The 72089-nt window shown below is 33.8% G+C and overlaps 1 annotated feature.

Moving 5' to 3' along the window:
• Window positions 25594-26793: an enhancer, noted in NCBI's record as "BRD4-independent group 4 enhancer chr5:103707754-103708953 (GRCh37/hg19 assembly coordinates)". NCBI's record gives its function as "activates an origin of replication core promoter dependent on BRD2, P300/CBP, MED14 and CDK7 cofactors, and independent of BRD4, by STARR-seq in HCT116 cells {active_cell/tissue: HCT116}" and the evidence as "EXISTENCE:reporter gene assay evidence [ECO:0000049][PMID:35650434]".

The following is a 72089-nucleotide window of genomic DNA, read 5'->3' as shown; positions in this document are numbered from 1 at the left end:
TCCTGAGTGGTATTTCCTAAGTATTCTTCTAAGATTTTATGGTTTTAGGTCTTACATTTAAATCTTTAATCCATCTCGAGTTAATTTTTTATAAGGTGTAAGAAAGGGGTCTAGTTCAGTATTCTGCATATGGCTAGCCAGTTTTCCCAACACCATTTATTAAATAGGAAATCCTTTCCCCATTGCTTGTTTTTGTTGGATTTGTCAACGTTCAGATGGTTATAGATGTGTGGTGTTATTTCTGAGGCCTCTGTTCTGTTCCATTTGTCTATATATCTGTTTTGGTACCAGTACCATACTGTTTTGGTTACTGTAGACTTGTAGTATAGTTTGAAGTCAGGTAGTGTGATGCCTCCAGCTTTGTTCTTTTTGCTTAGGATTGTCGTGGCTACATGGGCTCTTTTTTCGGTTCCATATGAAATTTAAACTAGTTTTTTTCTATTTCTATGAAGAAAGTCAATGGTAGCTTGATGTGGATAGCATTGAATCTATAAATTACTTTGGGCAGTATGGCCATTTTCATGATATTGATTCTTCCTATCCATGAGGATGGGATGTTCTTCCATTTGTTTGTGTCCTCTCTTATTTCCTTGAGCAGTGGTTTGTAGTTCTCCTTGAAGAGGTCCTTCACATCCCTTGTAAGTTGTATTCCTAGGTATTTTATTCCTTTGTAGCAATTGTGAATGGGAGTTCACTCATAATTTGGCTCTCTGTTTGTCTATTATTGGTGTATAGGAATGCTTGCGATTTTTGCACATTGATTTTGTATCCTGAGACTTAGATGATTTGTTTATCAGCTTAAGGAGTTTTGGGGCTGAAACAGTGGGGTTTTCTACATATACAATCATGTCATCTGAAAACAGAGATAATTTGATTCCTCTCTTCCTATTTAAATACTCTTTATTTCTTTCTCTTGCCTGATTGCCCTGGCCAGAACTTCCAATACCATATTGAATAGGAGTGGTGTGAGACGGCATCCTTTTCTTGTGCCAGTTTTCAGAGGGAATGCTTCCAGGTTTCCCCATTCAGTATGATATTGGCTGTGGGTTTTTCATAAACAGCTCTTATTATTTTGGTATGTATTCCATCAATACCTTCTCCTCGAGAAGAGCAACCCCAGGACACATAAATTTCCCTCAAAACACTGCTTTAGCTGTGTGCCAGAGATTCTGGTACAATGTGTCTTTGTTCTTACTGGTTTCAAATAACTTATTTATTTCTGCCTTAATTTCGTTATTTACCCAGTAGTCATTCAGGAGAAGGTTGTTCAGTTTCCATGTAGTTGTGCAGTTTTGAATGAGGTTCTTAATTCTGAGTTCTAATTTGATGGCACTGTGTTCTGAGAGACTGTTATGATTTCAGTGCTGAGAAGAATGTACTTCTGTTGATTTGGGGTGGAGAGTTCTTTGGATGTCTACTAGGTCTGCTTGGTCCAGAGCTGAGTTCAAGTCCTGAATATCCTTGTTAATTTTTCTGTCTCATTGATCTGTCTAATAGTGACAGTGAGATGTTAAAGTCTCTCACTATGATTGTGTGGGAGTCTAAATCTCATTGTAGGTCTCTAAGAACTTGCTTTATAAGTCTGGGTGCTCCTGTATTGGGTACATATATATTTAGAATAGTTAGCTCTTCTTGTTGCGTTGATCTCTTTACCATTATGTAATGCCCTTCTTTGTCTTTTTTGATCTTTGTTGGTTAAAGTCTGTTTTATCAGAGACTAGGATTGCAACCCCTGTTTTTTTGTTTGTTTGTTTGTTTGCTTTCCATTTGCTTGGTAAATATTCCCCCATCCCTTTATTTTGAGCCTACTGTATTTTTGCACATGAGATGGGTATCCTGAATACAGCACAGTGATGGGTCTTGATTCTTTACCCAATTTGCCAGTCTGTGTCTTTTAATTGGGGCATTTAGCTCATTTACATTTAAGGTTAATATTATTATGTGTGAATTTGATCCTGTCATCATGATGCTAGCTGGTTATTTTGCACATTAGTTGATGTAGTTTCTTCATAGTGTCATTGGTCTTTATATTTTGGTATGTTTTTGCAGTGGCTGGTACCAATTTTTCCTTTCCATATTTAGTGCTTCCTTCAGGAGCTCTTGTAAGGCAGGTCTGGTGGTGACAAAATCCCTCAGCATTTGCTTGTCTGTAAAGTATTTTATTTGTCCTTCACATATGAAGCTTAGTTTGGCTGGTTATAAAATTCTGGGTTGAAAATTCTTTTCTTTAAGAGTGTTTAATATTGGCCCCCACTCTCTTCTGGCTTGTAGGGTTTCTGCGGAGAGATCTGCTGTTAGACTTAGGGGCTTCTCTTTGTGGGTAACCTGACCTTTCTCTCTGGCTATCCTTAAAATTTTCTCCTTCATTTCAACCTTGGTGAATCCGATGATTATGTGTGTTGGGGTTGCTCTTCTCGAGGAGTATCTTAGTAGTGTTCTCTGTATTTCCTGAATTTGAATGTTGGCCTGTCTTGCCAGGCTGGGGAGTTCCGGATAATATCCTGAAGTGGGTTTTCCAACTTGGTTCCATTCTCCCCATCACTTTCAGGTACACCAATCAATCATAGGTTTGGTCTTTTCACATAGTCCCATATTTCTTGGAGGCTTTGTTGCTTCCTTTTCATTCTTTTTTCTCTAATCTTGTCTTCATGATTTATTTCATTAAGTTTATCTTCAATCTCTGATAGCCTTTCTTCTGCTCGATGGATTCGGTTATTGATACTTGTGTATGCTTCATGAAGTTCTCACGCTGTGTTTTTCAGCTCCATCAGGTCATTTATGTTCTTCTCTAAACTGATTATTCTAGTTAGCAGTTCCCAGAACATTTTATCAAGGTTCTTAGCTTCCTTCCATTGGGTTAAAACATGCTCCTTTAGCTCAGAGCACTTCATTATTACCCCCCTTCTGAAGTCTACTTCTATCAGTTCGTCAAACTCATTCTCTGTCCAGTTTTGTTCTCTTGCTGGTGAGGAGTCATGATCCTTTGGAGGAGAAGAAGCATTCTGGTTTTTGGAATTTTCAGTATTTTTGCGCTGGTTTTTCCTCATATTTATGGATTTATCTACCTTTGATCTTTGATGCTGATGACCTTTGGATGGGGTTTTTGCGTGGGCATCCTTTTTGTTGATTTTATTGCTTTCTGTTTGTCAGTTTTCCATCTAAAAGTCAGGGCCAGTTAGAATGGCGATCATTAAAAAGTCAGGAAACAAGAGATGCTGGAGAGGATGTGGAGAAATAGGAACACTTTTACACTTTTGATGGGAGCATAAATTAGTTCAACCATTGTGGGAGAAAGTGTGGTGATTCCTCAAGGATCTAGAACTAGAAAGATCTAAAAGTGACACACTAATATCACAATTAAAAGAACTAGAGAAGCAAGAGCAAACAAATTCAAAAGCTAGCAGAAGACAAGAAATAACTAAGATCAGAGCAGAACTTAAGGAGATAGAAACAGGGAAAACCCTTCAAAAAAATCAATGAATCCAGGAGCTGGTTTTTTGAAAAGATTAACAAAATAGATAGACCGCTAGCCAGAATGATGAAGAAAAGAGAGAAGAAACAAGTAGACATAATCAAAAATGATAAAAGGAAAATCACCACTGATCCCACAGAAATACAAACTACCATCAGAGAATACTATAAACACCTCTACGCAAATAAACTAGAAAACCTAGAAGAAACGGATAAATTCCTGGACACATACACCCTCCCAGGAAGAAGTCGAATCCCTGAATAGACCAAGAACAAGTTCTGAAATTGAGGCAGTAATTAATAGCCTACCAACAAAAAAAAGCCCAGGATTTTTATATTTTAGTACAAATTTTGGATTCTTATATTTCTGCAGATTGATTGAATAATTGATTGATTTTTAAAGACTTTACTTTTAGAGTAGTTTCTGTTCACAGCAAATTGAGAGAAAGGTACAGAAGTTTCCCATACACTTCTTATCACTACACATGAATTGCCTCCACAATTATGAACATCCCTCACCAGAGTTATACATTTGTTACAATCGATTAACCTACATTGACACATCATTATAACCCAAACTGCATAGTTTACACTAAAGTTTACTCTTGATATTGCATAATGTATGGGTTTGGACAAATGTATAATGACATGCATCCACCTGTATCATATTATATAGAATAGTTCTGTTGCCCTAAAGATCCTGTGCTCTGCATACTCAACTTTAGCCCCTGGCGACCACAGAGTTTCTACTGTCTTCATAGTTTTTCGTTTTTCAGAGTGCCATATCGTTGGAATCACATAGTACATAGCCTTTTCAAGTTAGCTTCTTTCACTTCGTGATATGCATTTAAGGCTCTTAAATGTCTAAGACTTGAGAGCTCATCTCTTTTTACCACTTAATAATATCCCATTGTCCAGATGTACCATGGTTTATTTATCCATTGACCTACTGAAGGACAACTTGGCTGCTTCTAAGTTTTTGCAATTACGGATAAAACTGCTAAAAACCTCCATGTACAGGTTTTTGTCTGAACACAGATTTTCAATATTTTGGGTAAATACCAAGAAGCACTACTGCTGGATCTTATAGTAAAAATATGTTAAGTTTTATAAGAAACTGCCAAACTGTCTTCCCAAGTGTTTGTACCATTTTGTATTCCTACTAGCAAAGAATAAGAGTTCCTGTTGCTCCATATCCCTGTCATCATTTGGTATAATTATGTGAAAAGATATTCCACATAAGTTGCCAGGAAAATGGAAATGAAAATAGCATTGAGATATCAGTACACACATATTATTATAGAATGGCCAAAATCCGGGACCCTGACCACACAGTTTTATTTTTCATAATTTGGGTTTTTAAGGTTTTTTTAGTTTTAAAAAAATTAGTGGCTTTTACAAAATTTCCTCATATTACCACTCTGTCAATTGCCATGTAGCGCTAATCATAAACCATTACAAAAATCTGCTCATTGGATCTCCTGCCCCATTCTTGTCCTTCTACAGCACCTTCACTCAGTTGCTAAAGCGATCTTTTATAAACAAAAATGAGATTATGCCCCTTTCTTGCTGAAAACCTTCCAGTGCTTCCCATTTCACTCAGAATAATAACCAGATTTGCTCCTTTTGCAAGGCCTATACAATCCATTCCTATCTCTTGTCACTCAATAGTCTCTACTGCAGAGCACCCCTCTCTAAATGTGCTACTGCTTTTGCCTCAGGCCTGTACTTTTCATCTAACTGTGAAGGCATGTGTTGAATTCATTGGGTCACCGAATGCTTATTAAAATACCCATATAATCTCATAGATTACGAGCCCTTCTGAGACATCAATAATTTTTTTATTTCCTGTTTACCAAAAAAGTTTTCTCTGTCCTGTATTTATAGTCCCTAATAAAGTATATGTTCAATTACAATAATATTAATCATTCTTTTATCTCACATAAACTCTCTGAAGACAAGGTATAAATGTGACTAAAAGTGTTTTGTTTGTTATTACACTCACACTACCTTGGGCAGTTTTTGAAAATAGAAGTTAATAAACATTTGTTGAATAGACTTAAAAAATAAATCTATCAGTATAAATACAATTGAAAATGAGAGCAGAATTCAGGATAGTCACAAAAATTTCAATATTATGGTCACTTTAATTTAGAGATAAATTAGAGTAGTATCATTAATAAATTTACACAGTTTAGAGTTGTTGTTTGCTGATAAAACAATGTAATTTAGAGCACGAGGTTTTAAGCTTTTTATATCATGGTCCAATATTGCCTCTGCCATGTATTATTTATGTGACCTTGGGTACATTAATTAAGTTAATTCATTGTCTTCTTTTTCACAAATGATAATTAATATGTTAATGTGACAACATCAATAAACCACTTGTTGGAATGCTGGCATATTGTAAGGAGTACAAAAAGTCATCTATATATCACCAACCTAAGTATTATATAGTCTACTTTTATGTCTGAATGATTGTAGTTGTATGCTTCAGTGATTTAGAAGTGCTTTTGAGGCCCTGCTTGGGCCATCTATTTACAGCTACGGAACATAATATCTTCTTTTAAGTAGGGTGCAATACTGAAAGTTAGGCCGTGGTAAGAGTAGAAGTAAATTCCTGGTAGTCATTCTGCCTACTGGGATTTGTATGCTGTCCTGCTCCCTGAAATATTATTCACCAGACGTTGCATTAACATAAGAAGAATTAAAATCCCTGTGTGCCATCCCCAACCCGCACTGCCACCCCCAACACACAAAACCAACAAAAAAAAAAACACATTATTTTTCTGTCTTGGATGAACTTAAGAATGAACCCCAAAACTAGCACCTTTAATTAACTTATATAAAATTTGACATTAATAAAGTTTTAAGAAAATGGTCTACTGTATGAAACTAATTCACTTTAGACCCAGAAATTTAATGAGCAGAACTCTTGGCTTCAAGGTCAAAAGAACACAGAAATACCAGTTCTAAAAGATTCACAAATAGGTTTTGATACTATAATACATGCTCATTATATTTGTGACAGCATTCTTTCCTTAATGATTGAAGAGAATATATCATGAAAGAAAAGCCTATCTTGACAAAATAAACTAGTCAAGATTAATTTAAAAGTTATCAGTTTATTTTATGTCACATAGAATCCAATTTTGATTAGATTCTAATCTAATCAAAGTGAAGAGTGAAGACAAGATGTTTCATGTTCAAACAGTACAATGCAAAATACTTCAAAATATTGCATTAATTAGAAATCATAAATGACCAGGATGGAAATTGGAAAGTCAACTACCATTATGACCCATGAAATGGAAAACAACAAAGACATTTTATTTTGCTCTTGGAGACCATAATAATTCTGGGAGCCTACAAAGAGATTTTTGTAAGGTGACTATTTAAAATCATATTTTATTTTTTGATTTTTTTTCTTTTCAATTTTTGTTTTAGTTTCATGGAGTAGACAAAAGTTCATATTGTTTGTCTAAGAAAATCTTGAGTAGATTTTTTCCCCCTGGAATTACCACTAGAGCCTTTAGGTAAAAGAAAACCAAGGACACCAATTATCTGCATTCTAAAGCAAGCCACCTGTATCTGGGGCCAGATAATTCTCATTCAAGTTGTATTAAGAGGTAGAAGAATTCACCCTATCACAATCACAATACATAATCAACTTTCTTCTACTTACAACATTTAGCCAAAATATTGAAAGCAGAAGATGAGGAGAAGGAGGAAAATAAGAGAAGAGAGAGGTTAGAGGAGTTATTATCCTCAGCTATCTGATGAGTACAATATTCTTATATAGTAATACTGCTTTCCTTCTAAATGGGATTTTAAAAGGTGCTTTATTTTCCTGGAGGACAAATGAGGAAAGCTTTATTAAAAAAAATCATTCCTAGAGATAAAGTGTTGTCTCAAGTAGAATATTCTGCCTTTGGGTCTAGATGGAGTGGGTATTGGTTGAGGAGGAGGAAAAAAAAACAGGACAAAACTACATAAAATTGTTCAATCGGAATGAGAGAAAAAGAATATGAAAGAAAAGCTCTTCCACTGATGCGCTTCCCAGTTTGGCATAGAAAGGATGCATGAGTTTCCCGTTGGTTAAGGCGGACGTCAAAAGATGGCTATGAACCATCTCACTGGTATCTCACTTAACAGGTTGCCTGCTCAATAATAGAATTCTATAAAAAGTGAAATGCAACAGAGCATCTTGGTGGAAGATGATTGGTAGTGGAAAATGTTTAGATAGCCAGATCTTCTAAATCAGTGTCCTGTGTAAAGAGGTGGCTAAGCAAGTTTCTCCTCACTCACTCTCCCCATGAGAAAGCCAGAATAGAGATGGATGGTGTGGTAGTACTTTTCAAGGTGCACCTTCTCCATCTCCCCTCCAACCTCAATGAACCATTTCTCCTGTTCTCATGCTCTTTATTGTTCCCTTCATCATTGAATCCAGCACAGTTCTCCTTAACCAGTAAAACATAGCAGAAGTAAAACTGAGTAACTTCTGAATACAGATCATAAGAACACACACGAATTCTTGGTCTCTTGGAATTGTTCTGTGGATGTCAGACTCTATGTAAGAAGATTGAATATCCTGGATCTGCCATGCTGTAAGAAAGACTAAGCTAGACATATTGGAGAATACGTACAGCAAGACATATATTCCTTGCCAACCCAGAGCTGCTCCATTAATCTCAGTGGAGGTGCCAGACAAGTGAATAAAGAAGCCATTTTGAATATCCCAGCTCCAGTAAATGCCACATGGAGAAGAAATAAGATTCCTAGCAAAGACCAGAACCACAAGATACTAGATATATGGCACTGGTTGTTTCACGATAGCATTTTCCAGTTTTATAAACCAGTCTAGCTAAGGCTAGGATACCATGGAATATTAATATGTATAAGCCATTCCCAGTGTTCTGCTCAAATTCATAGCCAAAAGAATTATAAGAATAACACAAATTATTGTTTTAATAAACTAAATTTTGAGCTGTATTTCTACTAAGCATTATGTAATAGGAACACTGACAAAATAGTGATAGCTTGTGAAAGAGAGACAATGAATAGAAAATGATTGCAATAATGCCTAGTTATTAAATTTTTATTATACTTTAAGTTCTGGGATACATGTGCAGAATGTGGAGGTTTGTTACATAGGTATACAGGTGCTATGGTGGTTTGCTGCAACCATCAACCCATCATCTACATTAGGTATTTCTCCAGTTGCTACCCCTCCCCTACCTCCCCAGCCCCCAACAGGCCCCGATGTGTGATATTCCCCTCCCTGTGTCCATGTGTTCTCATTGTTCAACTCCCACTTATGAGTGAGAACATGCAGTGCTTGGTTTTCTGTTCCTGTGTTAGTTTGCTGAGAATGATGGTTTCCAGCTTCATCCATATCCCTGCAAAGGACATGAATTCATCCTTTTTTTATGGCTGCATAGTATTTCATGGTGCATTGTGCCACATTTTCTTTATCCAGTCTAGGAGTACCCAGATTCATAAAGCAAGTCCTACAGTTATTAATTTTTATTTTACCTTTAAACTCTTAACACTTGTAGAACTAGGAAAGTGATAGGCAATATCCTTTATTACAAATAGTATATAATCCTTTATTTATGACTTTGAAATTAGCTTATATTTCATTGCAATAAGAATAACATATAGAAAAAATTAAATATTCAAAATAAAAAGAATCTTGAAAATAAGTAGTAAATATTGTTCACTACAGTTGATAGATTTTCAAAACACTTTGTAGGACATGGTGTTCTTTACAAATATTATCAACAAAACATCAAGGGACACTAGACTATATCTATAATGTATCACCAATCATAAAGGAAAAATATAAAACAAAGGTGATATGATTGATGCAGAGCCAATATGTCAGTACTGCAATTGCACATTGAAGAGACAGAATATACAGGATTAATAATTTATTCAATAAAATCAGGAATGGTTTTCTAATACTTAACTCTTGTATTTCACAACAATCTTCTCCTCAAGTACTGGATTTTCATTCATATTCTTGTAAAACTTTCAATGCTATTTTGTGCTAAAGTACTACTAATATGTATTTGTGTTTCAAATAGTCCCAATGAAGTTATGCAGGATAATTATTGTGACTAAGTATTTCATAAATGTCAGGCTTTCTTCCAACCTTGACTACTGCCCATAGTGCCCTCCAGTAATGGTGATAACTGATTTTTTAAAGTACCCATGAATTTCTAGAATGTTTACTAAAAGATGTCTGCTGCTCCAATCATTGAGAATGGTTGAGATAGAGCCCATATGTGGCAGGGTATATTATCCTCAGAGGCATACCCCACCAGACACGCCTTTCCATATCAAGTTCCTGGAATGGGAAAGAGGGAAGAGTAGAGTAAATTATGGCACTACGTTCAGTGCATGTTTCTGGAGCTAAGGTTGAAGTCTGCACCTAGGAAGAGAGGAGAAACTAAGATTTAAATCAACTTTGAGTTTAGCATTGTAAACATATAGATTATTACAGTTGAACAAGAAAAGATGAAATCTATCAAAAATGTTATTAATCAATAAAAAGTGGTGATTCCACAAAACACAATTAAACACAATGATTGGAACAATTGTTTCTTCTTTATTCATCACTATATTGAAACTGTTCAAAATAGTTACATTAGTATGAACTTAATCATTAAATTATGATTTGGTCAGATATTAGATGGGAATAGCGCTAAATCCATTAAAGTACTTTAAGTCATTCATTTTGCCTTACAAGAAACTTTTATATTGAATAATGTGCAGAGATGACTCCTATATTTATTGATTATATCAGGAGCTATAGGCACTTTGCATACACTATCTTTCAGCAATTTCAAAGAACCCCATCAAGTAGTCTTTATTATCGCCACAAAAACTGAGACACAGAGCACACTGGTAACATTCAGGATTATATAACTAATATGTGACTGATTGAGTTTGACATTACAATTATTGTTTCTTTATCTAAAATGTCAGTCAAGTTGTCTCTCATGTTCAACTCAAAAATTTAAAGATATTCTTGTGTCCCTGAGAAAATTTACCCACTTGACTAAAGAAGACACAACAAATTATTTTCTTTTCTGGTACTTCTACACCATGTAATTTACGAAGTAGAAAAAACACTTTCTGAAATTTTAGTTCAGGGACCAAAGTTTACATTTATGCTACCATTTCATATTTCCAATATGGAAATTTCATCTTAAAGAATCCTATCACAATAAAAATACTTCACATGAAAGTGGTTGTTATTGAGAAAAAATGAAGTTTAACCAATAGTACAGAGATGACTGTATTTCCATTATGATGAAGTGATAATTCAAACACAAAAATTCATCTTAACTGCTCTACCTGATCTGCATTACATGGCTCTTAAAAATACTCTACTCTTACCAGAAGTAAAAGGAGGGAAGAAATAGAGACATATAAGCAATTTTTTACATGCATAAATAATTACACAGCAAATATAATTTGGTCAGTTTATATATATTTTATATTACTGATATCATTATGTGTAATACAGTTTAATATTAATATATATTTAAGTGAGAAATTGTGGCCATCAATATAAACAGTAAAACGAGATTTGAATTTATTGCTTAACATGGTATCAGATAGCTTTATATAGAAATAGAAATATTTCCCTAAAAATTGACCCATAGGTTTATGTGGGAATCTCATGAACTTGCATTCCCAGACTTAGATTACATAAAATATATACATAAAATAATGTTTTATTTTCTTTCTTGTATAATAACAATGATGTCTCATTGGTGTTAATAAAGTATTTACTTTAGAAAAAAAGGAATTTCTACTCCACACATCAAATTTTGTTTCAATTTCAGTTATTCTGCATTAAGAGTAATATTGCTATCAATTTATGCTACACTTCTCAAAAATTTATTCCTGACCGGGCTCTGTATAGCATACTATTCAGAATAAAATTTTTAAAGTTTTAAAGCCAAGGATGTATTGAATAACTACAAATACTGACTACTCCAAAAAATTGTCATTTCAAAATTAAGTGTAAGTGATGACTCTCAGCTCACAGTCTAGTGAAGAGCAAGGTGTCCCAAGAATAATGTGCTTAAATAAATGCCTTTAGTGTTTATGTGACTCATTATCTTTTCCTCCTTTTTAATTAATTAATGAAAATTAATTAAAGTATCGCTGTTTATTTTATACCGTAGAAGTGGAATCCTTCAGACTTAAGATGATGTTGTCCAACAAATTCTGATTTTTCTTGATGACGGGTAGGTAACAGGGAACTCTTCCTTATATTTATTTAGATACTGCAACTATAGGAAAAATGTTTTAAATAAGACAAAAGGAAGCAAAACTACAATTAGAAAACAGTAGAAGATAGCATGTGGAGTTGAAGAGCTCACAAGGAACGTATTATCTGTGGGAACACAATTAGACATAACTTAAGAAATATGCATGCAATGTAGAATTATTTTTGCCAACTAGCTAGTTTGGGTTAATTATCCAATAGAAGATATCTGGATGTCTAGAAAAAAAAATCAGTCCAAATCATGAAGGAATTAAATAACTAAAAAGATAGCCAAGAATTACTGGACCAGAATCCATGGAAATATAGAGGTGTTCACTTGCCATTCGATTCATTATGAACTAATTAATGCTTAGTGGCCTAAAACAACAACCATTTTATTATGTCTCCCAATTACCCGAATCAGGAATTATAGCATCATAATTTTTCTGTTCCATGTGGCATAAAACAACAATATGGCTGGGTGATTAATTTGTTTCACCTGGCCTTGACAGCGGTCGCTTGATGTTATTTAGCTGGATGATAGGCTACTCTTGAGGATTCAAGAAAATCATCTTCTCTCACTTGTCAGGTGCCCTGGTTAGGATGTATGGATGGCTGGTAGCTATTGGGACTATTGACTGGAGTGTCTAATATAGTCTCTCTTGCATGATGGATTTGGATTGTAATAATTTTATAAAGCAGCTCAGTCTCCAAAAGTGACTGTACCAGCTGACAAGATGGACAGGATGACATTTAATTAACTAGCCTGAGAAGTCATGTAGCTCCACTTTCCTTTATATTTTGTCAAATAGTAATGACAAACCTGCCCAGATTCAAGGGAAACAGAAAAAGACATGTTTTAAAAGAGTAAACATCAAAATGTTTGAGATAATGTCTTAGAACTACTAAGCCTTAAACAGCAGCCAAGTTATGTGATCCTACAGTCTGGGCCCTTTCCTGTTAAAACCACCGGGTCATTGTGCAGAAGGCTGAGACGTGTCACATGTCAGACAGGTTCACAGACATTGCACATCATGACCCTTCTCTACTTCCAAGAAGTAAGAGTAAATCAAACAGACCAGCTATCCACAGTGATGAAATCTAGCTTCAAATGATCTCAATCCCTGATTTTGAATTAAAGAAATACTGCGTCACTAATACTGAAAATTAGAAAATGAAAGGTAAGAAGTCAATACATACATTTTGCAGTATATTAGACACAGCTAAAGAGAATATAGGTCAGAAGAAAATACACAAAATGAAAAAGAGGCACAAATGGTTGGCAGATAGAGAAGAAAAGATAAGAATCTCAAAGGATTTAGTAATAAGAGGTAATATTGTGGTCATTTGAATTCTAGATAGTGGTGAAGTAAGAAAGAATCAGAAGCAATATTCGAAGAGATAAGACTAACAATTTACTAAAGTAGATTACAGATGTCCACAAGGTAGGAAATTTATAACTGAGATATGGAAAGAAACATACAATTTGGCATATTCTGCATAATGACTGTAATAAAAGACAAAGAGAAAATTTTAAAAGCAGCCAGGGACAAATAACATAACAAGGTATCTTCAAATGACTGAAACCTAGACTGAAATTAATTCATTAAGAGAAAAAAAAAAAACACAAGCCAGAAACAATGAAATGTTAATCTTCAAAATTCGGAATAAAAAGAAAACCTCCTCATCTGGAATTCTATATCTAGTAAAAAATCCATAGGTAATGAAAATGTAAAGTAAATAAAGATAAGGGAAAAGAAAAAGAAAATCTGGAATAATTTATTATCATCAGGTTTGTACTAAAAGATATTCTAAAGGGAGTTGTTCAGGCGGAAGGATATTGATCACACAGGAAGCTAAAATAGAGAAAGAAAGGAAAAGTAATGAAGAGTAAATATGTGGTAAATATAGCATTTATTGTCAAAATATTTAGAAGAATAAGTAGGAAGAGGAGGGAAGAGGAGATGGAAAAGGAGAAAAGGACTCATAAGAAAAATGCATAATTTTAAAGCTAATAGGCAAATGAATAATAAAATATGTTGCAATCACTAAGATAGTAAAACATACAAAGAATGGGTGAGAACCACAAAAGAGAAAATTGAATAATGTATCCGAAAATGTAAACTTTAAACATTGATTAAACAAACATAATATAACACTTATATGATAGATAGGGTTGAGGAAGAGTGTATGTGTGTGTGTGTGCATGCGTGTGTGTGTGTGTAATGCTGAGAGGAAATCAGTACACATATTTTTACTCTTTACCTATCCAAATAAAATCTTTATTTTTTTCTGTGCCTTAGTAAAGTGGTTCTCAAACTATTTTGTCTCAGATGCTTTTTCTTCTTAAATATTACTGAGAACCCCAGAGACTTTTTAAGTGTGAATAATATTTATTAATATTTACCAAAGTTATAGCTGAGAAAATTTTAAAATATTTCTTATTTTAAAAATAATAATCTTTGTTATTGTGAATAGTGCTGTGATTAACATATGAGTGTGTGTGTCTTCTTGGTAGAACAATTTATTTTCTTTTGAATATATATCCGGTAACTGGATTGCATTGAATGGTGATTCTGTTTTAAGTTCTTTGAGAAATCTCCAAACTGCTTTCCACAGTGGCTGAACGAAATTACAACCCCACCAACAGTGTATAAACGTTTCCTCTTCTCTGCAACCTCAACAACATCTGTTGTTTTTCGACTAGTTAATAATAGCCCTTCTGACTCGTGTGAGATGATATCTTATTGTGGTTTCTATTTGAATTTATATTATGATTAGTGATGGTGCCCATCAAAGGTGGACTGGATAAAGACAATGTGGTATATATACACCATGGAGTACTACACATCCATAAAGAAGAACAAAGTCATCCAGGCACAGTGGCTCACACTTGTAATCCCAGAACTTTGGGAGGCTGAGCGGGGGTGGATCATCTGAGGTCAGGAGTTCAAGACCAGCCTAGCCAACATGGTGGAACCCTATATCTACTAAAAATACAAAAATTAGCTGGGCATGGTGGCTCATGCCTGTAATCCCAGCTACTTGGGAGGCTGAGGCAGGAGAATCACTTGAACCCAGGCAGCAGAGGTTGCAGTGAGCCAAGATCGTGCCACTACACTCTAGCCTGGGAGACAGAGTGACTCAAAAAAACAAAACCAAAACCAAAACAAAACAAAACCAATAAAGACGAACAAAGTCATGTTCTTTGCAGTAACATGGATGCAGCTAGAGGCCATTATCCTAAGCAAATTAACACAGGAACAGAAAACCAAATACCACGTGTTCTCACTTGTAAGTGTGAACTAAACATAAGGTACTCATAGACATAAAGATGGCAACAATAGACAATGGGAACTGCTAGACAGGGGAACGGGGGAGGGAATCAAAGGCTGTAAAGCTGCTTATTGGTTACTACGCTAGGTACCTGGGTAACAGGATGGTTCATACCCTAAATCTCAGCATCACACAATAGACCCATGTGACAAACCTACACATGTAACCCTTGAATCTAAAATAAAAGCTGAAAAATAAATAAATAAACAATAATAATATACTTTCTAAATGGCATCATGAAAGACAGATCAAAATTTGTCTTCACTTCTTAGATTTCAGGTTGTATGTACCACTCCATGAATCATATTGACTCCAACACTTAATACAGTTGAGTTACGAACTTCTATTTATTTTCTTCTGAATTTTCAGACTTCCTTTGGCCTGGAGGCAAACTTAGGAGCTGCCTTTCAGTGTCATCTCAGGAGCATCCTTGAAAGAATCAGGGAAGAAAGTGCAGAAATCAGAGGACAGAAGGCAGCCATGTCAACAGCAACTTGGAAAGCACGTGGTTCCACTTTGCAGGCATTGAAGTCCAAGGCTCTCAAACACCATAGACCAGCCAGATCTCACTGATGGGATTCCACCCCTAAGTCAATTGTCAACTGGAGGGCTGCATGTGGAGGAAGAGAATTTCATTTATCCTAAGAATGACACATACAAGTAAAGCTAATATATCAACCACACTCAGGAGCTCTCTGCAAACCTGTAACATAAATGGATGTCTACGATGCTCAGACCACTCAGGACAGACCCATTGCCTTATAGTCATGGCAGGACAATGTACCTGCACAAAGTGACCATCATGATAGCCTGACTATCTGGACTAGTGCAGAGACAGCACACTCAAGACTTGCAGAGATGGCACACACTGGAGAGCAGAGTGGCTGGGACACAGGAACTGACTTCATTTATTAATTCATCAGAAAAGCTGAACCTCCTATATAAAGAAACTTTTATGCACAGTGTTCAACCTGGAAGATACAGAGTCTCACAGATATACCAACCACCCAGCTGGCTGAGGCCAAAGTGTGGGAACTTAAATTTCCCTCTTTTCTCACAAGTGTGATGGTTTGGAAGGTATCATGCATCCAGTAATAGGTATACATCTTAACGATACAGCTATGACAGATGAATACTCCAGTGTCGTCCACATTTGTATTAAGACACAGCCAATTTTCATCACACCAGAAAGTTTGCCTGCTCCATCCCAATGTTGCACAAGGAGCAGCCAGGTTTCATTTTCATATTTTAGCATAGATTTGGTTGCCCATTCTAGAACCTCACTGAAGTTAAATGATACAGTACATAGAAAGTAATAACAGTAATGAAATTATTAACATAAAGAAGTTTAGTTTTTGAAAATATACATGTGAAAAATAATTGTGGTTTTCAAAACAAAGAAACACAAAAACACTAATACAAAGTGTGACCTTATTTTGCATGTTGGCAATTCTCTTTCCTGCCTGGCTTAATTGAAAAAAGCGGAATTCTCACATTTGCTTCTGCTGTCAGTCTGTTGTGTAATTCAAGTCAGTGTGAGTTGGTAAAGCAGAGCTCTGAAGAAGAAGCCTTAATATCTAGTTTTGCTAATTTATTGTGGTGTGAATATTTATTCATGTCCGTTCAAAGTTATTAATGTGAAGTCACTGAAAGTGGACTTTAGAAAAGATATATACCCAGTTAGATAATTTCTTCACGTCTATCTCTGTTTACTAATTATCTCTTCATTTGTGTCTTCTGCTCTGATTCTATACACTGAACTCTTATTTGAAAAATGGAATGCATACATTTTAAGATATTCTATTATAATCTTTTCTTCAGATCTGCTTATTGCTAACAGTATTGTTGTTATTGTTTTAGTTTCATTAAATGCATTTTTAAGCTATATTTCTTTACTAAAAACATGGGAAAGTTCATTTTCTATATTATTACTGAAAATTGTAAAATCTGAATTTTTGCGGGGGTGGGACAGGAGATATGTTTGCTCCCTCTAGTATTTACTTTTTCACTCACAGGGCCTCGATTTCTTGTGTTTTTGTAGAATTTGTCTGCTACTTTATCTTTCATTGGGGAAATATTTGTGTAGATTGAGATTATTTGAGATCTGGAATGAAGATGCTTCCTCTACAGATGTTTGCTTATTTTAGGTGACTGATATTGTTTGGCTCTGTGTCCCCACCCAAATCTCATCTTGTAGCTCCCATAATCCCCATGTGTTGTGGGACGCACCTGGTGGGAGATGATTGAGTCATGGGGGCGGGTCTTTCCTGTGCTGTTCTTGTGATAGTTAATGGGACTCATGAGAACTGATGGTTTTAAAAATAGGAGTCTCCCTTGCACAAAGCTCTCTTTTTGCCTGCCACCATCCACATAAGATGTGACTTGTTTCTGCTTGCCTTCTGCCATGATTGTGAGGCCTCCCCAGCCATGTGGAACCGTAAGTCCAATTAAACCTCTTTCTTTTGTAAATTGCCCAGTATCGGGTATGTCTTTATTAGCAGTGTGAAAATGGACTAATACACTGACCAAGGACACTAGTAATTTAGGAATACCTTAAGTTAAATGGGTATCATTTTTATTACTGCCAGTGTGAATTTAGATGCAAATCCTCATGAGGGTTGCTTACTCTTATTTGGTTCTTAGGGAACTAGGGAATGATTACATTGCTAATTCACTATTAAACCTGAGGTAGCTGTTTTGGGTCTCAACTTCATACATGAAGAAATTGCTATTAAACTGAATACTTTGTGTTGACCCTAGGCTTAGTTTCATTTCCAGAATCAGGGAATCAGATATTTATGTTAAAAGATTATGTTAATTCTCCCAATAGAAAGCTAATTTTAGTACACCTTCCATTTACTGGGTCAATGCCTTCAACTGACTTTGGCTTGATAATTCTTTTTTTTTTTTTTTTTTTTTTGGTTAGTCAATTTATGCTTTAGAGACCTGAAAATATTAATTACTAATTTTAGTATTCAGGAAAAAAGTACACAAGGTGGTGTTGGAGCTTCTTGTAGCGCTAGAAAGTAGTAAGGAATTGCTAAAACACATAAAAGGTATATATCATCCACCTGATGGTTTTGATGCTGGGCAAGTGAGCCCCCAAACAGGGGCTTAGCCTGGAAGGGTTTTTAGATTCACCTAGGAAAGAATTCAAGGGTGAGCTGGTATGTTAGACAGCAATTTTTATTGAGGTGGCAGTGTGCAGCCACAGGTATTGCTCCTTGCACAGCAGGGCTACCCAATGGGCAGTGTGCCCAGAGTAGGAGCTCAGAGGCAGTTCTGTGGTTATATTTATACCCACTTTTAATTATATGCAAATTAAGAGGCAGATTATGCAGAAATTTTTAGAAAGATGGTGGTAAGGTTGTTGTTATGGAAAGGTGTGGTAACTCATGAGTGTTGCCATGGAAATGGTAAACTGTCATGGCACACTAGTGGGCATGTCTTATGGAAAAGTACTTCCACCCTATCCCTGTTTTAGCTAGTTCTCAATTTGGTCTAGTGTCCAAGCCCCACCTCCACAGTCAAGTCCTGCCTCCTGCTCAGTTTTATTGATGTGAAAATTAATCACATGAGTGAGATAGTGTTTGTCAGGATTCTTCACTGTAAAGTTACTCTTCTGTCCTTGATCATATACTAGTCTTTCAAAAGAAGGCCTTATATGCAGCTCACATTTAAAGAATAGTAGTGATGTCTTGAAGAGTAGATTATCCATGTAAATGTTTTGGGAATTTTTCTATGTAGGTTTGTCTCTCTGCTCCACTTTTTATTCTTTCAATCATTTATTAAAATAAGTGTGGAATCATGGGTATTTATTTTTATTTATATATTATTATAACAATTAGTATTGTATTGTTACAATCCAATACTAATTCATTTTCGTTCTCAGATTGTTCCAGCTTTTGCCATTGGGAGCTCTTTTAGTCAGCTCTGTTTCCCTCTGATACAGAGCCCTATCATTGTGTTTTTGTGTTTTTAGCAATTCCTTACTACTTTTTGGCATTACAAGGAGCTCCAGAGCCATCTTGTATACATTTTTCCTGAATACTAGAATTAGTATTTTTCCAAGAACTCCTAGTTCCTTCTATTGGGGAATGATTTTAGAAGTCAAGATTTGAATGCTAGAAATATTCATTGCTAGTACAGTGTCATTGCCTTTAGGCCCCCTCAGCCTACAGAGCAAGCAAATATATGTATATTACTCATATATATATATATATATATATATATATGTATACACACACACACAGACATATATCTCAGTCTATATATATATCTGCATTCATCTATATATGTATTAAGCTAAACATGAATTAATATTGATGCTTCAAATGCTATTCCATTACCAGATACATCATTAAAGCCTTCTTCTCTTTGACTATACCCTCCCACTCCAAATTGAAAACACTGCCTGCCAGAATATGCCAACCATTTACTTAATTATTGAAATCCAATATAAATATATTGTGGGCATGCAAATTTTTAAACCATAACCAATATCCATATTCTGAAGACTTGAAAATGTTTTTATCCTGCATTATTTGTCATTTAGAGATATATTATTATTAATTTATATTATATAAGTATTTTAGCTGACCCCTTTAAGCATTCTTAATAAAATACTCTAAAAATACTCTAAAACATATGGACTGAGGGAACAATGTTAACAAGGAGAGTACAGTGCTTATGTATAGTTTTCGTAGCCTTTAGTCCCTAGCTTTCTTCTTTGTAAGAAACTGCTGAACTGTCTTCCCAAGTGCCATGCCCACTTTTTAGGTTTAATTTTATTTTATTATTTGCATTCCCATTAGCAATAAATGAAATTTCATATTTCTCTGAATCCTTGGCAGCATTTGGTATTGTCAGTAATTTGGATTTTTGACATTCTAATAGGTGGCCTGTGGTATCTCATTGTAGTTTTAACTTGGTGAAAAAATGATGTTGAACACCTTTCCACATGCTTCTATATCATCTGTGTATGTTCTTTGGTGAGATTTCTGTTGAGATCCTTTTATTGCTTATTAATTAGGCTGCTTGTTTTCTTACTATGTAAGTTATAATCATTATTCCTGTACTTTGTCTATAAGTCTTTAATGTGTTTTGTAAATATTTTATCCCAGTCTATGGTTGTTTTTATTTTCTTAACAGTGTATTTGGGAGCAGAAGATTTTAATTTTAATAAAGCCCAGATTCTTATATTTTTCATGCATCATGCTTTTGATATTATGTCTAATAACTCATTAGCAAACCCAAGCTAACTTACATTTTTTTCCATATTAGCTTATAGAAATTTCATGGTATTGTATTTTACGTGTAGGTCTATGATCTAGTTTGGATTGATTTTTGTGCAAACTGAAAGGTTGATGTTTTCTTCTTTTTTATTTTTCTTCTTCTTTTTTGCATGTATATGTCCAATTTTTCCAGCAGTATTTGCGGAAAAGTCTGTGCTTTATCCATTGAATTGTCTTTATAAGGTGACTATATTTGTGTGGGTCTATTTTTGTGCTGTTCATTTTGGTCTATTGATCAATTTGTCTTCTCATTTCTCAAATGCCACATTGACTTGATTACTGCAGCTTTTACAGTAAGTATTGAGGTTTGGGTTTGGTTAGTCCTTTGACCATTCTTTAATATCGTTTTGGCTCTTCAGGACCTTTGAATTCTGTATTAGTTTGCTAGTGCTGCCATAACAAAATACCAGAGATTGGGTTGCTTTAAACAACAAAAATTAATTTTCTCACAGTTCTGGAGACTGGAAATCCAATATCAGGGCGTTAGCAGGTTTTGTTTCCCCTGAGGTCTCTTTTCTTGGTTTGCAGATGGGTATCTTCCTGCTGTGTCCTCACATGGCCATCTGTGCATGCAAATTCTGTTATCTTCTTCTAAGAACATCAGTCCTGTTGAATTATGGCCCCAGTTTTATGACCTCTTTTAACCCTAATCACCTCTTTAAAGGCCCTATTTCCAAATAAAGTCACATTGGCAGCAAGGACTTCAACAGATGAATATAGAAGGAACACAATTCAGTCCATAACAACTTTCTATATAAACTTTAAAATCTATTTATTGATATCTGCAAAATAACTTGCTGGGATTTCAACTGAGACTGAAAGAACTAACCTCTTAACATTAAAACTTTCTAATAAGTAACATTCCATATTTGGATCATTTTTAATTTCTTTCATTAGAGTTTTATACTCATATAGGTCCTGTATATATTAGATATATATACCAAAGTATTTCTTTTTTTAAATTCCAAATTTCAATTATCCAGTGCTGGTATATTACAAAGCAATTAAATTTCGTCTATTAAGCTTGGTTGTCCTGGATAGAAGTTTATTAATTTTATTGCTGTTTTCAAATAAACAGCTTTTGATTGCATTTAATGTCTTTCCTAATTTTCTATTTGCAATTTCATTGAATTTGCTTTAATTTTTACTATTCACTTTCTTCTTGATTTAGGCTTACTTTAGTTTATTGATATTAGAATTTTATTTTTTTCTAGTATATGTTTCCAATGCTATAAATTTTCCTCCAAAATCAGACTTTGTTGCATCCTACAAATTTTGGTAGGTGTATTTTTGGTTTTTCTCTAGCTAAAATTATTTTAAAGATTTTCTTGAGGCTATTTACTTGCCCTATGTGTTATTGAAACTATGTTGTTTCATTTCTAATTGTAGGGATTTTTAAATTTTTTATGTTATTGATTTCTAATTACTTATGGTGTGAGAGTTACTTTGTGCGGTTTTTATTATCTCAAATTTAGGAAGGTGTATTTTATGGCCAAGCATGTGATCTATCTTTAGAAGAGATCACGTGCTGTTCTTGGAACACTAGAAGCTGAGTTTCACATGAGCTTTAGAAGAATGTGTGTTCTGTTGTTGAATGAAGCATTTTGTAAATGACAGACACAGCTGATGGATTGTGTTATTTAGTTCATGTATATTCTTAATTATTACCTGATCTGTCAATTGCTGGTAGAGTAGTGTTGAAGTTTTCAACTATAACAGTGTATTTATCTATTATTCTTAACTCTTCTATCAGTTCTTATCTTATGTACTATGATTCTCTGTTGTTACATGTGTATAATCTAAGGATTGCCACATATTTTTTGGAGAAATGACTCCCTTATTATCATGTAATGTCTCTCTTTAATGTAAACTATTTTTTTCTGAATACTTTTTGGTTTGAAATTAATATAACTACTATAGCTTGTTAAGGTATTTCTCTCTCCATCCTTTTACATTTCACCTATTTGAGTCTTTGTATATGTATATATTTTTTGTTTGGTTGCTTTTTGTTGGAGAAACCATATAGTTGGGTCTTGCATATAGTTGGGTCTTGTGTGTTTATATGTGTATGTTATCAGCTATAACAGGTTCTGTCTATAGACCATTCCCATTTAAAGTTTTTATTTATATAGTTGGATTAACACCTACCATTTCTGTTACTGTTATTATTTTTTATTCACTGTACCTGTTGTACTTCTTTTTTTGTTTTTTGTTTTGCCTTATTTTTGGCTTCTCTGATTTTAAATGTGTATTTTATATGATGCCAATATATCTCCTCCATTAGCATATTAACTTTAATAAAAATATTGGTGCCTTAGATATATTTACAATTTTGCAAGATATATTTACAATTTAATTAATGCCACCTTCAATTAACACTATTCTGCATCACCTGTAGTAAAGTAACTTAGAGTATTTCCAATTTCTCCCTCCCACTGCTGTCATTTATTTTACTGACCTGCATGTTATATCACCCAATATATTGTTGGTATTATTATTTAAAGTTAACGGTTATTTTATGTAATTATAATAAAATATAATACTTTACCTTTATTTTTGCACATTATTTTTATTTCTTTTAATATTATGGTCAGCACACTTAACATGAGATCTATCCACTAAAATTTTATGTGCAAAATACAGTAATGTCTTTCTTATTTTCTTGTCTTTCCACAGATCTGAGTTTCTGACCTATCTCATTTTCTTTCTACATTAGGAATTTATTTTAATATATCTTATGGTGTAGGTCTACTGAGGATAAAATTTGCTTCTTCATTTGTCTGAGAATTGTCTTTATTTCTCTTTTAATTTTGAACAACAATATTCTTAAATGTAGAATTTTGGGTTGTTATGTTAGCTTTCTTTTTTCCTGTCAGCACTTTTTTCCTTCCTCTCTTTTGTCCACGTTGTTTCTGACAAGGAGTGTGCTGTAATTTATGTGCTAGTAACTCTGTAGGTAACATATCAACTTTCCACATCTAGCCTCTTTCACTATTTCCATTTTGCTTGGTTTTAGGTGGAATATGGTAAGCCTAGGGTTAGGTCTTGGTTATTGTTTTTGTTTTGTTTTCTTGCTTGCTTGCTATTTTTCTTTGCAGTTGTTTTGTTAGTTTGTTTATACTATTTGGTGTTCCCTGTATTTGCACTATTAGTTACTTCATGTTTGTCATTAGTTTTGGAAAATTCTCATATATGATAACTTTAAATATTTATTTTGCTTTATACTTTTCTCTCTTCTCTTTATAATTATATGTACATTACAACTTCTTTGGATACTGTCTGACAAGTTTTTGAAGTTCTGTTTCTGTTCCTTTTTAAAAAAATTATTTTCCTGTTTATATTTCAGTTTGGGAAGTTTCTATCAACCTATCTTCATCTCACTGACTCTCCAGCCATATATGGCATAATTACGGGCCCATTGACATATCTTTTCTATTATAACTATTTTTACTTATAAAATTTTATTTTTATTCTTTCTTAGAATTTCTATCTCACTTTTTACATTATTTGTTGATATCTACTTTTTTCAATAGTATGTATCTATAGTTATATATTTATTATTGTTACTTTAATTTTCCTGTCTGATAATTTCATTTTAATATTCTTTAAATTTAATTTTCCAGTTTTGAAAATAAAATCTTAAATAGATTTTGAGAGTTGAGCTGTAAACCCTTTTTCTTTCTCTTTCTCTCTCTTTCTTCTACTTTCCTCTCTTCTCTACTATTGAATGTCAATAGAGGCTCATAAAATAAATTAATATGGTTTTCCTGATCATTCTTTCTTCTCTTGCCTGTTACATTTATGTATTTTTTTCCACCTTCTAATGGTCCCTTTCTAATTTTTAGCCTACAGTACTGCCAGATATCTATGGCCATTCTTAGACTTACGGTTGTTATTAGCAATGAAAACGTTTTCAGTTCACAGTTGTAACTTCAATTTGGATAAATGTTGGGTGAATCACAAGGAAACATGAGAGCAGTAACAAAGGAAACTAGTGCAGCAAATCCTAAAACACATATTAGGACTGGCTACAGCTTCAGTGATAGTGCAGTCCTCTCAGCTTAAATACAACTAGAGCCTAAGAAGAAGAAGAACTTGCTGTTCCCACCATTACATCAGAATTTTTTTCTTATTTTATACCTTAATATTCACTTTTTCTTGTGAATTTGCATCTATCTCAAAAATGTATAGTATAGTTTTTCAGTATGAAACACTAGGTTATCTGCATCCAAAGTAAGAAACATGCACTATCAGCTTTGAAAGTGTTCTGCTTACAGGACAGTTTAAAAGAATCTGGTGGATTTGTTTGACTTTTTAGTCCTAGTTGCTGAAATTTAAGAATAAAATCATTGCCAAATAAAATAAATTAGCTTGTAATTATGAAATACACATGAGATGCATTGTTGTTGCTTTTAATTCAATGTATCTGTTCCCTTGGCATTTTTTTTTCCTGGAAAACAAAAAGGAGCTGTTAAAAGCATATGTGTATTAGATATGTTTTGTTCACTGAAATAATAAGACATCCAGTAAGGTTAATAATAAAAAATTGATGTAAAATAATTTATATTATAACTTAAAAATTTTATGTGGGTACATTATTCCTAAACTAAAATAAAGTTACATTAAGTTCTGACCATTACATTGTTTGAGTTGGTACAAATCATGACGATTCTCTTTTTTTTTTCTATCTATTTAAGGCAAAACATTTTTTGTGTGGGTCTACTTGAAACAGTGAATATACTGATATATTATTTTGTTTACTTTATTTTCTCTGCTCCTCCAGATAGAGATTATCCACTTAAGAATTAAAATACATTCACGTGTGAGATTATACATGTGCTTTTTCGTCCATTAGACTATAAGCCACAGTGGCAGAATCTCCCTGTATTCTTTTCTCTTGTAAATGTGTTCAGAAACTGAAAAAAAAGAATAATAATAAACAAATAAATTATTCAAATGACTAAATTTGATGAATGACTTCTGAGAAAATTACCTAAGCTCCAGAAGATTTTTTGTTTTGTTTTGTTTTTTAAGGACAGGGTCTTTCTTTGTCTTGCTCACTTTAACTTCCTCTTATGATGCTTAGCATAGTGTCATTGAGAGTGTCAAGCAATAATACCAGAGCACATGGACAAGTAAAAAAAAAAACAAAAACACTATATTGTTTTTCAAATCCAAGTTAGATAAGAATGAACTGTCACTAGCCATTCTCTTCATATTTCAATTTTCTATCTTAAAGATATTATGAAAACTAAAAATTATATAGAAACAGTCCATTGTTTCTTTTATTTGCTTTTTATGTTCTCAATGGGAAATTTTAGCAATTAATCTGACTTCCCAGACACAAGTTCACATATTTCTAAAAAAGAAGGAATTCGACCCCTTAATGATTATCATGTCTCTTTCCAACTTTAAAACGTTATGATTCTTAAGTCCACTGGTTATCTGAGCTATGTGTTCTGACTCATTACTTAACAAATTTACTTAACAAAACAGGGATGAGTTAAAGAAAGGAAATGTACTGTACCTTTTTACCCTTGAGAAATACATAGAAGCTCTGAGATTTATGCTTTTAAAAAGTGGTACTACATTTAAATATCTATCACAATTCAGAACTTAGGGATAGAAGTGCTACATTAAGTGGAAATGTGTAAATTGTGGAAATAATGTCCTTATTTTAGGTTTTTTGAAAGCAGTATAATAAAAGTGTTTCCCTGTCCTGACCTTTCATTACTAAAATCTGGGTGTATTTCCTGTTTAGTCTCAGAGGATGGGACATAAATCACTCTCCTTGGCATTTTGCGTGGTCTGCCATGCAGGCAGCCAACTTTTACAGATGTCCTTCCTGGCTTCAAAAAGCAGAAGCCCGCAGGTAGCAGAAAATGCCAGGTTTCTTCTCACGCCTGAGGAAGTTCTGTTTGCCGTGGAAGAAACCTGTGTGCTGTGATGAATGCCACTGTGCCGAGTCAGCATGGCGGACAGTTTAACTCCATGACCTTCCGCAGGTAGACAGCCTCCCTCGTAGATTGTCTTTGACGCAACCTATAACATCGAATGTCAACACCAGTCTCACAAGGGGGTTCTGTATTCATTTTACTGTGAGACAACTGCTTCTCAGTGTGCAGCTCAGGTACCTCACATTCTTCAAGAATATTTCTTATACCTTATTCTTGTTTTCATTAGTCCTATATACATAAAAACTTCATTTATGAGAGCTTTCACTGGGTTACTCTTGTTCTGTCGCTTTACATCTCAAGTGAGTCACGGCCTAGGACCTAGTTTCTAGAATCAGCTTGTGAAAAGATTGTTAAGTGTTATCATTACATTTTCTATCTTCATAGTCAATGGAAAGCTCCTGATTCCATGACTGTGACTGTTTCTTATTTAGTTAAAATAAGTGAATCTTGTTCCATTCAAGTGTCAACAACTGATATGGAGAAAGAAAGAAGAGGAACCACACTTGGAGGAAGTTGATGGGTAAAAGGTAGCTGCTGGCTGGGCGCAGTGGCTCACACCTGTAAACCCAGCACTTCGGGAGGCCAAGGCGGGCAGATCACCTGAGCTCAGGAGTTCAAGAGCAGCCTGGCCAACATGGTGAAACCCCGTCTCTACCAAAAATACAGAAAAAAAAAAAAAAAAAGTAGCCAGGCATGGTAGCAGATGCCTGTCATTCTAGCTACCCAATCTCTACTAAAAATACAAAAATTAGCTGGAAAAATTAGCTGGCCTGGTGGCAGGCACCTGTAATCCCAGCTACTCGGGAGGCTGAAGCAAGAGAATCACTTGAATCCGGGAGGCAGAGGTTGCAATGAGCCAAGATCGCACCACTGCACTCCAGCCTGGGTGACAAGAGTGAAACTCCATCTCAAAACAAACAAACAAAAACAAAAAAAGAACGGTAGTTGCTGTAAATTAGAGTTCATCTTAACTTTTTCCACAGGAGAGAAATTATGAATCTTCAAGGCAATTTTTCCACTTTTTCTTTGTTTTGCCTAGCTTTATGATCTTTGTAATGGTTCCGAAAAAAATTTATTTTAAAATCATAGCAGACTCTATGCATTTTAAAAAGTTTCAGAAATCAAGATATTCAATTAAAAATACTAGTACCATTTTATTACTGAGTTATACAATAAAGTGTGAATTTATATATGAAACATTAGTGTAAAAAAGGAAACTCTCTGGAAATTCATGTTGAAAATTCACTGTACTTTTATGTATTTTAGAATACCCATCCAGGAGCCAACACAATACCTCACATGCTACATTCATTCAGCTCATCTTCCTTTCTTGCATTTTAGGTAGTGTATGCCCAGTCCTCTTTACTGTCATCTGCAAAACATGTTATTGCCTTTATATTATGGAGGGTGCAGACTCTCTGTCTTATACTCTAAGGTGAGGTTTGAAAAACTACATTTGATGATCCAAATTCAAATGCTACTTATTTTTATAAAGAAGATATTATTGGAATAGAACCATGCTTATTCATTTATAGATTGTCTATGACTACTTTCACTCTACCATGCCCAAGTTGGGTAGATACAACAAATACTGCATGATCTACAATGCTTAAAATAGTCCTGCTCTTTCACATAAAAGTGCCAATATCTGATCTAAGGTTCTGCCCTCTGTCACAAAGTAGCTGGGTTTTCTTGGTGAGACATTTAATATTTCTTGTCCTTGTAAAAATGAGGATGTTGGACTAGCTAGCTTCTACAGGGTGATGTGACTCAGCACCGTGGGCTCATCCAAGTTTGCACAAGTTTGATAAGCCTTCTACTCAATTCTAACTGCAGTTCTGCCACTTGTTTTCCTGGTTTTTCTGCAGTACACTATGCAGTTTACATGTTACAATGTACTTTATGTATTTAATTTAATTAGTTTAATATAATTTATGTTATATTTTTATCTATGTATTTGAGATGTTTGGAAGGAAATATGACTAAGCTGAAGCATGAAGGATAAATATAAATTAGGTAAGAAATGGGCTCAGGAGAAAAGAAACAACATGAGCGAAGACTTTTGCCAGAAATAACATTTTCATTAATTATACAGTGCCTTAGATTTTTAACATGTCACACTATTTTATGAAATATGAAGAAAGATAAAATGCTATAATTCATTTGTAATATGACCTTGATTGCAAAAGGTATGCTAGTTTCAGAATCTGAAAAGGAAAAGCTCGTGTTGCTACTGATGAAAGATAACAATATTGCACATTTGGAGAAGATTAATATGATTGCAGCACAAAGACTAAAATGATCCATAGTATGGGAAGAGTCAGGGAGAAGCTCAATTTATATAGAAGTTGTAAGAGTTTTGGGGATTGTAGCAGAGAGATCTATGAGAATATAAACAGAGGAACTGACTTCAGATAAGAGTACATATACTTCCTCTATCCTAACAGAAAGGTCAGAATTGATGATGAGTTTAGATGCTGGTATTGTAGCAGGGATGTGTAAAGAATTTCATGACTGGTAACTACTATTTTCTGTGTGAGGTATGATATAATAATGTAGTAAAAAGTTTAAATAAAGTGGAGAAGATTTAAAATTCCTGTGGCACGGAGTAGGAAATCAGGCCAAGTAATACATTTTATTAGGATACCTGCAATGTATTGTAATGTCTAGATAAATTTGATCACATGGGAATTTCTTGTGGTATAGAACTGTGTGTTGAGTACCTGGTGGTTACAAAATTTAACATAACTAGAACGAAAGCAGCCGCATGCTTTTTATATGTATATCTAAGGACGCTAAATGTGATGCTTTCTACAGTTTTAGGAGCAAGAGAAAAATTTTATTACCAAGCAGTCCTAAATTCTAGAAACTAACCATGAAGATCTTGGAAAGAATTATTTAAAAAATGTATTCTGGGGGCCGGGCACAGTGGCTCACGCCTGTAATCCCAGCACTTTGGGAGGCTGAGGTGGGCAGATCATGAAGTCAGGAGATTGAGACCATCCTGGCTAACACGGTGAAACTCCATCTCTACTGAAAGTACAAAAATTAGCCAGGTGTGGTGGTGCGTGCCTGTAGTCCCAGCTACTCGGGAGGCTGAGGCAGGAGAATTACTTGAACCCAGGAGGCAGAGGTTGCAATGAGCCAAGATCGCACCACTGCACTCCAGCCTGGGTGACAGAGCAAGACTTTGTCTCAAAAAAACAAAACAAATAAACAAACAAAGTATTCTGGTAGCAATAGACCATCAATCAGCACTAGAGATAATCAAAAAATATTTTAAAAATAGAAAGGAAAGAAGGAAGGAAGGAAGAAGAAGGAAAGAAGAAAATATTTCACTGGGAGATATAGAGATAGAGAAGAATGGACTACTCTAAGGAAAGTGATCAAGATACTATGCACCCTCTTCAGAGAGGAGGTTTCTGTCTAGGGTCAGTATGAGCTGACTTCAGCACACTGCTACATACATCCACATAGGAAGAACTGTAGTGTCTGGTGGTCAGTTTAACACCCAAGAATGACTGGAAAAACTCTAGGACTTACATAATATATCATTGTGAGAGCCTGGAGTAACACACCAAAAGAAGTTTTGCGGGTATGGTGATGAGAAAGAATAAAGCTCTGCTTGCATCTAACTGAGACCAGCTTATTTACTAAGGCAGTTACATTTATTTTACACAGTCAAATTAAATCTTTAATCTGCTATATACTCGACCCATCATGATTGCTAGGAAATTCCGTCTCAGTTATTATCATGCTTCTCCCTTTCATATTGGTTGCACCATCTAAGACAAGATCTAAATTGGAATAGCTTTTGAGATAAGCTTGAGAAAAGAACAGGAACTGAGTCCATCATGAAAAGGATGAGTTTTGGATAACTGAAGTTATTATTCCAGAGAGATCATATAGATCAAGGGCACTACATATACCTGTCATTTTCCCCATTGCTATAGTTAATTCACCATTATAGCCTACTGGCATTATTGAATAAAGTATACCATAGGGTATAAGGTAGAGAAAAAGTTTTTTTTCCTGGTAGCTTTTATGAGTTGGTGTTATAACTTGGCATGGAGGCGTACTGACTCTATTGTTCTCTTTGCACTTTCTTACCCCCAGAGAGTGCCAAAAGAATTAAGATGAGTGAAGAGATTATTCTGCCACATATAATCATTACTATTTCTCTTGATTTTCACCCTTTACCATAGCTGTCATCTTAGGGTAGATTTCTTCTGTTAAAAGAAAAACTTTTAGAAAACTAAATTTATCAGAGTTACTTTGAGCAAGAAAACAATTCATGAATTGGGCAGCACACTGAATCAGTAAAGGTTCAGAGAACTCCACTCAACAACTTAGACCCACAGTACTTATACACAGTATAATGAAGTGACATACAGAAATAGCCTGATTGGTTATAGCTCAATGTTTGCCTTATTTGAACATGCCTGAGTGGTTTGCAGCATGTGATTGCCTGAAAACTTGGCTGTTGTGATTGGCCAAGCTTTGATGACTTGTTAGAAGAACATACTCTCAATTTAGCTTGCAGTTTGTCTACATGTAAGTTAGATTATAGTTTGCTCTGTACAGAGGCAGCTTTAGACCAAATTTACTTTTAAAATTTGTTCCTTTTCATCAACTTCTCAATTTTGAGACATTGACGAAAACCTTGGACACTGACCCCACTTTCTGTCACCATCATAATGGATGTATTTGGTCTTAGTATGTAATTCACAATTACGATATCAAATTAAGTGAATGAGTCTGTATGCTTTCTTCATGTTTTTGATATTCTAACCCTAATGAGATTATCTAATGTGCAAAAATGGCTGCACACAAGCAATTAAGACTCTTGAGAGGATATAACATATCAGGGGGACTATTATGATGTCTGTAAATAAATACTAAGAAACTAAAGTACACCTCTTAACAGGAGTCTCCATAAACCAAACTAAACAAAATAAAAAAATTCAAAGTTCAGGCAATAAATAGAATTCAACAGTATTCAAGTCCAATTGGTCACAGTCTTTATTTGAGAATTAAGGATCACGGTTTGCCATAAAATGGCCTGACTTGAAGAAGTGTTCATCTTTGTAGTAAAACTGGTAATGAAAGTCGTAGTAACTTTGAAAGTCACAAAAAAAAAACATAAAAATGAGTAAACTTTTTAGAAGAGTCAAGCTAGCTATTCACCATTCAGAATGCCTGCAAACCAAAATTTAGCTGCTCCCACAAACACATTATGTCCTCCTTTCACCTCAAAATTTTAAAAATGTATTAAGTGGCGTTGTCTAGAGAAACATCTTAAGCTTTCTGTAGTAGTAATAAAAGGGGAAAGATAAATGCAACGTTCAGTTTTGTTCAACACCTTACACAAGCCCTCAACATGGACAAAAAGGGGATCTCAAGCTGCATAATATTCCATTAAGTGTTTTTGTTGAACACCAGTGTTTTCATTCACCTTTTGGAGAGTGGCTTCTACTTGTCTGAAACACTGGGAGGTCTCATTGGCACAGAATCCCAGATTTTCCTAATTTACGAATTAGCTTGAAGATCCATATTATTAGTATCTCACTACTGCCAAGAGGTAGCCACCAGGAGCCCCACTGGAATCTTTCCTCAGTGGAAATTAACATCTTCATCTACTTTGAGATTGGTACTAATTTTGGTTATAGACTGCTATAAACTGTGATTATGGAAGGTACTATTGGAACTTGCAGGAAAAGCTGTTCAAAATGCAGGAATGAGCCAGGCCAAATAGCAAGATCTCAGGTAGTCCCCAAGTCTTGAGTACTAGATGATTAAAAGTACAATATATTGTACATTTTGCAGGCACTACTTGGATAGGTTTTCTATATTTGGTAGTGATTAGGTTATTAATTGGAAATGTCAAGGTACTATTTCTAGTGGTGGTAGGAGAGCAAGAAGCAGTCTCTGGTTTCTTGATAAAGCCTTCCACAGATTATGGTCCCAGAGATTTTTCTGCAAGAAAAGGTTAGTGATAAGGGCAACAGGAAATAGGAATTAAAGGTAAAAATAAAAGACTTTTATGATGACAGACCAGTCTTGATCCAGGATCTTGGAAAAGCTATCCCTGTCTAGTATGACATCTCTGTTTTTGGGAAAAACTTTCTTAATAGTCTTTACCTGAAAGTCTCCAACAGATGAACAGTTCCAGGAATATAGATGGGTCTTTTGAGTTGAGACTTGTGGATCCAAGACTCCAGACCCTAAACTTCTACGAAAAATCCTGGAAAGGTCCCTTCCAATGGAGTTCAAGGCAGTCTCTCTGATGTCATTTCTAAGAGACCCAATCTCTGGGTTCTAGTTTGTGAAAGGTTTCGTTATCATCAGTTGGTAGGTCACAATGGGTTTCTTTAACCTGGTGAAAATATGATTTGGCATAATGCATGAAAGCCTTGCACTGTTGGGTCATGCCAGAGTTTATGAGTGAGAGATACATGAGGTTCTATTGTTATGGGGATAGGACATCCAGTAACTATTTCACAGATGTCAGTCTATGTTTTCAAGTGGGCGTAAATCTGATTGCCACCAAATAGTAATACCTTTGAACAAGTCAATCCAATTGATTCAGTTAGCTTTGCCTAATGCCATTGGGCTTGTAATGTCTTATTTAACTTTTTACAATTGTCCAGTGTAAGTACTTATATCACTGGAGATATCTCCAGAAATGTCCTGTGAGGGAAACACATTTTCTAATAACCTTTTAGCTACTGATAAACCATCAAATTCCTGCATAGGAAATCTTCCTGTGAATAGGAAAACATCCTGCATTGGAAACGTGCATTGATGATGGCAATTGAATGGTACCCATCTGAAAGTGTTCAAGTGATCTTGCTAATGCCAGAAATGTCACCTAAGGTTTTTAATTGTCTTGCCAGAATTATGAGTTTGAAAAACCAAACTTGGTTATTATAAACCATTTTGGCAATTTTGAAACAATCACCCCACCATTTTTTTCATGATTTGGATCATTTTATCTTTTCCATGATGAATCATAGAGTGCAGAGCTTCCATAATAATGGAAGATTTAAGGACTCAAGAAGGACCAGGTGGCCATCCAGGCTCTACTTGAGTCCACGTTAATGTTAAATTTGCATCCTATTAAATAAAAATTTTGTTCCTCCAAGTGAATAGTTCTGTTTTTAAATAGGTTAACATAGGTTAACACAGGTTATTTGACTGGGATCAATGTTCAAATCTTAACAATTTCAGTACTGGCTCACTTAGCATCCAAATCTGCCAAATCATTTCCTTAGTATTTAATCAATTATTGTTCTGCTTGACATTGGGTTAGAAGTTTTATAAATTAGTTCATTTTTTCAAGAGAGCTCTGAGAATTCTTAGTCAATGGTATGATCTTAAAGTTATCAGAAACCTGTACTTGTCAGATACCTTTTCAGTATTCTCCTTGAAGACAAACCACTTTAGGCTTCTTGTAGTTCAGGAAAGTACCAAAGTAAACAATTAACTGTTTATGAGTGACAAGACTTAAATGGTCATGTTTAAAATTTGAGGAGTGTTCATTAAATAATAACACAATTGACCAATAAATTTAGTTATTTCTGTCACATAAAACATTTTAAGAAAATAACTAGAATTATTACTGATAGAATTATACCAGGACTATTATATTTTTATAAATTTTATAGAATTTTAAAAACCCATATTAATACCACATTCCTACAAATATAACTCAAAGAACATTTAGCGTTTTATACTTATTATGTGATAATTCTTCCCATAACATAAAATATAATAAGCCCAATTAACATATCTCTTTTTATACAGAGATATTCTTTTGACATTTTCCAAGGGCCAGCCTAGAAAAAGGTTTAAAATATTTGATCAAAATAGGATCAGAGGCCACTGTGAACAATATTCATGTATTTAACCAAAGTGATAAATTTAAATACTTTAAGTACAGAAAGTTACACAGTGCACCAAAACCTCAGCTTTTTTTTAAATTTAATTAGAGAGGACTCAGTTTTCTTAAGTTATCAAAAGCCTAATAAAGACAAAATTAAGCAAAGAAAATTTTCTTGGTAAAACACAGAATCTTTGTTTCCTGGACTAATTACTTAAAAGGATGAAAAAAAAATCTTCACAATTTTCTATTAAAAGCAGGTCAATACTTCAAGAAAACCTTGTTGTTATGACAGAGAGGATCAAGTTCTAGTTTTTCATCAGTGTATTTTTTTATATGAATGTTCAACTTTTAGAAAAAAAAATTTTTTTATCTTAGTTTGAATACTTTGATTACACATACAATTTCTCTCACAAAATTCACCTTCCACAAACTTCCTACCACTTTCTCATCCCATTAAGTTTTTCTCCTACGCTTTTTCTCTTCTAATTTTGGAACAACCAGTCATTCTAATTTAGGACAAAAATTATTATTTTTCTCAACATAACAAAACATCTTCATATCTGATAGCTTTTTTTATGAAACATACCTATTAGCTAAGTACATTTGCATACAGAGTTTTCTCTTATGATTTCTAGTAATTTTAGTTACATATATTAATTAGAATTCTTAACCCTTCTGATCTTAACTTCCAGCAAACACTAGGAAACAAACAATTGCGAACTGTCTATCACACCAGAAATCTGTAGCTTGGCATATCTATGAATCATAATTTCTAGAAGCATGAGCTTTCTCTTAGTAAATTTGTCAATATGGCACAGAACATGTTTACTAAGAATCCCAAATATCTTCAGTTTCTCTTTAACAAGAAATTGTGGAGGAGGCAAACTTTTACGTTGGTTCTCGTAGGGTTTGGTTTTGGTTTTGGTTTTTATGCTAGGCCTGAGAATGAAATTGTTGTTTATACAGATTTCCCACAGCTTTAATTTTCATTCTTGATGATGAGAGTGTTAAAACTTTCTGGTACAGGAAGGGCAAGTTTTACATGAAAATTTTATCTTACTTAAAGCTATTTAACTGACTTATTTTTTAAAATTATGTTTGGATTGCTTATAAAGATGAGACATAAAATAGCTAGCCATCATCTAAAGTTATTTTTCTTAAATTTTGTAATGTAGAAAGATCATAAGCTTTTCTTCCTGTAAACCTAGGTAGAAAATGTCTATATTATAATTCAGGCTCAAAACCCTGAAGATATGCCTGTTTTAATCAAATCAATGATATTCTTGTTTATCAGAAATTACCCAAGTCATGTGAACTAGAAAAGCATTTGGATTATTTCTTATTCTCCTGAGGGAATGTTGTATTAACATAAGCACTTATTTTTCTTAAGCAAATTAAATAGAGCCCTTTTACCATTTAATTTGGCAAGATCATAAATAGATAGAAAAATATATACATAGATATCATCCATACAGACATACATAAACATATCAACAGAAACAGATCTTATAGCTTTTATTCTTAAATTTTAGTCATGTGTCAGAATAATACAAGCTTGTCAATTTATTAAAGAATATCTGAATCATAGTAATATTTTTTAAAAAACACTTTAAGATTTGTTTTTCATTTGCCTTTTGTAAGAAACCTTTTAAACAGATACATTTTGGTTAATTTAATATTTTAGATGCCTCTGTACACCAACTAAAGAATGCATCCAATTGCTTTGGTGATATTTGGGATCCATTCTTTTCTAAAGCACTTTGCAAGTGAACAATTTTATCTATATGAAAAAATTCCCCATTGTAGTCACTGTAATTCTAAGTTGTCCTTAGGAAGGTTAATCAATTTTTCCAAAATTACACAAGTTCTGGTCCCTCAGTTTTTGTAGATTAAATCAGCCAGTGTCCAGAAAGTGGAGTCCTGGACTCCTGGAGTTTCAGATTTCTTAGATTTAGACAAGCACATTTTCAAAAATGGATTACCTGAGGCCTCTAACTGTATCCAGTCCAGTCAGTTATGGCCTACCTGAGGCCTGTAACTGTATTCAATCCACTTAATTATCAGATCCAAGTCAATTCTACCTAGTCCAGTAAAAATTGCTCAAATATTCAGAAAGCTCAAAAGACAAATCTGTGGAGCTCAAATTTGATAGAGATTAATGGGCACAATGGGCCCTGGCAGATAACTTGGCTTTCTCACTCAGTGTTCCTAAGGGTCCCTGGAGGTTTACTCTGGATTTGACTTCTGATGCCAATTTGTGAAAAGAAAAACTTTAGACAAATTAAATTAGCAGAGCTTATGTGAACAAAGAAACAGTTCATGAATCAGGCAGCACCCTGAACCAGTAAATGTTCAGAGAGTTCCACCTAGCAATGTGAGCAAACAGTATTTACCGAGAGAAAAAGCAAGTGACATACAGAAATAGCCTACTTGGTTACAGTTTGGCATTGCCTTATTTGAATACATCTGAGCAGTTTGTAACTTGTGCTTGTTTAAAAACTCAGCTGCTATGGGCCAGGCGTGGTGGCTCATGCCTGTAATCCCAGCACTTTGGGAAGCTGAGGTGGGTGGATCACGAGGTCAGAAGGTCAAGACCATTCTGGCTAACATGGTGAAACCCTGTCTCTACCAAAAATACAAAAAAAATTAGCTGGGCGTCTGTAGTCCCAGCTACTCGGGAGGCTGAGGCAGGAGAATGGCATGAACCCAGGAGGCGGAGCTTGCAGTGAGCTGATATCACACCACTGCACTCCAGCCTGGGCAACAGAGCAAGAATCCGTCTCAAAAAAAAAAAAAAAAAAAAAGCTCAGCTGCTGCTATGATTGACCAAGACTCAGTAACTTGTAAAAAGAATATATTCTCAAGTTAGGTTGTAGTTTGTTTACTTATTAAGTTAGGTTACAATTTGCTATGTACAGAAGCAGCTTTAAGCCAAATTTAATTTAACACTTCACTTTCAGAGAAATAATAAATTAAGAAAATAAGAAATTTTAAGATACTACTCTAAAGATAATGTAAATAAGACATTAACATCAGTATATCTTTGAAGTCAACAGTATAGGATCTGGGGGCAATTTGGGGGGGCCTAGCTGGCTCACAGTAATTGATAGTCTTATTTATTCAGTGACTTTCTGTATTTCTCACCATAACTCATTGAACTCAAGTGAACTAGTCAGTTATTTCTCTGAAATTTGTAATAGCAAGACTATTGATTAGTTTCTCATTGTTGCTACATGTATAATACATGAAATGAGAAGTGGCTTTTCAACTCCTGTGAATCCACATGGGTAGAATAGCAGAAACTTAATCTAATAAGAAAGAAAATTTATGAAATCTAATAGGAAGAAAAGAGAGACATACTATGAAAATATATTACTCTATGTTCTTATTCTCCCTTAAGCTAGCTTTTAACTCTGCTCTTGGCAGATACCTCTTGAACCATATATAAATATTGTATCTGAATTAAGAGTACTTATACCTGAAATATTTTGTGTTTAAATTCCAAACCTCACTACTGCATGATAAAATAGGAAAAATTTCTACATTAATAAGGAAAGTTTCCAGGCTTATCTTACAGAAATATTAACTATTTCATAATTCATGAACGTTTGATTTAATTTCTTAAATTTCAAATATATAGAACCAATGCTTACATGCAAATGTTCACGAAGATCTGCTTGCTAAATAAATTATCATCATTTATATCACAGTAACTAACAAAGCTAATTATTATAATAACTAATGGTGTTGCTATTAATAATATAACTCTTCAAGCATGTTTCCCTGAATGGAAAGCAATTCTCAAGTAAGTTTTGAACAGTACAAAATACAAAAAGAAATTTAGAAATTCCCTAATATATTGCAATATATTGGTCCTAAATCTCACTTCTTATTTTAGTGTAAACTCAAGGGGCCATTTGCAAGTAAACATCCATAGAAAAGTATAGTTTTCAATAAAAGAAAAATTGAGGTCTTTGTAGCAAATGTAGAGAGCAGAGGAGGAAGGAGATAACCTTGGAAAAGGAAAGAAAATAAAATCATGTCATCTGCAAACAGGGACAATTTGACTTCCTCTTTTCCTAATTGAATACCCTTTATTTCCTTCTCCTGCCTAATTGCCCTGGCCAGAACTTCCAACACTATGTTGAATAGGAGTGGTGAGAGAGGGCATCCCTGTCTTGTGCCAGTTTTCAAAGGGAATGCTTCCAGTTTTTGCCCATTCAGTATGATACTGGCTGTGGGTTTGTCATAGATAGCTCTTATTATTTTGAAATACGTCCCATCAATACCTAATTTATTGAGAGTTTTTAGCATGAAGGGTTGTTGAATTTTGTCAAAGGCTTTTTCTGCATCTATTGAGATAATCATGTGGTTTTTGTCTTTGGCTCTGTTTATATGCTGGATTACATTTATTGATTTGCGTATATTGAACCAGCCTTGCATCCCAGGGATGAAGCCCACTTGATCATGATGGATAAGCTTTTTGATGTGCTGCTGGATTCGGTTTGCCAGTATTTTATTGAGGATTTTTGCATCAATGTTCATCAAGGATATTGGTCTAAAATTCTCTTTTTTGGTTGTGTCTCTGCCCAGCTTTGGTATCAGAATGATGCTGGCCTCATAAAATGAGTTAGGGAGGATTCCCTCTTTTTCTATTGATTGGAATAGTTTCAGAAGGAATGGTACCAGTTCCTCCTTGTACCTCTGGTAGAATTCGGCTGTGAATCCATCTGGTCCTGGACTCTTTTTGGTTGGTAAACTATTGATTATTGCCACAATTTCAGCTCCTGTTATTGGTCTATTCAGAGATTCAACTTCTTCCTGGCTTAGTCTTGGGAGAGTGTATGTGTCGAGGAATTTATCCATTTATTCTAGATTTTCTAGTTTATTTGCATAGAGGTGTTTGTAGTATTCTCTGATGGTAGTTTGTATTTCTGTGGGATCGGTGGTGATATCCCCTTTATCATTTTTTATTGTGTCTATTTGATTCTTCTCTCTTTTTTTCTTTATTAGTCTTGCTAGCGGTCCCTGTTTGCAGACGACATGATTGTATATCTAGAAAACCCCATTGTCTCAGCCCAAAATCTCCTTAAGCTGATAAGCAACTTCAGCAAAGTCTCAGGATACAAAATCAATGTACAAAAATCACAAGCATTCTTATACACCACCAACAGACAAACAGAGAGCCAAATCATGAGTGAACTCCCATTCACAATTGCTTCAAAGAGAATAAAATACCTAGGAATCCAACTTACAAGGGATGTGAAGGACCTCTTCAAGGAGAACTACAAACCACTGCTCAAGGAAATAAAAGAGGATACAAACAAATGGAAGAACATTCCATGCTCATGGGTAGGAAGAATCAATATCGTGAAAATGGCCATACTGCCCAAGGTAATTTACAGATTCAATGCCATCCCCATCAAGCTACCAATGACTTTCTTCACAGAATTGTAAAAAACTACTTTAAAGTTCATATGGAACCAAAAAAGAGCCCGCATTGCCAAGTCAATCCTAAGCCAAAAGAAGAAAGCTGGAGGAATCACACTACCTGACTTCAAACTATAATACAAGGCTACAGTAACCAAAACAGGATGGTACTGGTACCAAAACAGAGATATAGATCAATGGAACAGAACAGAGCCCTCAGAAATAACGCCGCATAACTACAACTATCTGATCTTTGACAAACCTGAGAAAAACAAGCAGTGGGGAAAAGATTCCCTATTTAATACATGGTGCTGGGAAAACTGGCTAGCCATATATAGGAAGCTGAAACTGGATCCCTCCCTTACACCTTATACAAAAATCAATTCAAGATGGATTAAAGATTTAAACGTTAGACCTAAAACCATAAAAACCCTATGGCTCAGGACATAGGCATGGGCAAGGACTTCATGTCGAAAACACCAAAAGCAATGGCAACAAAAGACAAAATTGACAAATGGGATCTAATTAAACTAAAGAGCTTCTGCACAGCAAAAGAAACTAGCAGTAGAGTGAACAGGCAACCTACAAAATGGGAGAAAATTTTCGCAACCTACTCATCTGACAAAGGGCTAATATCCAGAATCTACAATGAACTCAAACAAATTTACAAGAAAAAAACAAACAACCCCATCAAAAAGTGGGCGAAGGACATGAACAGACACTTCTCAAAATAAGACATTTATGCAGCCAAAAAACACATGAAAAAATGTTCATCATCACTGGCCATCAGAGAAATGCAAATCAAAACCACTATGAGATACCATCTCACACCAGTTAGAATGGCAATCATTCAAAAGTCAGGAAACAACAGGTGCTGGAAAGGATGTGGAGAAATGGGAACACTTTTACACTGTTGGTGGGACTGTAAACTAGTTCAACCATTGTGGAAGTCAGTGTGGCGATTCCTCAGGGATCTAGAACTAGAAATACCATTTGACCCAGCCATCCCATTACTGGGTATATACCCAAAGGACTATAAATCATGCTGCTATAAAGACACATGCACACGTATGTTTATTGCGGCATTATTCACAATAGCAAAGACTTGGAACCAACCCAAATGTCCAACAATGATAGACTGGATTAAGAAAATGTGGCACATATACACCATGGAATACTATGCAGCCATAAAAAATGATGAGTTCATGTCCTTTGTAGGGACATGGATGAAATTGGAAATCATCATTCTCAGTAAACTATCGCAAGAAGAAAAAACCAAACACCGCATATTCTCACTCATAGGTGGGAATTGAACAATGAGATCACATGGACACAGGAAGGGGAATATCACACTCTGGGGACTGTGGTGGGGTGGGGGGAGGGGGGAGGGATAGCATTGGGAGATATACCTAATGCTAGATGACGAGTTAGTGGGTGCAGTGCACCAGCATGGCACATGTATACATATGTAACTAACCTGCACAATGTGCACATGTACCCTAAAACTTAAAGTATAATAAAAAAAAATAAACAAACAAACAAAAAAAGAAAATAAAATTATTTTCTTGTGTGAACTTCTATTTCCTCTCCCATGTATGAGAGACCATGATTTTGAGGGGCAAACACAATCAGGGCAGACTTATGGAAAAAGAAGTCTGATGAACAGTATAGTCTGTCCTGAAGTTTAGATCTTATACTACAAGGGGAATAGAAACTTTTTAGGAAAAGTATATGAAAATTTTGGAGCAGAAGATTAACAGACATTCATTCAATAAATATTTATGGAGCTTATATTGTGGTGAAGATAGATTTTAAAATATTTTGGAAGTGATAAGTGCCATGAATAAAAAGAAAGTGGCGAGTGTTAGGAAATGTCCTCTTATATGGTGATATTTGAGTCAAGATTTAAAAAGAAGTCAGAAAGATTATCGTGAAGAAAGCCAAGAGTTGAATAACAATGTATTTAGATAGGGGAGTGAATCATGAGAGAGAATAAAAGAGAGATATTTAGAGAGGAGCTGCCACGACAGATAAGTTTTGAGATTAACACAAACTTTGCTATGCTAAGCATGTTTGAGAGATTTCACTAATGATACAAATTGCATTACAAATTTTTATTAGATGCTTTATTTTTATTTGACTGAAACATTTATTTTGAATGTAAAACCATGATGAAACTGACCGTAAGTTGACCCATATTTATTTGGGTTGCATACCAATTGTTTCAAAACAAAATTTTTAAGATATATCACAGGCTTCTGCACACCTGCTGCTGTCCATAGCCACCTGTGTTTTACTTGTGTTGAGTTTTTATTTTCTTGTTTGTTTGTTTGCTGAAGTACAGGGTTTCATATTTACCTTAGTTATACTTCAACTTGAGAAGTAAGCATGTAATTTCAGCTAAACAATTTCCTTTGATTCTGGTTCCATCATCCAAACAATCAACTAAAATTTCTTTTTCCATACCTTCTGCAAGTTCTATAAGCTTAAAATCTGTCTTCCTTCTCTCTGAAAATGCATCATGAAAATTTGAATAATAATTTTTTATATATAGTCAGGAGTCACATTTCCCTCAAAACTCACTTTCAGGTTGAAATAAAACTAATTATATAGATCACTAGTAAACTTAGTGATTTATCTGCTTCCTATGTAAATCAATAATGTATCATATTTTTCTCCCTTGAATTATTTGTTTATTTTCCTAATTTCTCCAAGACTTAGTAAATTTAACATAGTAATTCATAAGCCTCCTATATAGAATTGCATCATAAAATGAGATGGGATTTATCTAACTTTTAATTGAAGTTAACCTAAAAAATTGCTTATTTATCTTAGGCATCATTTCCATATTACCCTCACTTGCCTTGCCTATTTTAGTTTGAAACCCACTTCCATAGTAGATAGAAGGAAATACTAAACAAATATGACAAACAATAAAAGGTTTAACATTAATAAATACAAATAGAGTAGGTTAGTATTGATATGAGAGTATAACTTGAGATGATACAGACTTCAAAATAATTCTAAAAAGACCTATCTATAGTTTATATTGTACCAGTCTGTACTCTGTTGTGGGGAACAAAGTAAGAGTGGTCTACCAAGATATAAAAAATGATAAGCCCCAGTGTGTTGAAAGATACCTATCGAAACATATGATCAGATAATTCCCTGTCTGTCTTGCTGGTAAAACAGAATTTATGAAGTTACACTTTTTTTGAAGATTTTACAGAATAACATTTAAAGAGATGACTTGCTTATATTGTGTGCTGAAAAAAATTTTATAATCAATACCTAAGATATCTATGACTATAATTGCTGCAAAACAGTTCAAGTCCTGAACATTCTGGTTAATGCTCTCTTGCAGTATTTACAACAATGCACCTAAATCTATTACTTTACAAATAAAAATCTGTATTTTGAATGTTCTTCAACTGAGCATAAGCATTTAGAAACATCCATCTTTATGTATGAAAATCGTTCATATATAAAACAGGCGTGTTTCTTCCAGAGCTATCATTGCCCCAGGCCTCTCACATAATTGCTGTACTATTCCCAACTATCCATCCTGCACTTCGGGTTTAACAGATAACACTGGTTGGTGGAAGAATGAGTCTAGTGACAAAACAAAAGGGCCCTATTCAAGTGTGACGTGAAACTCCAGCACTCATGTGAAGATCAAAGTTCCAAGCTGTCTTAGTATATCTTTGATCTTTAAATAGGCACATTTAGGTTGTGTCCTCATGGGGCTAGAAGATTGCCTATTTTGACTAAACTGGTGGTATTTGTGTCATTTTTCTTTTAAACTTACTTGAGTCTCAGCCAGTCAGTTGAGTATCTGACAGAGTTTGCTCATATCATTGTTTGTTTGTTTCTTAAAAAACTGATAAGAAAAAAAACTATACTTAGGCAAAAGGCGATGAAGCAATTGTTTGGATTTTTAAATGCCCTATAGATATTGTCAGAAAATATCAATCTTTTCTCACATTTTGCAACTGGTTTCTTGTTGTTATATTTTCTTAAGGCAGATTTTATTTACAATTACTGTAATACTTTCATTTCAGTAAACTAAAATTTTAGTTGACTGCTGAGTTTTACTTTCCTCAATAAATGAACATAAATATATTAATCCTGATAAAATTTTCATTTGTCAATAAATGTAACTTAAATAATTAAAATTATTTCCATTTACCAAAATAATTTTAGGTTTAGGCTTTTGCAGGTAAATGAAAAGGAAAATACTAGTCAAAGTACTTTTCCCAAAAAGTTATTGAATGGGAACACTGTTAGCTTCCTCCTCTTCCCATCATAAAATAGATCAAAGGATTTTGAAAGCTAAGAATAATGCAGCTCACATTTAAGGTAACTACTGGTCACAGGTACCTTAAAATCCATCTCTAACAGTCCGTAAAATGCTCTATTGGGTATATACCCAAGGACAGTGATCTGCTTTCATCTTATTGGCAGAAAATCACAGTGAAGACATAAAGTATGACTATTAAAAATAGTTATGCTTTTAACTGCATACTACATATATTATATATATTTAAATATATGTATAGTAATTTACAAACATGTAACGTTTGAGTAATGTTGTAATTTAATCCTCAAAGGATATAAACGTAAATGTACACCTTTTACAAAAGTTCCTTACATTCATCAATCAATAGTATCATATTTCTTTCCTAAAGGGAATGTAATAATTCCTCATTTAAAAATAAACTTTTTATTATTTTAGAGGTTATTATACATGATTTAGAAATCACTGAAACATTAAAAGAAGTAAAAATCTCCCATAAAATCCTAACTTCATCATCCAGAGATAAATAATATTAATAGTGTGGTGTATAATTTTTTAGTTCTCTCTCTCTCTTTCTCACCATTTATCCGTATAAGGTATATTTTAAAAGAAAATGGTTATGTTTTTAACATACCTTTTTATATAAAATATATCAACATTGTTTCATGTCATCATATATTACTTTGCAACTTTATTTTAATCATAGGATTATGTTGTACCTTATAAAGCAGCTTTAACAAATCATTTAAATTTATTTCCATTTTGAATAAAACTTATTGTCTGTGAATTAAATCCACAAGATAATGTTATGGAGAAATGATAAAAGGAAATGCGGTTCATTTTTTATAAGTATTGTTGTTTCCTAATTTTGTCTAAACTTATTGTGGTTGATTTAACAAATATTATATGAATACACGCATGCAATCTCACAAGAACTTAGGAAATTTACTTTTCTTTATAAATATATAATCCTCTTTTTATACCAGGGAGTAAAGAGCTTAGAGTAAAACAGCAAAAGTTTTTAAAATGGAAAATAGCATGGTTACTTCAAAAAATAAAGAAAGGAAATAAATTCAGCATGTTTTTATTTACTGCATCCATAGGGACTGAGTCTGATATTCTCCCTAAAGAATATACATCTGCTTTAAATAGCTTTCTTTGATTACGACACCATCTGATATCCTGAGAAACTCAAAGTCTTCCCTTCAAAGTTATTATGCCTTTCACCCAAGATTCTCAGAGTTCAGTGAAAGCACTTCCTTGCCTTTTACCCATGGGTCCTTCTAATCCTTCTGTGCAAGTTAGGGAAACTGTCAGGAATTATGACGTCATTGATACCTTCTCCAGTTTCAGAAACCACAGACTCACCTAGTTTACCTCTTCCAGTTATTTCTACGTTGTCTTCTTCAGAAGCTCTTTTGAAATTCAGCCACATAGGCACACCCTGGCTCATTTATCTCTTTTTCCTTTCCCTGTCGGTTTCCCTGTCATCTCTATATTTGTGTTTCTCTCTGTTTTGTCTGTTGCTTTCTCTGTTCACATATATACTCTATGTTATATTTGGGCCACAGGTGGACATACCTTCTCTGTGTTTCTGTCCATCCTTTTATTAAGTTCAACTTATTTCAGACTAACCTAACACTCAAACCAGATATCTTTATTAAAATATGTCATCACCCTGTATCTATTTCTAAGGCCACACTTCTTTTATTTCACACAAAATAGGAATAATGCTCCTACCAGCTTCTTGTTTCTATGACTAATTCTTCTATCAACATTGTAACTTTTGCTATAAACTGTGGAATGTAATTAATATTTTCCATATTCTCAGATTTTATTCATGGCCTGCGTGTGTGAATTTGATCTCTCTTCTTTATTTTAAATTGTTAGGATTAAGAAGTTAAATCTCATTTATAGAGGATAGATAAAAATAATGTTTTAAAATATAGGAAATGTTTATTTTATATAAATACAATATAATTTGTTTATTTTTATACATAAAAACACAAAGTCATATAAGTAAAGTACAGTTTTTTGTCACTACTAGTTTACTCTCTATATCTACAAGGATGTAAACTGAAAATTAATTTTACCATGCTTCTGAATTGTATTGTTAGGAATTCTCACAGGAAGATACTATCACCTAGGTAGGTAAATATCAAAGAGCATTTTATATTTTCACAGGGTATAAATGAAAGGTATGGTTTTTTAAATAGCTGTCTTTTCATCACACCTCTTTATTCCTTCCAGAGACCCCAGTTGGCCTCTGCAAAGGGCAGGCAGTGAGACAATCTCCATGGATTACGTATAAAGCAAGCTCATTGCAGAAGCTCATGTGGAAGGAGAGACAGATTTACAAGACTGAGAGAAGAATAAGTTGCTTTTCCTTCACAACACATCCTGGCATTGGTTATTAACCTTGGTGCATTTTACCTAGGTTACTTGACATAGAAACAGAGATAGGTATAGAGGTCATGCAAGTAGGCTTTGGAGTCAAACTGGATCAGACTGACTTACTAATAATTAGCAGTCTCATAGACTTGGCCACATCATTGAACTCCTCTGTACTTCAGTCTCAGCTCTGCAGAACTGGAATAATAATAGCATCCTTCTTAGCATTGCTCTGACAAGTTAAAAAGTTAACCTGTGAAATACATTCTACCATAGTTAACTTCTCAGTGAATGTCAGTATTATTTGTCAATCCCAAATAGAGAATGTTTCTCTTAAGTATCTGAAGATGTAAACACCAGGCACTAGAATGGAGATGATTTTTATTCACTTCCTTTCCTTAATTCACTCTTTAGTGACCCAAATGTCATTGTTTTGTTTTGTTTTTAAGTTGCAAAATGGAAACTTTGTCAACACTGTCATATTTATAAGACTTTCAATTCTAATCTTATTCAACAGTATTTTACTAACTGCCCATCTTGCTCAATTTGGATTTGTGTTTCCAAATGTCAGCAGGCCCTATGTTCTTTTTTTTTCTATCTGTTAAATCCAAATTGTACTGTGAATATGGTCATAAAAGACCATATAAATTAAATTTTTACATTTTCCTATTGATGTAGGACCCACATTTACAGTTATGGTTACCATCTCTTGCTGTGTGACAGAATCACCTGGGGAAATTGTAAACATAGCTCTGTCCTGGCCCACACTCCGACAAATTAAATCATAATCTTGACAAGTAGGTCCTAGAAATTGTGACTTGCTTTCATATTTATAGGTAATTCCAATGTGCTGCCAGAGTTGAGAACCACTGATGGAGTCCCAATTGAAAAGACCGCCTATCTTTCCAAGAAGGATTCAAAACATTTCAACAACTATTCATTATGCAAAATCTTTGAGTTTAACAAGACAGGAATTGGGATATTGAAGACTCCACAACAACCAGATAGCTTTAAAACCAAATAATCCAAAAGAAAAACTATTTAGGCTATTCTTCAGTTATTAGAAATTTTAAAATATTTTTAAAAATGTAGAAACACTGCTATATCTTTAATCCAGCTATATTACAACAAAAACCAAAACAGAAAAATAACTTTTCAGTGCAACACAAAAATATGCTTCAGAGTAACTTCCAGCTTCTTTTTCTTTCATGTTTTGGGCTGTATTTGGAGCAGGCCCCAACCATGTATGTTACAATTCCATTTTGATTAGTGTATGCCTGGTGTACATTTGTGCATCATAAATAATGAAAAAAGGACAAACTGACTTTATAGATAACATAATTACCTACTTTAGGACCAATTAAAACAGTAAAGTTGTTAAATTTACCTGATGTTCCCATTAATTTGGTACATGGTCCCAAACAACTAAATGGCACTGTACAAAAAGATTCAATTTACCATATGTTGCAATTCTAATGTAATTGCCATTGATCACTAAGTCACTTTCTCTTTGTTGCATGATTAACAAGTAATACTCTATTATTATAGAATCACCACCATCATGTACAGTATGAGTGTCAATTCTTATATATTGCTGAACAAAAAATATTTAAGAAACCATTTACTCTGTCAATGGTAACCACAAAATACATTTTAAATTTGAGCCCACTTATCTACTTTTTCTTGATTAATAATTATTTATTCCCATTATTCCTATCTCTTCTATTTGGGGGAAAATAGGATAATTTTCTATGAATTACAATAACCCATTTTCAGTAAAGATTTAATGCATAACACATATTCTTTGGAAAATATTTTATATCACAGCAATAATAAAATGAATCAACTCATCTCCAACTGAATGGTCTCCCACTGTATCAAATGTACAATGACTGCTAATATGCAGACAGCCCAATTTAAGAAATCTGCTGCAATATATGAAATGTATGATTGCCTCTGGATCCCATGTTTCTATAGTAGTTAGTCTAGGTTCAGTTAGTACATTTTACGGAGTTCAAAACTGAAATTTAGGAAGTCTTATTACCACATGTGTCCTTTTCCAGATCTTCATACCAAGTTACTACCGTCAGTATACAGTTAGTTGAGGAAAACTATCCCATAAGCTCTAGCTGAAGGAATAATTGGCAGTAGCATGTGCAAGTGATCAGTCACACCTTTTGAATCAGTTCACTCTTTGTGCTCAACTGAGAATTCTGCAACTCTCCATTATTAGCGGGTGAAGGAGTCCAAGGAGGCCTGCATATGGCCAGCCGGCTTCATTGAATCATCCTGTGACTGCAACAGCAGCTAGGAAAAAAGAATCCCTGACTTAACGTCTGTTCTTTAGCATTAAAAAGAGTGAGTGTTGGATTTTAAAAAGAAAAGAAGAAAAGAAATCTAGCAGGCTTTTCAGCTAGCATCTAACAAGGCAAGAGGACCTTTGTGGGGTTACCAAATCCCACAGCTATTCCTGGCTTTACAGGTAATAAAACTCAGTTTAGTCAGTTGACCCACAGATGATTCAATGTCTCCATTCCTTGGTTAAGTGTGGGTCCTCATTTTCAGATTCTTCTTCCAGGCTCCCAGAATTCTTCGACCTAAATTACTGCAATACCTTCATCACTGCAACAAGTCTCCCGGCTTTGTGCAGGTCTCTCACTCATCCATTTTATACGCTGTAATCTGAATGACCATCTGAATTTCATATCTGATCATGCTATTTTACTTGTTAAATATTTATAGCCCCCAATTTGCCTTTGCATAAAGTGCCATAGTATTACTAAGGTTTACAGGGCACTCTTATGCAGCTTCATTTTTTACTCGTTCCTTCCTTACCCACCCTGTTTGATCTAGATATATGGAATCATTTTTCGTTCTCCAATCACACCATGCCCTCCCTCAGGGAACCTCACAAGTGTTTTTCCCTCTGCTTAGTCCTGCTTTTTTCTTACCTGTATATCTCCCACTAAGTTTTCTCATTCTCACACCTTCTTCCGTGTGGTTCTCTTTGCTCTTTTTATTTAGTTCTATAGCTCCCTGGGATTCCTATTTCAAGACACTTTCGTGACTCTGTTACAATTACCTTATATGTTTCCATTTTGATCTCTATCAATAATTATAAGTTCTTTCAGGGCTTATGTTTGTCACTGCTAAGTCCCTATGACCTAAAATAGCATTTAGTACACAGTAAGTGTTCAATAGAAATTTGTTCAAAGCAAAAAAGAATGAATGGGTAGCATGTATTTGACAAGTCAAAATGCATCAATGCTTCTAAAGTTCTATTTATTAATAATGTTTCATAAAACTCTAGCATTCATATGTATTCTCAGGCCAGATGCTGTTGTAATAAACAAAATAAAGCATTTTATTATAATTAGTTATTAAATATGAAATATATTTTACTAAATTGAATTTCTTATTAAATATATTCTTTTTATTCTGCATTTTAACCTAATATATTAATTTTTAATTTAACCAATTATTGAAAAATAACTGATACTTAATGGGTATTATATATTATACTAACATGCAGATATACCAAAGAGTATTTAGGTTATTTCCAATTTTGAACTATTAAAAATAGCATCTGGATATTTATTTATTGCTTTATTAAGTACTAATTTAAATATAATTTAAGCTTTTCTAGAAGACAACATAATGATCTTTAACTTCAATTATTATATAAGATGGCAAAGCAGATTATGCTTCTAGCCAAGAATTATTTAGCTTTCTAAAACTATTCTTACACTATATTGCCTGGAATTTGTTGAAGTGCCTATGTGTGATTTTTTTAAATCGCTTTTTTGATTTGACACATAATGTATGTTGTATCACTTCATGTTTTCCTGCGGGCTTGCCTACAATTTTTTATTCATTGCTTTTAATCCACTGAGGGTTTAAAAGCCAAACCACGAGGCTTGATAGAACTACATGTAAACATAAATGTGTGACCTTATTGAAGAATTGGTATAATGCTTAAAATTTTATTATATTGCTTTGTAAGATATATACAGATGTACATATACACATATATGTTATCCAAGTATACATTCTCAGGTGTATTTGCATCAATTTTATATATTCTTATGCTTTGTTTGAATTGCTTTAGATTGAATGGAAATATTTGAATTGGTTGAAAAGGTTTATAATAATCATTTAAATTTGCACTTATTATAATGAATGCTTCAGAGCTTGATAAGGCTTGGCTCTGTTTCCCCACCCAAATCTCATTCAGTAGCTCCCATAATTCCCACATGATGTCGAAGGGACCTGGTGGGAGATGATTGAATCATGGGGGCAGGTCTTTTCCATGCTGTTCTTATGATAGTGAATGGGTCTCATGAGATATGATGGTTTTAAAATTGGGAGTTTCTCTGCACAAGCTCTCTCTTTGCCTGCTCCCATCTCTGTAAGATGTGACTTGCTACTCCTTGTCTTCTGCCATGATTATGAGGCCTCCCAGCCATGTGGAACTATAAGTCCATTAAACCCTTTTTCCTGTATAAATTACCCAGTCTTGGGTATGTCTTTATAGGCAGCATGAAAATGGACTAATACAGAGGTATAGGACTAGTACAAATAGCTGCCTGGTGATTTTAATAGAGTTTAATAATTTTCCAATGGTAAAGTTCTTTTTGGGAAAAGGTGTAGATTACTTTACAACTTCTATTGTCTAGTCATAGAAACACATGTTTGAAATTACTTTGAGAATAATCTGGAAGGTATTTAGAAATCAAATTGTATTAGATAAACCAAGTTGTATTTAAGTCATTTATGAATCAACATGTCAGTATAGAACCTACTGCTTCTTAAGAAACATGAATGAAATTTCCATCTTCTTTTTAACATTTTACATTCTCTAGGCTTTAGTAATGACTAAAGAAAGCAATTGTATATGAATTATGCTTGTGAAAACATTCTTATGCAACCACAGTTCATGGTAGCAACAACCATCTTATACCTGTCCTACTAAACTGCTGTGACATATAGCAGATACTTGGATAAATGGGTAAATTGTGCATCTTTAATAGATTCCAGAAAAGATGCTATCCTACTAAAACACTTTTTCATAAAGACCTGAAATGAGAAACATCACCACATTGTCTTTAACTTCTATTATCATATAAATGCTTGCATATAATTTTAGTTCGAGACACATAAGATGAATTTAATACTATCCAATGCTTTGTGTGGCTTTGCTGCCCCCTTAAGACAAGTAAACATAAATAAAAAGCTAGTAAAAATTTAGTTTCCTGAATTATTTAGACATCTGTTCCTACATGTCTTCAACCTGTGCACACACACATGCACACAGACACAGAGAAACTCAAATGAAGAAATTGATTGACTAGCAATTATTGGACAATTAATCAGTATTTTGCTCGATTCTGCTGCAAAATCAATGAAAATACTACTTTTATTTATTGCTCTGAGAAACCCATGTTGTTCTCTCAAGGCAACTAATATACCAGTATATTTAAGTTTGATAAAGTTTGAAATTGAGTACTTATATTTGTCTAATATAGTTTTATGATCTTTCTTGAGGTATGTCATTGAGGAACATGATAGCATATTTTCATTTTATGCCTTAATTATAAAAATTAAACTAATGCCTTTAATATAAGCTATAAACTTTAGCCATCTGAACAAAAATATATATGCCTCATAAATGTTTTGGTAGCTATTATTTCAGGAGATGAAATAGCACATTTAAGATAATGCATAATACATTCTAAATTAAAAAATCAAAATTATGTTAACTGCTTATAAATTTTGAAAGGGGGCAGGTTACAGTGTGATATTTGCTATTGGATTTACTTATAACAAATATTAGAATAATTCTGGGAAACATTTATAACAAATATTATTAGAATAATTCTAGAAACAATTTACCTTTTAAGCTAGATGTTCTCTACACAGCCTATTAAATTTTAAGAAAATAATATTTTTGTTTTATTTAAAAGAAGTAAAATAATTTAATCAGTAAATAAACATTGAGCAAAGCATTATAATTGAGACTGAGTTACTGTAAGTCATCCCCACCTTTATCAGAAACATGATCGAATTCTGAAGAAATGTGATCTACAATTAATAAGACAAACTGAAATTTTCCAAATTCTACAATATGCTATAGTTATTCTGGTAAAATTAGAAACCAGGTTTGTCTTATTTTTCCTTCAGCTTCAAAAATTTAGCCTATTTTTGATATAAATGGGAATATTCAGTAAAAATGAAACAAAAGACACCATGTTTTTTAAAAAGTTAAACCTTTGTAACTTTTATTTTGGTTGATGTATACATGGAGTAAATATTAATAAATTTGAAAGTCACTCAAAATATGTAGTTCATTATGATAAGTACTAAATTTAATGTTGTATGATGTATGCTTTTTTTAATTGCAACCACAGGATTTAGGCATAAAAGCAATTGCAACTTATGACTGCCAAAACATCTCCTTTGTCATTTCTGCTCTATTATCTAAATAATTCTGTCATGAATGAAAGGAATGTGATTTATATCTATTGCTCAAGCAGAAATATCTTCAGAATAATTTGCTTCATAATTTCTTGCTGAAAATGAATAGAGTGACTTAGAAAGATGTGTGTGTGTTTGTGAGTGTGTGAGTGTGAATGTGTGACTTGAGGAGGTAGTACACTGAGCAGAGCTAGAAAAACAGTAATGTGAAAGTTCTCAGAGTGGAACATGTCGACCGGAAGGAAGGCTCACTCTTCAGAAAGTTTGGCCCCTGCAAGGGGCTAGAAGGCCAGAATAAGCCTGATTCATAATGGTCATAGGGATTGATGGTGGAAGTCAAACTAACTTGAATTATAGTTGTCCTGGATTTTCTGATTTTTAGGTTCAATCCCTGTGGTGAAACCACTATCTCCTTACTGCTGTCATTGCCTCTCTCTTATCATGTGCAGAAGATTAAAAACGACTGTCAGAGCTGGGCATGCCCAATAACCACAGGCAGGCTTTGACTGCAAGCAAAAAGCTATATCTATTCCCCTTTACATCTGCATCAAGTACCAGAGAGCAATCAGATGCATCAGCGGGAAGCCTCACCTCGCTGTGAATAGACTGACCAGTTCAAGCAGGATGATTTCTGCAATGCCGTGCCAGAATGTGCAGGGCAGTCAGTGGGCTTTTCAGCTCTACCACTAAGCTGATACTCCTCAAAATGATCTGTTAGTTCCCTCCGTGGCTGTTTCATTTTCTACACACAAAATTTTAATGACTCAGTTGTGAAATCAATGTATTATTTTGTATGAAAACAGTATTTTTTGACTCACAATTATTTATATGGTTAGTATAATGTTTACTCAGATTTTAATATATGGCAGTCCTTCCATCCTCTGTTTTGTTTTCCATGGTTTCAGTTACTCACCATCAACTGCGGTCTGAAAATATTAAATGGAAAATTCAGGGAATACACAATTCATAGGTTTTAAATTGCACATTGTTCTGAGTAGCGTGATGAAATCTCATGCCCTCCCACTCTGTCCTGTCCAGGACATGAATCATCCCCTTGTTTGGCATATGTCCTCAGAGGATCACCAGGAGCTTAATTCTAAGTCACAATGCCTATGTCATTCACCTCATTCAACTTATGATGTAGGCATTGTATAATTTTATATCATCACAAGAAGGGTGAGTATAATATTTAGAGAGAGAGAGAGAACACATTCCATATAACTTTTGTTATACTGTTATACTTTTTCTATTTTACTACTAATTATTGTTGTTAATCTCACTGTGCCTAATGTATAAATTAAACTTTACCATAGGTATGTATGTAGAGGAAAATATATAGCAGTACCTATAGGGTTCATTATTATCCATGGTTTCAGGTATCCAATGGGGGTTTTGGAATGTATCCCCCATAGATACTAGCTGCATATATGATAAAAAGTTTCTGTCATTGTTTCAGTAGTGAGAAGAAGAAATAGCAAAGAAACTTCTTAAAATGGAAATGTAAAACATATAAGTCAGAGCCAATAGCCTCCAGAATAGAAAATACCTTTCTTTGTCTTGACCACCGTATTGGTCAGACTAAGATAAATTACATTGTGGTAACAAATGACCTCAAAAATTTTAGTGAAATTCAATAGTATATGAATTTGTTTCTTTTATCTCCCTCATGTTATATATCTATCACGGTTCAAATGCTTTTGTATCAAGACCTATGGGACAATCTTATCTCCATTATTGTTGAAGGAATCAAAGATTGTAGAAAAAAATGATGACTCTTCACCACCCTGCCCAGAAGTGGCAAATACTTCTTCCATTCATATTTCACTTGTCTAGCAAGTCACATGGACAAAATTGGTATCACTGGAGTGGGATGAGCATCATCTTCACAGGAAGGGGCATTATAAGTCACAGGGCAAGGTGGCCATGCCTGACATCTACAAGGTGAGAAAATATATTTTTTCCACAGGGAAAGAAGAAACCTTTGAGAATAGTAATATAATTGTTCACAATCATGAAGGTGTCAAGAGAGTCAAGAAATAATTCCTAATTCATGCATATCAGGACAGGATCCTACATGTCAAGGTCGGTTTGGATTTTGAAGGAACACAGGTTAGCTAGATGACTATAAATTCGTGTCACAATTTGAAGCTTAACACAGAAATGTTTGAAGAGAATCAGTTGAATCTGGGTGGCATTTATGTTACCAGGAGCATGCTTGATATGGTAAGTGCCAAAACTCTATTTTAGGAGCCCTAGTATTTAATAGATACATGATTTGTGCCTAAATCTCTCTTTTTCTTTACGGTCTTTAAAAAAGTCCTTTGGTAGTTTAAAATGTCTTCTATGAAAGCAGTTTTGGTGTACTACTGGGGCAGACAGTTAAATGGTGAATTGTGCATCCCAGGCAAACTGCTTGTTAATGGCAGAGAAAACGAATGAAAGGCATCAAGAGAAAATAAATTGCAGAATGACAGAGCTAGTGCCACTTGCTCCACCTACTTTATTTCTGGAAATCCTTCCTGTGTTAAACATAAGAAAATGTAGGTTTGATTTTATTAATAGAGGCAGCCTACCCTTGCACAGCCTCAAGGATTGAAATGGACAGCAGAAGCATGTGGGGATACATAATTTTAAGCATAGCATTTTATAACATATTTGCATTTTTGAAATGGTATTTACAGAAGATTAATGAAAATGTATATATATTTTGGCTTTATAATAATTATTAGAAAATATAGGACTCTCGTAGCATTTTTAACATCTCTGTATTTAAAACAATGACTGACAAGGCATAGGATATTATAATTTAATTGGCCACATTAAAGCAAATTCAAATAGAAAAGCCTATTTTTGTGATCTTGCTTTTTTTTTTTTTTCCAATTAGAAGTAAACTCAGGCTTCTATCACCTCCAGGCTCGAGGTTCTTATGAAATCTGACAATCATTTTCATTTTCATCAGGGCCAAACATTTTCAAGTGCTAGTGCTCAGGGAGTTCCCTCAGCAGAGCTCTGTTCTACCCTCCATATCTTTCAGGTTTTAATCCTCTTTTGATACAGTTGCTGAATGGAATGAAGCTCATAAAAATGAAACCTGGGAAGGTCTGTGTATAACTCACACTGAGGAGTATAATTGAGCTTAGCTTTTCACACTGTTCTAATGATATGTATTCGGTTTTCTTGATGAATAGAAAACTTGGAACTATGAATCCAGGCTATTTTGCCAGAAACATAGATACTTCCCAAACATTCATATCATGATAAATAGTGCATGTGTCTGTATTAGGCATTTGGAAGGACAACTATGTAACTTTTAAAACAAATACATATATTTTATATTTATATATATATTTGTTTATATTTATATTTATATAACAATTATATATTTAACCTTTAAAACAAATGTGTGTGTGTGTATACATATATATTTTATACTTAGCTCTGCACTGATCAAATTTTAGTTTCCAAGTTTTGAATAGGCAAGTTTTGTCAAATGAAATCAAAGGCACTTCACAACAAAAAATAATAAGAATATTAAAATGTAATTTCATATTTGTACTTTTTTCATCTGATTGTAAACTTGTGATTTTATTAAGAAATAAATATCAACAAATGAAAAAGTGTTATAAATATGATTAAAAGTTTGATATGGAAAGGAATATGTTTGCATCAATATTCCTTAACATAAAATGCTAATCAGTGTTGCGTAGAAAATATATTATTGTAAAATTCATTTTTTAAAAATGTGCTCAACAAATATTGCTGAAGAACATCTTATGTAACTATTTTTAATACACATTATATTTTTCAAAAAGAAGATGTACATTGCAGCATTTCCCAAATTCCTCAGGCCTTTTCTTACAAGATTATCTTTGCTACAAAACAATCTTTGGTAAACACTAGTTTGGAAAAATATTATGTTCAACCACATTTCATATCCATTTCTAGTGATGACACTCCAGCTTGGCTTCAGCTCTAGATATTGGAGAGGCAGGGAGTATGTGAGAACCCCTCTGCCTCAGAGAGGACATGGAGTGTTGGAGTTGGGTCAAGGATACTGGGAAGGTCTGGACTTAACCAGGAGTGGTTGGATTGAATATTCTACTTTATTCTAAGGCAGACCAAGTAGTTTCAAACTTTGTCCTCTTAACTGGCATTCTTATTTCTCTAGAAGTAGACCTCAACCTTCAAACCCAGACTAAATTGCTCTAGCTTTTTATTACTTTGAAATGATCTTACAAGAGCTTCAATGTATAGTAATTTCTACTTTCCTTCTATTTCTGCTGCATCCACCAGTGGTCTATACTACTTACTCATTAGAGCTTATTATATGGAAACCTGAGTTAAAATTATTCCATGGTGATTAAGAGGACACATTCTCTGGATTCACAGTTTGACTTAGAATTTTAGTTCCACCACTTATCAGCTACATAGTAGTGAATCCATGACTTAACCTCTCTAGTCCCAGTTTTTTTTTTTCCTTCAAAATGGGTATCAGATTTTCAATAGGAAAAATGAGATAGACAAACAAAATAGCCACAACAGTGCTTTATTAACTGGAAGAAAGAAGCATACAATTATGTGGTATCAAAGAAATTTTATTTTAGTATTAAATTGTTGTATAATCCTCCAATTAATAATTGATATTAAATTACTCCCTCAATAGTATACGGATAATACAGCTCTAAGAATACAGTTTGGCTTCTTATTATATGCAGTGTTCAATTTTGTTCTACTGTTTCAGATAAATGTGAAACAAAGAGAAACAGAAAAAGAAATTAGAAATTCAGCCGATACTATTTGTTGTATATGCATATGTGTGACTAACGGGTGATGAAGGGAATGCATATTAAACATTGGTGTGTAACAATCGTAGGAGAAAAAGTCCTAATTTAATATTTTTTATAAGTTAGAAATTATAGAAATAAGTTTAATAGAAATATAGAAGTTTAATAGAAAATATAGAAATAAGAATAATAGAAATAAGTTTTTCTATTATTATAATTAATACTTTATATGCATAAAATATTATATCTATTTAAAATAAATATCCTGTTTACAGAATATTTAATTTAAATATCCTATGATAGTTTGTATTAATATTTAAAAGATTTTGAAAAAATAAAACAAATGGCATTAAGTTTATTCATTCATTAATTCATGCATTCACTCAATAAAGATTAATGAGTATTCCTCTATACCAGGCACTGTATATATACAAGAAATCCACTGAGAATGAGACATGCAGGGCGCCTACCTTGAAGTCTATTTTTCAGTGGGTTGTTACCCTTTGATGAGTGCCTGCTTTATGATAAACATTATGCTTAGCCCTGAGACACAGTAGGTACCTTCCAACAACAGACAGTAAACAAAAAATAAGTTTGTGTAGGGTCATTATGAAGCTAGTAAGAGAAGCACTTGGAGACTAAAATCATGGAAGTGTTTCCTGACATAACTGAGGTATAAAAAAATGAATAGGAAATCTCCAGCATAAGAAAAAAATAAAGTAAAATAAAATAAAATGTTCCAGGCACTAGGGTCAACACCAAGGAGAAGGAGCCAAATATTAACTCACATTATTAGGCATTCTTCAAATGCTTAACATAATTGGGTCATAGAGTTCAAAGAAAGGCATTGGGAGAGACATAACCAAATCAGGGTAACCTTCCCAGTTACTCCAAGGGTTTTATTTTGAAACAATAGTAACCCACAGAGATTCTTAAGCTGAATATCATTTGTATATGTGAAAGACCATGCTGACAATTTCATAGTGTCTGGATTGGAAGTAAAGAAGTGAAAATAGAAATATAGTTGTTTGTTATCTGTCATTCAAGTGATAAACAATTGGGATGGGAACAAAGCCAGTAACTGGAAAATGGAAAGAAATGAGGAAAACATCAGAAAACATTTAGGAATGAGAGTTGAATCCCATGGGGTGAGAAATAGAAATTAATGGTTGTTTCAAATTTGCTAATATGATAAAGACAATTTCTTCCCCTTGTATAGTTATTAAAGAGCAATCAAAGATCTTGCAAATCAAAGCTAATTTGGAACTTAGAGCAAATGCATTATTTACAACAAGAAAGAGGAAGGTTTACTAGTGACCAATTAGACTTGAAAGATTTTCTGCTTCTGATCTCAATATTATTTTGTTGAAAGTATTCATGGTATAGTTTTGACTTTTTAAGTGCAACGATCAAAGGAATGACTTTAATAAATTCTACAAAATAGTATTAAACAATTTAATATATTTAATCAAATCTAAGTGACCTTGTTCAAGGTGTCTTCCCTTTCATTGATCTATTTAATTTTTAGTTCTTTGCCTTGAAGTCATATTTCAGACATGTGCACAGATACTTCTCTTTTTCCTCTGTGGCAATGACAACATTAGGACATGAAAGAAGACATTAGACATGAAAGAAGACAGGAAACAGTTTAAAGCCAATTTTATTTTCAAGTCCCCATTTGATAGTCATTCTCGCTGACTGTTCTGAACCATGAGAAAATGCCCAAGTGTGAGGCAGCACCTGTGAAAAATCAAAGGAAGGACTGCAGCTTCTAGTATGCAACTACCTTCAAGCCTAGAGTCGGGGCCTCAGTAAATATGAGCTGAGGCTAGCCAGAAGTAAGCACAATGGACTTTTATTGTTTTAAGACTTACATTTATAAAGCAGTTTTATATTCACAGCAAAACTGAGAAAAAGTTACAGAGATTTTTAGTATTTCCCCTCCCTGGAAACATGCATAGCCTCTCCTATTATCAATATCTTATATGAAAGTGGTACATTCGTTACAATTGATTAACCTACACTGACACATCATTATCACCCAAGCACCATAATTTACATTAGGGTTCACTCTTGGTGTTGTATATTCTATGGGTTTGTACAAATGTATTATGACCTTATCCACCATCATAGTATTATCAGAGTGGTTTCACTGCCCTAAAAATCCTCTGTGCTCTGTCTATTAATTCTTCCCTCTCCCTTAATTCCTGGCAACCACTGATCTTTTCAGTTTCCATAGTTTATCCTTTCGCAGGGTGTCATATAGTTCAAATCATGCAGTATGTAGCCTTTTCAAATTAGCTTCTTTCACTTAGTACTATGCATTTAAGGTTTTTCCATGTCTTTTCATGGCTCAATAACTTATTTCTTTTTAGCACTGAATAATATCCCATTGTCTGGGTATACCACAGCTTACTTATCCACTCACTTACTGAAGGACATTTTGGTTGCTTCCAAGTTCTGACAATTTTGATTTTTTTAAATTTGCCAATAAATAATTGCTATATTAAGTTGTTTTAATATGTATGTTCTCTTTCATGGCATCCAGGCAAGATCGCAAATTAAATAATGTGTCTGGGAAAAAAACACTGGGACAGGAAGCACTGAAGTACAACTTTACTATGACTATTCCCAGTGATAACTGGATGAGTGATGTTATATCTAAAACAAATATTAAATATAGACCAAGGGGCACCCGGTTAGTTGGCTGATTAGGTAGTTCTTTAGCATAGTAAAATTATGTATTGGGTCTGGCTGCCTCTGTCTGTCACTAGGACTGAATCAATTTCACACTTACTATGTGTTGCAGAGTAAATTTCCATTCATGGTTCAGTGAAGAAAGCAAAAATGAGAATATAAGGTCTGGGTTACCACAGCAATTTCTAGTCACAACAACACAATTTTTCAGGGGATTGTGTTAGGAGGGACAAAGATGGAGGAAGATATGAGAAGCTCAAACTTAAATCCATAGTTGATCATTGGCAACACTGCGTTTTGTACTGAGGATGTTTATAGCACACTGTCTTAACATGATTAAGGATAACGGCAGGTGGGTATTTTGTTGAGTGGTAGAAATTTATCAAGCTGAAAAATTCTGGAAGTGACCGAAAAGACTTTAGAATCCGTTAAATGTTACCTGCACTAGAAGAAAATATGTTCAAAACATTTTTTTTTACTTAGCAAATTTTCTATTTCTGTTTATATGTATATATGGAAGTGTCTGTGTGTGTGTGTGTGTGTGTGTGTGTGTATTTAAGATTCTAGGATGACTAACAAAGATTTCCTGTATCAACCATTCATGAAACTATATAAATTCTTTTATATACTTAGAGTAGCAAGTTCAATATGATTGCATCAGTATGAGTTCTAGATAATATCAATTTTCAGCTGTGAATATGGTTAGACTACCTACAGCTTCACATCCGGAAAATGTTGCCTCTTGTCTTTTGTAATTAATCTGTTCCATAAGTAGGTGCTATCAAAGTTCATGAAATCAGGATGCTTTCTCAAATTACATTGCCAATTTGAATAGTCTTAGTAAAAAAGTTTAATATTTTCTTGTTTAACTCAATGAATAATTGATTTGTAAACAGGGATACATTTTCAATCTGAGTTGTAATATTTGACATCAAGTAAAACTTATAATTTAATTATAATTTTTTTGAATGAAGCTACATTTGCAGCTCATGCTATTGTAATGTAATAAATACAGGAAACTTTATTTATTTATTTATTTTTAGAGACACTTTTCCTGCCATTGGCCCTTTCTATTACATTTTACTATTTCAGATTTAATTTCATTCAGACAATAAATTGAAGGCCAGACAACTGGAAATATTTTGAATGACAAAATGATAAAGGCTTTAAAATAAACTATATTTGGAAAGATAAGAATTTTTCACAATTTAGACAGGTTTTCTATAAAAACATGGTTGCTAAAAGACAAAACAAAATAAGAAATCAGTCCCACTGTTTAGAATGCTTAATGATACTACCATCTTTACCATTTTAGGTTATTTACACAATATCAACTTTTTACTTTCCAATTATTAAACTGTGATATTTCCAGGAACGTATTTGTCCTGCCATTTTAAGCACTCCTGATTATCCATGACCCAAACACATGCCTGCACAAAAAAATAATTTGTTAATAAAGAATTGGTTCTGAGTGAATAATAAATAATTTCTTTAAATTGTTCCAATCTTTTCCTTACTTTTGGAGCCTTAGACAGGTAACTCCATTTTGTTTATGTTTTAAGGCTTACTGATGTGCTATTCACTTTTGAATTGAGGCTAATTGATGTTAACTTATATGCCTTGCAGATTGTCATTGTCTAGGGAGGAAATTATTCTAAGGTGGGTATATCAGGAATAAACAACATTCTTGGCAGAAAAAAAAAAGAATATCTAAACCTGGGAAGATGCTTTATTCTGTCTTTTTATTCTTAAAATGTTTAAACTAGGGAAAGCATAAGTTGGGTAGGTACAGCATATAAAAATTCCAAAAAGCTCAATGTACTTTGGACATAAGACACATTGAAAAAGAGGGAAACACATGTAAAGAAAAGAAAAAGTAGTAATTTCAGCAAGTACTTGACATGGAAAGGACCTAATCTGAAGTGGCCAGAGACTGAGTAGATCTTCAAACTCATTTTCAATGATCAAGATGGCAAAGGGATTCTACACTTTAGGAATCTGAATGAGAACTTCAGTCTTTTTCAAAATTTGTTGCACATCTCCTTGCTTCAAGATGTGCCTCTTTTTTTCCATCAGAAAATGATTCTTTCTGGATTTTAAATGAAGATATAGGGTATTTTATGTTTCTTTCTCTGCTCCACATGCAATGATGAAAATTTTCAGTCTTCAAAACACAATCAAACAGTAAGTAATATTTCTACTTTTATATTTGGGCATGTAAATAAACATATACATACATTAAAAAGGGTGAGATGCAATTCTGAGATGTGCTCCCTAATTTTCTATGAATTTATAAATATCCTGCCATAACCCACAGTAATTACTGCCATGACCTCATAGATAACCTTCAATTCAAATAATACAGCATTTTGTCTCTAAAGGGCTTTACAAATAAAATGTGGTTCCCAGTCTCTCCAACTAAATCTCATACAGGAGTGTTTCTACATGTGAAACTTACCTATTTCGTGCATTTTAGCTGCCTCCACTCTGGGAAGTCTAATTCATTTGATAAATTTGATAAATTACCAAGAGGTTAACTTAGAAAGTCAGAGACTCATAACATTGAGATTCAGAAGGGCCAATAGAGACCATCCACCTCCACCCCCCACATTTTACAGGTGGAATCATTTAGGCCTGAAAGATGTTCCAGTGGTTAAATAGTGTGACAAGAATGCCAGCAATAACATTTTATATTAAGATTTTAATTTAAATATAGATGTATCATAGAAATAATAACATTGATAATTTTTTGCCCTGGATTTAGAACAGAACAAGAATAAAATTTTGAAGTAATTTTGTTATTTATATCCACATTAAAGAAACTGAAATATACACTGACCTAAGAAATAGTATAGACAGACAGACTAACATAAGGGTCACACAACTTACATTAAAGCTATAGGTAAATGAGAAAATAAAAAATAGAAAGCCCAAAATAAGTAAAAAGCAAGCAGGCTTCCTATTATAAAAAACTACATTATTCCAATAAGTCAAAGTATATTTTTACTATAAACTATATTGTCCTCCACAAAAAATTAAATTTTGTTCCCAAGCATTTTACATGCATAGTAATTTTAAATACTATGAATACTATTTGTAGTTATTCCCATTACAATTTATTTCCAAAGTGATAAAATTCTAAATTGTTATGGTGTTTAATAATTTTTTAAATTAAATGTCTTATTTTGTAGTAATTGTAGTTCATGTGCAGTTGTAAAAATAATCAAGAGAGATCCCATGGACCCTTAATGCAGTTTCCAAAAATGGCAATATATTGCAAAATTGCAGTATCATATCACAGTCAGGAGTTTTACAGTACAGTCAAGATGCAGAACAGTTTCAAAACCACCAAGACCCCCTTATTCCTTTTTTTAAACACACCCACCGTCCTCTTCTCTACAGTGTTCCTAATTCCTGACAATCACTAATCTGTTCTCCATTTCCGTAATTTTTAAAGTCAATTTTGACAAAGGGTATGGAGATAGCTGAGAGAAAAATTAAACTTATAAAGAAAGAAATAGTGCCTTTTGTTATTGTTTTCTCAGTAAATGGAATTCATATTCTCCTAAATGTTAACTTTAAGTTAGATTGCTAGATTATCTATAAATATGCATTTATCTGTTGATATTCCTTATAAGTAAAACTTCTTTATTGTTTACATTTTCAGTAAAATTTCTAGATTTTAAGAGAAAATGTTATAAAATACAAGAGCAATACATTGAAAGTTAAGAACTGGATAATAATATTTCTCAGTAAACTGTGCTTGGAAAAGTAAATTATATCTTTGGGCCTATGTTTCTTCATGTAAAAAAATTCAACTCTTGCAATGGTCCTTAAAGCATAAGTCATGATTCCATTTATAGTAAGATAAAATAATTTATGGAAAAGGTATTTTAATATTTTCATTCAAAAACTTCTTTTTTTTAATTATAAAGCAGCAGAGCCAATGAGTATAGAAATAAATAAACGTTAAATGTGGTTGTCGTGCAGCAGGTTTGACTTGCACTCACTAGTGACTACCACTGAAATGAACACACAAAGGATGTGTCTTGCCAATTACTGAGAGGGCTCACCTGTGATTGATTTACCTATTCAAGAGTAGAATCTTCAGGAAGAGATTTCCTCCCATGAAAAGAAAAGCCAATTTACTTCATTATAATGACATTGCAAGGACATAAAATTTCAAATTTTAAACCTTATGACGTATATACTCACATTTGTGTCTTAGCACACCTCCTTTATTCACCTCCCTTCTCACAACATGGATTAATAACTGGGTGTAATGGGAGAAAGAGAACCATGAGCAAAAATAGTAATGGGACTATTCCACTAAAAAATGTGTAACATAGTCCTTTGTTCATTCAAAAATACTATGTAATAATACAAGTCATTTCTACATGCTGAGACTATTGCAGTGAACAAAACAAAGAAAATTTCCTTCCTTCTTACAGGGAAATATTAATAACACTATCAAAACAGCCTTAGTTGTATACTCATGTTGGGGGAGTGAAAACTAAGGAAGAAATAGAGGATTATTATTATTTTTTCATCACTATAGGAAACACAAATTGACTTCGATATTTTGGTAGACACTTCCAAGCATAAGTCTATTACTAATATAATTGGCCATGGTGATTTGTTGGAAATTATATGACACCTAATGGAAATTTGAACAGTGTCAGGCAAATAGTATTCATGAGTTCAGAAATGAACTAGCAAAAGTGTCTAACAAAGGGAAATACAGCCAGAAATTGTAGCTGAAGTGACTCAGGCCTTCCTGATTACAGCAGTGCCCATTAAGCAGAGTGGTAACACACTATGGAGCTGCAGTAGAATTTTTAAGAAATTGGGTACTACCAGGTACCCAATTGGACATACATGTAATATACCTTTTACAAATTCCCCAAATTACCTAGAATACTTTTTGAGTAATGGTGTTTCCAAAACTATTGGTGACCACAGCACATCTCCAGACTTTAGCTAAAGCTGCTGTGAATAATTGCTGTGATTGGTGGCCCTGTTCCCACTATGAACTCAGTACCATTCAGCTTTCTCAGCCTTTGGGCCTTGAAATGCCCAGGAGCTTGCTCAGCCGGTCCCTAGAACTTTGAGAATGTTAACACCGACAATGTACTCCACAACCAAGGAAAGATGTGAGTCATGGATGAATGTTCCAGCCTCCCATCTTTCAGAGGAGCCATTCTGAAATGCATTCTAAATGGCTTCTGAGAAGTTCTTCATCATGATAGATTCCTTGTTGTACACAGAGGTAACTGATTAATAATGTATCTTATTCCCTATCTATTCATTTTCCCCTCTGTGTATCTCCTTGTTTCATGGCAACATCCTGAGCTTACAATAAATGCTATTTGCTCTATTGGACCTAAATAAAAGTTGGGATTCCACATTATAGGTAAAGGAACTGCTAAAAGTAGTAGCTGCATACATAATATTGGGTTCATCAATGTTCTACTTTCACACCATAACAATTTAGGAATCCAGGTAAGTAATCAATCAATACTTCTGCTCCTATATACTTTGGATGAAGAAAAGAGATGTAAATTATAAGTAAATTAGTAATTTTGAAGCAAGGTTGGTTATCACACACAGTTAATGAGATCATATGTAACACTTCCCTGTAAGTTAGTTACCTAGCATGGACTGTTGTCTTGATAATGAAACTGTATGTGAAAGAAGTTAAATTAACAAAAGTGGAAAGTATTGCCTGAATTTAGAACTAATGAACTTGGAACTGAATTTGATCACTTGGAATTCACTAAGCACATTTTTATTGAATATAGCCTATGTACTGAGAAGAAGATGGAAATAAAGAGTGGCATGATTCCTACAGTTTGTACAGTACAGGCATGTTACATATGTACGAATGCCAATAAGACCAACAGTAATATATCATATATGTAGGATATAAATAGATACTTGGAAGGTCAATGTCAAAAATAGGCAATTTCAATTGCTATGTTGAAAGATGAGATGATGAAGAAGGAATCATTTGTGATGGAGTTTTGTTGCTGGAAAGAATATTGGCATGCAAAACTGCTGTAGTCATGGGAAGGAGTAGCAATAAAAGTCCCAACTTACAATAAGTCTTCAGGATATGGTGAATCAATTAGATTAATTGGAATAATATACTTATTTGGAATGATTAGAAAAGTCGTTTAAAAATTGAGAATTAAAAAAAAAATTACTGGTGTGCTACTCTATTCTAAAAGCAATGCAAAACCATTAAATAGATTTTATCCGTAGATTTAATCTTTATATAGTTTCCCCTAGGGTCAATGGGAAAAGCGGATTGAAATACAGTGAAATTTTGTTATGGGAGTCACAAGAGATCCAGTACTAGTTATAGGAAAGAGTTAGTGAAAGCCTGGCCTGGGGCTGGAAATTGACAATAAGGAGTAGTAGCTGCTGTGTGAGTGTAGTTCTTCTACAGATCCATCATGGAGCCCTGGCTATCTTGCACACTCCACATAAGCCAGACATAGGCAAGGCTCAACCACAGTCTGATCTCTGATTTGGCTGACTGTCCTGTATCTTCCTTGGAACAGGGTGGGAGTCATGTACAATTTACCTCTGTTTCTTGCAGAGGCTCTCTATAATGTGGAAAGCTGCTACAAAGATATTTCCCTTCCACTTGCCTTCCCTTTCTTATCCTTTCTTCATTGGATGAAGATGCAGAGTATAAAACTGCTTGATTGTAATTTAGAGTTGGCTACTCACTGACAGAATGAGCCACCACTTATATCAACTGGTCCGTCCCATTTGGTGCCATTCTGTGGGACTAGGAATACAGGGGGCTGACACCATGTTGGTTTTACTTTTCTCTTTTTGAAAGAAACTGTTTAAATCAACTAAAAAATGGCAGAAGATGAAATTATCCCTGAAGAAGTACAGAGTTAATAATTTGACAGAAATACTGGTGAAAGTCGACAATGGAGATGACTCAAGATTAGGAATTGTCAAGTTGGAAACTATGGTACAATTTTTTGTGTTACTTGCGTGGTACTGCAAGAACAGCTACTCATGTTTCCAAGCTTGGAAAATGATATGGTTTGGCTCTGTGTCCCCACCCAAATCTCATGTTGAATTGTAATTCCCAATGTTAAGGGAGGGATCTGGCGGGAGGTGATAGGATCATGGGGGCAGATTTCCCCCTTGCTTGTTCTCATGATAGTGAATAAATTCTCACAAGATATGGTTGTTTTAAAGTGTGTGGCACTTCATTTTTTTTTCTGTCTCTTTCTCCTGCTCTGCCATAGTAAGACGTGCTTGCTTCCTGTTCGCCTTCTGCCATAATTGTAAGTTTCCTAAGGCCTTCCAACCATGCTTCCTGTACAGCCTGAGGAACTGAGAGTCAATTAGCCCTCTTTTTTTTTCATAAATTACTCAGTCTCAGCTAGTTCTTTATTGCAGTGTGAGAGCAAACTAATATAGAAAATCAACGTGGAGATTCTGAAGTGTAAAATTTCTAGAAGATGGATGGGAGAGGGGAATCAAATTCTAAAGATTATCTTGAGGCTCAAGAAAAAGAGTGAAAAAGAGAGGTGGAAAGCAAGTAAGTGGATTGAGAAAGAGAACTCCAAGATGAGAAAAACCTAAATGACAAAATCTAAGAGCTTATTGAATATCTTATTTATTATTTTATCCCTAGTGCATAATACAAATTAGATGCTCAATATACAGCTGATAAAAGAAAGAACTAATCAATTATCCACACAGCTGCTATACAGACCTGCTTAACAATGAAGTTAGAGCCTACATGTCCGCTTGTCAAAACCTCTAGTGTCTTCCAATGCTGCGAATAATGAAATCCAAATTCATAACCAAGACTTACGTTGTCTTGAGCAGATCAGTCCCAGGATCTCTCTCTGATCCTGTCTGCCACTCCCCTTCTTATTCACCATTCCATCCAGGCAGGTCACATCACTGTTCTCCAAACTCAGTAGCCATGTTTCTACCTCCAGGCCCTGGCCTTTACTGTTCTTAGTGCAGGTAATGCTTCTCCCCAGAGATATCCATCAATATAGCTTATATCCTCACATTATCCAGGTCTCTACTTTAGATCAATTTATGGCACTTGCGCTCTCTAACTACTGAATGTAGAACAACACTCTTATCTGACTGCCAGTTTCTTACCCTGGGGTGGTGTTCTTCACAGAAATCATGACAACCAAATACATACTATATGTTTCTTTGCTTATTGGTTCTCTCATCACTGCTATGTCATCTCCATAATAGCACAGACTTTGTCTACTTTCTTCAAGAGTATCCCCATCATTTAGAATAATGGCCACTAGTAGTAACTGATCAATATATACATTGTGAATTAATGGATAAAGTGTACATTTGTGTTACATAGAAAAATAACCATGGCCACCATATTAATACAGTAAATCCTCACACAATATTGTGCATAGGTTCCTGGAAACTATGACTTTAATTGAAATTACATACTATAGAACAATTTTACTACAGGCTTATTAGTATGAAAATATTTAAGATCTGACATTGAATGCCTGGTCACAAACACATCACAAACTTGTAAATAAAGACCAAAACACATAATATTAAAGACTGAAAAAAATAAGCTATATATACAGTTAAGAAAGATTAATAAAAACAAGGTCACTATTACCCACTTATTATAGTTACTTATTATAGTTCAGGTGCCTGGGTGGCTGGAGCCTATCCTGGGAGCTCAGGGCCAAGGCAGGAACCCACCTTGGACCCACCATCCCATCACTCAGACTGTGACAATATAGACACATCAATTCACCTGACATACACATCTTTGGGGTGTGGGAGGAAACTGGAGTACCCAAGAGAAAACCATGCAGACATAGGGGAAATGTGCAAATTCCACACAGATGGTAGAACCTGCCAGGATCCCATTATTTTTCTCATCAACCTTGTAAGAAAATGATATTGAAACAACCTTATTCAATTATCTGCTATACACTGAAATTTTTCCTGCTATATTCAGATCGTGATAGAGTTGAGTCAGAGGAAACAGTATAATTGTATGACAGACTAAAAAAAATGAAGAGGAAATTAATTTTAGAAATAGGTTGCAATCACTGTGATGATTTGGCTGTCTGTTACTTCAAGGTATCACCTCTATAGAAAGGGGATAGTAGCAAAGAAAGAATCTGGAGAACTCATAAAATAAGGTTTCAAGGCTGAAAGATTAACCTGAAAAGGTGCAACTAACCTAAATTAGTAAAGTAATTACGGGTTTCTAAAATGTGAATATGTCCAAAAAATCATTACAGGAAAAATTAAATCTTCACTTGGTTAGAAAATTTACTGTTGCTGACACCATTTCTTAATCCTTGATATGTTATTGAAGAAAATTTATTCTAACAGAAAATTCGGTGAGTGTAAAATGAAAAGGAAAGTCTAGACAAAAGTGCTTTCTGTCTCAAAGAACAAGAGATTTCCCAAAAAGGAAAAGGCATCAAGAATAACATCTTAAAAACTTAAAATATATTCAGAATCAGAAAAGAGACAAATAGGAAGAAGCTGAACCCAAAGGAAAATAAACTAGTTATTCTATTAGACATAAAGTTCAAGAAAGCAGTATAATTATAATAGTTTTAAAGTATTCCTGTTGTCAGAGTAGGCATATGATAGCCAGCATATCAAATCCCAGTTTTTGTCTTCTTCCTTCATTCGTTAAAAACAATTAGTCAGTATCAATGCCATGCTATTTTTTGATAATATAATCTATGAAACATTTAAAACATTATCTTGGCAAATTATAAGCTGTCAATAAATTATCTATAATTACGTAGCAAAGCTAAGAAATCAAATATCACAGATTTTGTCATTCTCATATGAAGCATATGTACTCAAATACTTTCTTAGTCCTTGCTTACATTTTGCCGCCGTATTCCCTTTTCACACCCCAAAAACAGAAAAACACAACTACTTCCATCTTTGTTACAACAGTTTTTGTGTATTTTGATAGATCCCTCAAAAACTCAGTAATGAAGTTAAAAATCATATGTAATATAAATAGCATGAAATTTATACTATTAAAATATTTTATTGCATTTATCTCTATTGACTCCTATTGACAAAGATCTTTTCTGAGAACTTTGTTTTTCAGAATTAATAACATTTTTAATAAGATTTAGAAAAACCTTTACACCATATTATTCTAACATTCATAGCTATTGTATGTTTGTGAGCACTGGCAAGCATTTGCTGAATAATACTCATGTAACTATTGTTAGCAACAGAAAGCATGAACTCCACAATAAACAAAGTTACTGTTATGACTTTTTCTTGATGATAAAAAATAAGTTGGTAATTAAAATGAATGAATGTAGAATGTTTATTTTTACCTAAATATTTAATACATGTTAATTATTTTGACTTCTAAATATGTTACCATGTGTCTAGCTAGTTGATGCCTTTCCAAAGCAGCTTTACACTGAAGTGTTAAAGTGAAAACAAAAAGTAGTCAGTAACAAAGCCTGCAATATGACAATGCAATCTGGTGTGTGAGAGGACTTCCAGGAAAAAAGCCATTCATTCTTTGAGTAAGGCAAAATCTGAAACTCGGTTTTTCTCACTTGACAGTAGATCAGTATAATCAAAGTAAAGTTCTCTTTGGAGAGCTGTGAACATAATGGAAAAGAAAGTCACTTATTCACCATGCTATAATAGAATATTTTGTGATAACTCTCATTTTGAAGCATTGCCAAGGCTTTTGTAAGAAGCAATGGAAATGTTGTGTTAGTATGAAAAAGAAATGCTGATTCTCTCTAGTAATAAATGAATGACAGAATTCTTTATTGCCATTGCAAAAAAATTTATACTAACAAGTATTCCCATATAATTCATGGCTTGACATAAAACATTGTATTGTCTTATCAAATAAGGGAGCATTTTAATCTATAATAAATTTTACTTTATGAAGTAAATCTTCCTACAGTTTTTATAGATCATTGGTAAATGTTATAATCCGTAAAATGGATTTTTAAAAAGTTAACAATTAGTTTTCAAATAGTGTGATTATAAAAAATAAGTTGTAACTTGTAGCCATATTCTTAAAATGATAATCTGGAGAATTTAAAAAGTGAAATTCTTTATGAAAAGAACTTTCTTAGTAGCTTCAGTTTCTTAAGATTTAGGATGCCTCATATGAGTGTTGCTTAGGTTATGGAAGAAAAATAATTTTGCCATGCTCCATTTAGCAAGAATTCTACATGAAAATTATGGTGTTCATAGAGCTATTTTAATCACTCCTTTCTCCTGAATCCTGTAATGGGTACTATTAATAGAAATAGCTTATTGAATCATCTTTGATTTCAATAGTTTTGAGTCAGCAACTGTGGATTAAAATAACAGATATGCTGACATAAACTAATTTTCATGTCTTTTTTCTATAAGAACATTGCAGTGAGTTATTCCATTATAAACAGTATCCTACAAATTGCTACAGCAACTTTGTAATAAATTTTATTTCAACTTTAATGTATTTATCTGGTAGTAGGCAGGAATTAGGAACACCAATAGTTTAAACCTCTAAAAAATTAATTTGAGCAGTGTATTAATATCAATAAATTAATAAAAGGGAATTTTTTACAATACTTTGTTCAGCCTCCAACTCTCACATTAAAAATTAAGACATAAAGTTCTTATTTGACAAATGTTGGTTTTTGTAATTTATGAGTACACTTTGATGTCAAATTTAATCAGAGACAGATATATTTAAAATTTTAAAAGATATATATTTAAAATGATTATTTAAGTGATAA

Source organism: Homo sapiens, chromosome 5 (assembly GCF_000001405.40).
Source record: "Homo sapiens chromosome 5, GRCh38.p14 Primary Assembly".
Classification (NCBI taxonomy): domain Eukaryota; kingdom Metazoa; phylum Chordata; class Mammalia; order Primates; family Hominidae; genus Homo; species Homo sapiens.
Note: the sequence above shows the minus strand (reverse complement) of the source record. Positions and strands in the feature narration are given on the sequence as shown.